Source organism: Triturus cristatus, chromosome 7, assembly GCF_964204655.1.
Source record: "Triturus cristatus chromosome 7, aTriCri1.1, whole genome shotgun sequence".
NCBI lineage: Eukaryota > Metazoa > Chordata > Amphibia > Caudata > Salamandridae > Triturus > Triturus cristatus.
In genome coordinates this window covers 985,077,423-985,149,511 of record NC_140590.1, presented here as the reverse complement: position 1 = coordinate 985,149,511, position 72,089 = coordinate 985,077,423, and the positions used below count along the sequence as shown (strand labels likewise).

The window sequence follows — 72,089 nt, the reverse complement described above, 5'->3', positions numbered from 1 at the left end:
TACACGCGGAATATCCAGGCTTGCTTTAACCAGTGTTTTGTCTAGGGCATTTATGTATAACGTAAAAAGCAGGGGCGCCATAATGCATCCCTGTCGTACCCCTCTCCTGGATTTAAAAGATTTAGAGCACCTACCGTCCTGGGACAGCCTAATTGAAGCCGTAAGATCACGATGTAAATCTGCTAAAAAATGAACCAAAGCTGGGTCCAGACCCATATCCAGCAAGATGGTCCACAGTTTCGACCTGTTTACCAGGTCGAACGCTGAAGTCAGGTCCATGAAAGCCAGCTTCAGCGAGCCCTCCTTCGCCATAGTATATTTTCCTATTAACATAAAGAGGTTCAAACATTGATCCATAGTGCCTCGCCCTTTGCGGAAGCCGTATTGAAGATTACTTATTATTTTATTGTCATCAGCCCAATCTGTTATCCTATCTAATATAACTTTCCCTAAAATGTTAACAACCGAGTCAATCAAGGATATAGGTCTGTAGCACCTTGGTTCACTCCGCTGACCCTTTTTGAAGACCGGTATAATTGTTGAGTGACATCATGAAGTTGGAGGCCCGATCAAAGCCACAGCATTAAAAACGTTAACCAGGATATTTGCCCAAAAGCTGGGATTATGTTTATAGATGTCAGCTGGGACATGATCTGAGCCAGGCGCTTTGTTGCTTGAGGTATTTTTAATAGCTTTTTCAATATCCATGACTTTAAAAATAAGAGGAGGAATACCTTGCTGGGGGAAAGTTTTAGGGAAAGAATCACGGGAATTGTTCGAGCCATAAATCCCTTCAAAATGGGACAACCATTGAGCTTCTGTGACATTATTATCTAGGCAATTGTTATCCAATCCTGAAAAAAGAGGCGTATTAACAATCGACCAAAACTTGGCACTATCTTTTAAAATATTAACGGATAAGAGGGCGTCCCATGTTTCTGCTTTAATCTCTGTCTTCCTCTTATGGATTGCTAACTTATAAAGTTTCCTTAAACTCGCTATCAAGGTCCTATCTTGAGGAGAAGTTTTCAAGGCTAAGATTAAGGCACGATGAGCCTGCGAGCAATTTTCATCGAACCATTTTTCTTTTTTCGATTGAACTTTCCCTTTGGACTTGGTAATCAGATCCGCAGCAATCTGAGAGCAAATGCCAACAAAGGCCCCTACTATATCGACCTCCGAGTTAGTAGGATCATTACACATTATTATGAGATCCCTGGAATATATACAAAAATCTTTAAAAAATAAGGCAGGTTCTTAAAAACTTTGGGCTCCCACAGGATTCCACGATGCTGTACAGTTCCCAGAGGGTCCAACCGCTCCGAGAACACAGGGAATGCCCATCTTCCTCTAGTTGGAACACAACCTGACACTCGTCCAAGGTCCTCCAATAGGTCCACAAACCACGGAATCCCTGTTCGGGCCTCTCTCAGGTATAAAAGCATGTCATTCACAGATAGCAAGACAACATGCTCTCATAGCACAGAGGGATTCCCTTATGTTTCTGCTCTATTTGTAGTATGTAAGCTAATTGCTCAACCGCTAATGCAAAAATCATCAGCGAGAGCGGGCAGCCCTTCTGAGGCCCTAGGTAAATCGTAAAGGTGTCTGATATGCAGTGGCCCATGCGGACTCGCACCTGCGGATTCACATACAGCAACAAAAGCCATTTGTTCCAGCCCTCACCCACAGATATTCTGGCCATGACCACACTCAGTTAATCCAGTAGGGTTGTTGCAGGGATTCTGCTTATGCGCAGAACTATGCGCAGGAACCCAGGCCCTCAGTGAATTGCGGTGTACCAAAAACTCACCTCTGAACCCAGAACCCCTTATCCGGCCAGCATCAGTGTCCCATTCGTTATCCGAGGTTTAGCTCGGCGGTCCCAATGTATAGACAACCCAGAACAAGCGACTTAGTATATTTCTCAGGAATGGTGGGAATCAGAAATACCTTTTCGTAATTATTCTCGTACCAGTCCACAACAGAATAAACAGAGACACGGTAAAAGTTTAAGAGTTTATTTTATAAACCTTGTGTCCTAAGATGCAGCAGTTTGGCTAACATTAGCAGACAAACGATTAAAATCAAAACCATCAGCATAGTTACAATACCATAGAAAATGAAAGGAGTAATCATACTAAGATGACAGTGGCTCTAGGCCACCTTCCTTCCTCTAACACACTAATAGTATTATTAGACTAATAAAAGGTCTCTAGGCTTGAATGGGGAACCCCATACCGTAAAGATCAGCTCAGAGAGTTCACATCACAGGATCAGCTATGCTCTGCTCCTAGGAACGCTCTTCTTCCGAATGTAATGAAAAACATGTAACACTGCAATATTAAAAGCACTCGACTTTCAGGTATTTGCAGCTGCATGCGTGTTATGGCTAAACTAGTGGGCCGATCAACCTGAACTCAACAACATGCACCGTCTAGCGACCCAGACTGTTTCTTTCACACTGTGTACAGACCAAGGTCGCTGCTCACTGTTTAGGATGTTAACAACAGACAGTTCTCATGTGAAGCAAAGTCGAGTAAGCATTTCTCAATTTAATAACATATGACTACAGTGTCGTGTGCAAAAGCAGCAAAAGCGGCAAGATGGCTTTCTAACATTTAACGCGGTTATGCTAACTTAGTGTTGTACATAGGTAGATAACGATATTCACTACACCCCCCCTTGATCGGACCACTAACCAGTAGGGGCGCACTTGCAAGAACGCAGAGTTCAAGTTTGATAGAACGGAACCAGGGGCATGAACTATAAGTCCATATAAGGGAAGTGAAAAAGTTTGAAGGAAAAAAAAAAAAAGTTAAAACGGAGTAAAAAAACCAAGTAGATTAGGATAAAAAAAAAACATCATCGACGGACGTAGGACGAAATGAAAGCAAAAAGTCAATCCATCAATGTATAGGCACAATAAGTTGCAACAGCTTCCACGAGGAAATCATTGGAATGTTCCGCAAAATTATCTGCCATCCAGTTCAGAACGGGGAAGGAACATACATGCTCCTCAACCACCGGAGCCTCCAGCACCTGGCGAGGACAACTGGCGTGTTCTTCAAGATAACTGTTCGCTAAGAAGTCAATCGCAGCCGTTCCGATGTCCCAATTCCCAAGAACTCCATGCGCTGCTGCACAGGCCATAATCCCGACACCAGAACAGTCCAACTCGTGAGCCACTAAGGGGCTCATAAGCCGATCATAATCCGGATCAGGAGACACCGAGTTTGACAGACACAAATCCAGAGCCCATTGGAACGGACAATCTAGGCAATGAAAGACTGGCTGCACACAAGTAAAGTAGGCAAACCGGAAGGACAATCCATAGGCAACGCTTAGAGTCGCCAGCGGTAAAGCGCCATAGAATTCAAGCATCCGGTTACGAAGATGGAGCAGCCGGGACATGTTGTCGTGTGACGCAAGCTGTGTATCCATAGTGCAGGGCGCAGATCAACAACAGTATTCCAGCTATGAGGGCGAGATGTAAAAGGAGACCTCTGAAGACACTGGAAAAAATAGAATGAAAAAAGGCCGGGATCACTCCAAAAATAGTTTGAAAAGAGGTCACGAGGCCAGAGCCCACAATTTAAAAAAAATGAGCTATGCCACTTGTGGATGAGGCATTAAAGATAGTCTGTATCAGAGTCCCAAAATGAAGCGGCAAATCAGTATTTAAAAGAGCTTGCACCTCAGTGCGCGTGTTTGCTACGTGAAGGACAAATGTTTCCCGGGACGAAGTCAACGCGACTTCTTTTTGAGACAATAGAGCCCTTATTCTGCTCATCTTGTTGAACTCTGCTTTCAAGGTTGGAATGGAAGGCCAGATGGATACATCCAGCCGGCCATGCGGGGGTGGGAACAGGACGTTATTACAGCAAACTACTCTCTGTGATACAGTCACTATGTAGGGAATTCCCACTAACATCCCACAGCAAGCTTCATTATTTAACAGCAAATAACTACCGTTAGAAAGCAGCGTAAAAGATGGAGTAATAACTGGCACAGGAATCCCTTTCAGGACGCAAGCTAAATTAGGGGCATGCACATTACATGCACCATGCAATTGAATGTGCCTACACACAACAGAGTGATCCAGAGTGGAAGTGCACTCTTCACCTTTCAAGCAAACCTCCTTGCCGTCCCTCACACATCTGTATGTGAAAGGGAGCGACCAGACTTCATGCAGGAAGGCAGTACCCAATTGTTCGTATCTGCCTAGAGCATAATGTTTCATGCACGAACTAAACTTAAACAGGGGAAATGGTAATGTGATCAACCCATGTACAAGCCACACAGCAGAATTCAATTCGGCAACAGAGAAAGGCAAAGGTTCTAATTTTTCAATGTGTAGCAATGAATATGTAGCATCTTTTATGGACATGAATTGCTGTTTCGCAGTTAAATTAAAGGGAAGGAACAAATCTGAAGTATTCATGTAATCCCTATGGACTTTCCCTGCCTTTAAAGTTTGCAACGTCCATGCAAACTGCATAATAGAACGCAACTGATTTTGACCATGATACAATACAGACAAATCATCCTGCACAATGTCTACCACAGATGATACAATATTATCTAAGGTATAAATTCTAGAAGACAGGGTGTTAATACTATTATCTATTACAGCCAACACCTTTTCCATATTGGCTTGATCAATAGCACGTAATCTGGATGCAGCCTCAACTTGGGATAACTTCCAAACTTCGTTATAAACAGCATACACCCATCGTTTGGGCCTGCCAACTGCAGGACCCTTAACAAAATCATTCAAATCTATTTTGTCATTCAATCGTGCTAAATGGAGTTTAACAGACGCTAAAGTGGAATGTTGAGGCCAAGACTGGCATAACTTTCCTACTGAGTAGGTAGTTACAGTGTGAGAAGATTCAAAACGGGGGTCCACACGAACCTGTGTATACCCCTGCTTTAAATCCAGAAACCTATGTTGACAGGAGTCCGAACTCGTTTGCCACACGAACCACCCTTCCGGATTCAATTCAGAAATATTGAAGGACGTGTTGAAAACCTGTGTCTGCAACATAGCAAGGGATAGATCCGTATGATTACCCCAATTGGGATCAGCACCCAGACCCGGCATGGAGGGAGAATTAAATTTTTTTAAATGTAGCCAATGCAAAACAGGTTGTCTGAAAAATCGAGGAATTTAAAAATAACATATGAAAAGGGATAAGACAGGCAGGATGCAAAGCTTCTGTTCCCTGTACTTGCCATCGTTTGGAGCCCCAAACCGATTTAAGATCGACTGTAGCTTTCCACAGGTCATACCCGCCAATTGCCAACTCGTCCATAAAGGACTTGGAATACAACAATTTGGTGTGTGTCAGTCTAACTTTAGAAGCAGACTCAGGCGCAACTTTAAAATAAAAGGAGGCCGGATTGGACACACTAAAATCAGAAAAATAAGTGAACTTTTCCACTAACGTAGCAGAGCTGCCCATCCTAGGGGCGGGGCAGTGTTCCCATTGTGTATAATTTACAAAATTTCTAAACGTATTTGCTTTGTGTAGGAAATGCGTGCCATAATGTTGATAACAAAATTGCTCATCATAATTAGCAGTATCTAAATACAAATCCTCAGCATCAAATGCAGCATAATATTTCAAATCAGAAAACAGTGCTTCTATGGCTTGAACATCCCAATCATCTGAGTGAATGTTCTGCTTAACGACATCACCCATAGAAACACGAAATACATTTGGCACATTAATCACTTCAGTGGGGCCATGAATTTGAAATTTAACGGCATCCCAAGCGATCCCATCACGTACAGGCCAGGCAGTAATGTTCACAAAAGTCTGGTCCCTCTTCATAATGTGTGATGAGGAGTGGGGGGCCAAAGTTCCATTAATTAGTCGAATTGTAGACCGTTCATTCAGGTAGTGTCCATTGATAAGTCTAAAAAACACTACCAAAAACACATATGAGCACCAGCCAAATATAAGTCCAAGGGGGTAATAAAAAATGTCTTTTGAACCAAGCCACAAAAATCAAAACCTTGGACGGTGCCATGGAAGTCATTGAACGAGAATCAAAAGAGTCTTGTGAGAGGGCAACTGTGGTGGATTGTAAAACAGGCAAGGTAACATCCGCAGGATAAGCATACTCAACATCTTCAAGCACACCACTAGGTGTTTGTGGCAACAAGGGACCAGTAACGGCATGCATCTCGACGGCAACATCAGGCACTGTGTCAGAAGCTCGGGCCACAACAGAATTTCTCAGCATCGAAGGGCAGGAAACCGCCGGAGTCATACTAAGAAGAATCGGCCACTTGTTGTAGTTTGACATTGTCAATCGAAATGTTATCCTTTCGACCAGAAAGTGGAGGTAAAATTACTGTTCTAGTACCCTGCACACCAAGCACTGGAACCGGTGCACGATAAGAGGGGACAAACTCCTTCTTGTTCTCCACCTTCTCACGGACCAGATCACCAACACGAGGTAGCCAGCCGACTACCGGAATCTGAAGTTCAGCTTCAGACGAGGAGGGTACGTGTTCCTTCGCTAGACTGTTTCTGGCTTCTTGAAGAGTCTGCAAAACAGCACAGTGTTCATTTACGTCAAAGGGTGCTGCTGACGCCGCCATGTCTAGACCATCAAGGTCCGGAACAAACATTCGAACACCAAAGAGCATCATGTATGGGGTCCGCCCACCCAGAGACCTTCTAGGGAGATTATTAAGTGCACGTTGCACGTCATACAAGTGGCCAGCCAGTTCCGGCCAGTACCCAAAACTCTGGCTGTCAAAGATTGCTTTAAGTCACGGTTAATTCGCTCCACTACACTATTACCCTCAGGCCGGTATGGAGACGAAAATTTGACTTGGACCCCCAAATTTCTCATGGCCTCTTTGTACGCCTTAGAGGCGAACGCCGGGCCCTGATCAGAATGAAAGGTACCACATGCAAAACTCCCAACAAAGACACGCAAATCTTTTATGACAGTGCGAGAATCAGCACTCCTTTGTGGCCATACCCACAGAAAACGTGTGCACGAATCAACTGTACGCAGTATCAGAGGTAAAAGGACCGCAGTGATCTAAATAAACACTACCCAATGGTTTATTAGATATGTACAACTGAGTTTGTGGTGGGCGTGCCGCAGTTGAAGGTTTAATCTGCTGGCAAATGTCGCAATTAAGAACATAAGCCCTGGCCTGTTTGTACAAACCGCACCACCAGTAATGTTGTTGTAGCAGAGATACAGTAGCCGCAACGCCGGCATGCGCGGACGCCATGCCCTCGTGGGCCGCTAATATCAAAGAAGGTCTGCAGTCCGCGTTGGGAATCAATCTGTCACCAACGTCATTAATCCTCACTAATGGGACTTTATCAGGACTTAAGCGATGATGGTAACGAGCAGGGAAACCTCTCGGTGGCTTCGTTCCCTGCTCTGTAGCAGCAATAGCTGCCAAGATGTCATCATCGATCTTACTTTTGGATCTTGTAACTGCTGCTACTAAGTATGTTGCTGTTTTTGCTGCCTCGTCAGCTAAGCTGTTGCCGACAGCATGGACACCAACGCGTTGGTGACCAAGAGTGTGAATTACATTCACGAGAGGCAGACGGTCTTTAAGATCTGCCACTTGAACCCAAAGCAGTTTATGCTTAATAGTGCTACCTTTGGAATCATGGTAGTCTTTCTGAGACCAAAAATGTAGATTGTCGTTGTAAGATTGAACACAATAAAAGGAGTCACTCACTATAAGTGTAGTGACTCGGGGATCAGCAAACTCCAGTGCCAGCACCAGAGCACGAAGCTCCGCCAACTGAGCGGTACAATCACCCAATGACTGCGTATGCACGACATCAGACTGGAATTCACCATTTACGAAAGTACCGACTACAATTGCGCAAGCCGCTGAATAGGCGTGCTTTGATCCAGTTGCGGGTTGCGCAGAACCGTCAGTGTATATGACACAATGGTAATCCTCGAGCGGGCGCAAGGACTGAGGAGCCGGATGAACGAATTCATGCTGCAAAAACTCCTGAGTCTGAAGTGCCGCGTCAAAGATAAAAGTGACGTCCAGCGAGGTCAAGGAAGTGGCCCATTGTATCCACCTTGGATGCAAAGCTTTAGAATTCGGTACACTTGCTTTTGTCACCGCCTCAAGGGCAGGATAGGGTGTTACCACCAACATGCGTTTTCCTTGCGACAGCGCTCGTTCTTTCAGAATCGCCATCTGCACCGCTGTCAGAACCTTCTCGACAGCGGAAAAGCGCAGTTCAGCTGAAGTGTACAAGTGAGATTTGTAAGCAATGGGGACGGTGTCGCCCTCATTGAACGTTAAGTATGTGAAACCAACCGCGCCGGGCACTATTCTTATGACCAGGTTAGTGTGGTTATCACGTGTCAGTAAGTACTTAGAAGCAAGAAGATCAGCATTGCAATAACTGCAATATAGCTGAATGCTCAGGCAGCCAGCAAGATTTGGAAAAAGTAGGTTGTACCAAGGCATAAAGCGGCTTGATACGCTGGGCATAATCTGGGATGTAAATTTGACCGAAATTCAGAAAACCCAGCAGGGATTGTAATTTCTTCAGTGAAGTAGGAGCACGGAGGCATGCACACTTCTCTAGAAAGTGCGGAGCCAATCCTCGACCTTCATTGTTGAGTTCGTACCCCAAGAACAACACTGTATATTCGGCTATGTGCGACTTCGCAAAATTGAATTTGTAACCGAAGTCTGCAAACAAAACAATAATGCGATCAACGCGACGGAGATGCGGGTCTAACTCGTCATCCGTGAGATAAATGTCATCCACGTACGAGTACGCATCTGGGTCTATACCCTCCAAGAGGGAGACCACGCGAGCGGCAAAGACTCCTGGGCTGTTCTTATAGCCCATTGGTAATCTCTTGAATTGTTTTTGTTTGCCACCAGAGGTGAACGCCGTCCACTCACTACTAAGAGAGGACAGGTTATGGCTATAAAAGCCACTGGAAATGTCAAGTGTGGTTTTAAACCTTTTTCTCACAAGACTATCGACGGGAGCCGAACTGTGGGTGTTCTGTACTGCACAGGTCCGGCAATGAGAATTAAGGTGCCGGTAATCCAAAACTAGGCGGTACGACCCGTCAGGCTTCGTCACAGTAAACAAGGGATTATTCATAGGTGACACACATGTTTCGATTACTCCCTGATATTCCAATTGTTCAAGGATTGACGCAACGCGAGGTCTAGCTTCACGACGCATGGGGTATTGGGGTTGAGGTTGGGGCATAGTCCGCAACGGAATCTCATGGCCGGGAGACAATTTATCCCAGCCAACCTGATTTCGATATAACGCAGGCGCTTGCACCTGAGCCCATTCCCAGGCGTACTTTTTAGCTAGGACCTTAGGCACTGTGTGCGCAAAGGACGGGAGGATTACTTCCTCCCCTCTAGAAGCATCTAAAACGAAAGCCGGAGGCCAATCTGCCTCCAGCAACAGAATATCATAGGTAGTGGTCAGATTATCCCCCAAAAAACCTTGAATTGTACGCTGTATGTCACCTTCAATTTGAATGACTATATTATACAGTCTATCAGGGGGAGACACCCGAGTGTCAGCAGTTTCAATATTCACAAATATATCAGTTGCTGTCGCCACCAGATATGGACGCAGTGCTTGTCGCACTACTGTAACTTCCGCCGCGCTGTCTAGCAGCGTTAGCGCCCATGTCAGGTTCTGAAGCTGCGTCCGTACCATCTGAGGCATACCTCGCTGTCAGTGCAGCAACTTTCTTCTTCTGAAACGGGGGTCATTGACGTGCAGAGTCTTCTTGCTTGCCTTTGCCGTCAGTCTGTCGGGATTGCTCACGTGCTTGTGGGGCACCCCGACTTTTGCCACCGCCTCCGCCACCGGACTGTGAAGCCGATGTTTCCTGTGAAGAACGAGGAGAACGTTGGTCAGAAACCTGAAATCGATCAGGTGACTTAATAGTAGCACAATCACGCAGATCATAAGTGCGTTCACTACTTGACTGTACTGGAGAGGCAGGACGAGACCCCTGTTTCTGTTGCTGCTTCTCCTGTTTTTTCGCCCTCCAACTTTGTTTTGGAAAATTAGGGCGTTCGTCCTTACCAGGCGAGTTTGCCTTCGTCTGCTGTATCAAATCAGGATTCTTCACAGTTGGTTTAACACCTAAGGCGCTACGACCAACTTGTCTATAGGCGTTCACGATAATTTTCGCGAATTCCCTCGGCTTGTCGTCTTCGTTCACTGTCTTTAATTTATTAAGAACTTGGAATTGCATAGCATCTCCTTTGAGGTTGCCCATTATCATGGTAACAACCACATCGAACACACCGACAAGCCGCATTCCCAATTCAATAGCAGCCTCCGCACCATGATTCTCTTGAACACGTTTAATCACGGAGGGCAGTACCGACAGAGACGGAGTGCCAAAGCACTTCGAATATGTCGCTGCAAAGACCATACCCCAGTTTTCACAATCGGCCATATCTGGGACTAAGTCTTTAGGCAAAGCGATGGTAAGGATCCTGTGTTTCTCCACAGGAGTCGTACGCGGATAAACCGCTTCTATCTGATCAAATTTCTCAGCAAGCCAATAAGGGAAATCATCCCTATTTTGGGGTCGCTTGCCTACAACCGAATTGACCATAACAGGACTAATAACCACCGCGTGGTGGTCCGTCGGTGGTCCCGCAACAGCAGTAGCGACCACCTGCACGTTGCGTGACACGTACTGCACTAAAGCCCTATGTACCGTAATAAGGGCAGTGTGCAGTACACGCAACTCAGCCACCTTCACCTGTAGGTAGTGGGGATGAGGCGTATATCCGGCTAATACCGGCCATGTGGCCCCTGCAATCGACAAAGGGCCCATTCTCGCCGGTATAACCGCATGGGGAAGGGCGCCATTAAACCAAATGCTATGCTGCCAGGCAGAAATAGGAATTTCCTGAGTCCTATATGGCGTATAGTGGGCTGGTAGCGGCGTGGCAGTATAGGTGTGGAACGTATCATCGTCTTCACTCACTGCCGGCAAAGTAACCCAAGAGTAGAACAACTCAAACGGAAACAACGCATCGGCACTTACCACAAAAATCACAGCCATACCATCGTCCGGCACCCTATACTGCGCCAAATGACGTTTCAGGGGTGCCCGGCTATGAGCCGGAATTTCGACCGCCGTAAGGACACCAACAGTAAATCTACAATATATTAGTAGCACTAGGGTCAGATTAAATAACCTTTTTAATGATCAAGCTTGAAGGAACCTATTTAGTCGAAACACAGGTAGGTTAAACCGTCACTCCCGTTATCCGGAAACCAGAGTGAGGGTGTTGTGGACTAATACAAGCACTACTAAGGCGTCTCAAATCAATAGACCAAACGTTAGGTGCACCATGTTGCAGGGATTCTGCTTATGCGCAGAACTATGCGCAGGAACCCAGGCCCTCAGTGAATTGCGGTGTACCAAAAACTCACCTCAGAACCCAGAACCCCTTATCCGGCCAGCATCAGTGTCCCATTCATTATCCGAGGTTTAGCTCGGCTGTCCCAATGTATAGACAACCCAGAACAAGCGACTTAGTATATTTCTCAGGAATGGTGGGAATCAGAAATACCTTTTCGTAATTATTCTCGTACCAGTCCACAACAGAATAAACAGAGACACAGTAAAAGTTTAAAGAGTTTCTTTTATAAACCTCGTGTCCTAAGATGCAGCAGTTTGGCTAACATTAGCAGACAAACAATTAAAATCAAAACCATCAGCATAGTTACAATACCATAGAAAATGAAAGGAGTAATCATACTATGATGACAGTGGCTCTAGGCCACCTTCCTTCCTCTAACACACTAATAGTATTATTAGACTAATAAAAGGTCTCTAGGCTTGAATGGGGAACCCCATACCGTAAAGATCAGCTCAGAGAGTTCACATCACAGGATCAGCTATGCTCTGCTCCTAGGAACGCTCTTCTTCCGAATGTAATGAAAAACATGTAACACTGCAATATTAAAAGCACTCGACTTTCAGGTATTTGCAGCTGCGTGCGTGTTATGGCTAAACTAGTGGGCCGATCAACCTGAACTCAACAACATGCACCGTCTAGCGACCCAGACTGTTTCTTTTACACTGTGTACAGACCAAGGTCGCTGCTCACTGTTTAGGATGTTAACAACAGACAGTTCTCATGTGAAGCAAAGTCGAGTACGCATTTCTCAATTTAATAACATGTGACTACAGTGTCGTGTGCAAAAGCAGCAAAAGCGGCAAGATGGCTTTCTAACATTTAACGCGGTTATGCTAACTTAGCGTTGTACATAGGTAGATAACGATCTTCAATACAGGGTGTTGAACGCCATTCGGATATCAATCGCTAAGACCACTGCCTGAAGGTAGTGAGACAGGGAGGTCTCATCAAGGAAGCAATATAGATGTTGGATGTTATAGGAGGTTTGTCATTGAGGGATAAGACCATTTTGGTCCTTGTGTACCAGTGTATGTAAGTGGGGTTGCAACCTGCTGGCCAGTATCTTAATCATAACTCTCATTATACTCATTTTGATTCTCCCTCACTCTCTGATTCCTTGTTCCCCACCAAAATTCACCCCCTCTCTGTCATTCATAAACAACAGTGACACTTGTCCCTGCTAGGGATACACAACTGAGACATACCCATCACAGCATCAGGAGTTTTGAAATACACCCATATCATGTCCTCCTGTAAGGCTCTTTTTTCCACCACTTGATTAAAATGTAAGCATGCAAGTCCCATGCTCTACCAAACCAAGTGCTAGTAAACAATGCAACAGTCTTAATGATGCTTCACAGCTACCGCCTTCAAGAAGTAGGTCTTCTGTCTCGAGATGAAGTGTTCCCTATTTTCAGGCGATAAGGAAGTTATTGCAAAAGTAATACAGCTGGCTGTTCTCTTTCCTGGGGTTAGCACAACAATTCAGTGTGGTTCTGATTTATTAAGCTTGCATGAAAGTTTCCACAACAGGTAGTAAAACAGCTGGTGATGGGCTGTGTGGACAGTGCATGCCAAGCGTCGAATCTTTGCGAGAGTAGGAGAGCACCTACTCCAGTGAAGCAGAATGTCAGATTGCTTCTGGTAACATCAAGGTTGTCAACGAATTTGCCTTTCAATATTCACGAAGTACCATCAACTTTAGGGTCCCCGCTAAATATTGACTGGACGTCTTTGAAAAAGTCTTCACCGCTCTGACAGAAATGCCCTTTTTCTTCAGTGATCAGTTACTTTGAATTTTGCTGTAGACGAAACATGCTGTCTTGAAGTTGCTGTCGAACACTGTTAATACTGATGACTTTGGTGCCGTAACACTGGTGCCGACGGCCTCTGGTGAACACGGACTTTAATAGGGAAAACTACAGATGCTTTCCATGCAAGGTATTGGCACCCCAAGAGCATTGTGTCTTCCCAAATATGGGCAAAGAAAGAAATAGGTACCTCAACTGAAGTGTTTGCACCCCTGCCCCCCTTTGGCTGCGATAATTCACAGATTTGGATTCAAGGTTTTTTCTTATGGGGATGACACTCAGATCATAGGGTCACTTACACATGAAGGGAGCTCATATCAGGAAAGGTTCAAGCTCTGTCTGATCAAAGTTTGGAGGTGGATGAATGAAAATCACCTGAAGCTCAATGCAGACAGGGAGGAACTGCTGATGTTTGGGAGGGATTAGAAATCCTGGATCAAGCACTGGTGTCCACCCACGCCGACTGAAGTAGTTAGAAATCTCAGGGTGAAATCTGACAGTCAGCTGTTGTTTAAGAATCAAATCAATGAGGTTACAGCATCCTGCTTTGGCATTAGTAAAGTGCTAAAAAAGGTCAGTTGATTTCTCACCCCATCCACTAGGAAAATGATCATTCACGCCTTATTTACGGCCAGATGGGATTACTCCAATTGCCTCTACCTCAGTCTACCTGACTATCTGGCATGCAAACTGCAGATAGTACAAGATATGGCAGCACGTCTACTTCTTAATTTGCAGAAAACTGAGTCATCCTCTTCAAAGCTGAAAGACCTTCATTGGCTGCCTATCACCAACCGCATCCAATTTCAGACTCTATCACATAATCAAAGCGTGACTTACAATTCCTGCCGTTCTAGTTTACAAAATCTCTTGGTGTTCCACTCTCCACCCAGGTCTTCCAGATCCTCCAATGCCCACCTCCTTTTGCCTGCCAGATTTGAACTGCCAGATGAGGAGGACGCTCATTCACTGTGCTAGGTGCCAAGCTGTGAAATCACCTTCCTCATTCTCTGAGAGCTATTCCTAATCACTTTACACTTTGGAAGGAGGTGGACTTGGTTTTTCACAACCTCTTAGTACTTGTTAACATCTGAGTTGTTGATAGCCTAATTGTCGCTCAACCCCTAGATTTTATCTGAGCAATAGCTTTGCTTTATAAATAATTTTTACATTACATTACACCAAGAATCAATACAACTCAAATATTCTGATCGATCAATAGCCAATGAGGTCGATTTATCCACAGATAAGGATTCCTATATTTTCCTAGTAGGTTCCTTTTTTAATTGCTCTTTATCGCCTTTCTTCAATTCCATAATTACTCACAGTCCAGCTCAATTTACCATCATGGGTGAACACAAAAGCCTCGGTTTTACCATTTGAGCATCAACAATCAATATTAAGTCAGATATTCTCTTACCCGCCCCGCCGACTCCAACCCTTAGAGCATGTTAGGACTTTTCTTTAATACATCAGCCTGGTGAAACAGCAGAGCCACAAACATTGCAGTCCAGCAAATCACCTCATTTCACTTCCAATCTTGACAAGGAGTCAACAGGTTATTCCTCAGGAATCCTCCTTCATCCCGCCCCGCCCCCCTGCAGTTGTCCCAGTTCGCCATCTCTATTAAGTACCCTTCGGCGCCAGAGTTCATGGGCATTCCCAGCAGCTACGTCAACCGTTCATCGTTCTTCTCCTCAGAAGCTGTGAGGAAGCCATCCAAACTTGCAATCGTTTCAGGGCTCGCTCCAGCTGGGGGATGGGGGGGTGCACTGTGTGTAGCAATAACTTACGATTTAAAAGCACCTGCTGCAGAGATGATGTGTGTCCAGCTTTTAGGCAGCAATACAAATGTCAAGATAATTCTTATGATTAATGTTCCTGCTAGAGAGAGAGGTTGCAGTTCTGTCTAGTTGAAGTTTTGGCTCACCATAAAGTAGCAAGAGGGATAATATGCCTGCTGCAAAGAACAGATCTGTCTTTTTGGGGGGATAGCTGGGTGGATTAGGAAAGCCAGCCTTTACCAGCGCTTTAAAACAAATGAAATGCATGTGAGAGAGGGGCTGTGGAGAGATTAGGGTCACTTTTTCCAGGTGGTAGTGAGGGAATCCAAGGAGGAGGTCATGGAGGAGGGGGGCATGCAAAAACGATTGTCATACCAGGTGCAACCAGTGCTAAAAACGGCCCTGACAGTATACCTGAATCTGCCTGCAAGGCTACATCAAGTGATAGAAATCAGCATGCAGATGTTGGCATCTAGAACAAATATCCTGTGTTCCAGGGAATATCCTGGCTACACGGGTCGGCGAGAGGTATATATGGTGTAAGTAATTAATCAGTGTGATTTTAAATCTCTGATTTCAGATTACTATTTTTGGGTAGCCCAGTGCAGTGATCCTATCCTGCTCCAAAATATCTTATCTTAAATAGTGTTCCAAGTGCGTCTTAACTGTGGACAGGATTGTGTAAAATATGGGTGCGGACATCGCATTTAGGATCGTAATGGCATGTTTAGTATGTCCATATTGAGGAGATTCATAAAGTCCTCAGACCTCTCTGGTTCAACATCTTCTCTTTCCCATGAAAGTATTGCAGTCCTTGTCAGGGTGGCATGTGCAGAAGTGCCCAGACGCAATACCTGTCTCCGCCAGTAGTGTCGCAAATCCCATTGGGGTGCCCTTTGGTATAAGTAACCAACAGTCAGTATCCGCGCCTCCCTACAGGGTTTAGGGTTAAATGTCTGAGTTAGTGTAGGCACCATTAGGGTGTTTTGGGCGTGTACTGGGCCCCACCTCCTTTTCTAGTCACATATTTATACCAGCAACTAGGCTCCTTGGCAGGCCTGGTATGTCCTTTCACACCTCCACGGCTCCTCATCAACAATCCCACTACACCCCTCAAGCCCGAGTCTACCATTATCCAACCCCTCTGGACTACTCGTTTGCTAGAGCCATCTTAACTGCGCATCAGAGTTGGGTTCCCACATACTTCCATCACTCAACAACTGAACCATTTTAGCAATCGTCTGTCATGTCCTCTTTTCAAATCAGTAAGTAGTTCATTTAGTTCCTTTAAGAATTGCCTCTTCAATATCGGAGGAATGTCAGCAAAGAAGTAAAGTACTCGTGGTAGGATAATCATTTTAGTCAAGGAAGGGGGAGATGACCTAACTCTGCAGACCGCTCTCACCAGTTTACCAGAGATACACCATTCATCAATATGGTATACCTGCACTCCCAAATAACGAAAGGTGTCCCATTTTAATTCAGGGGTCTCTAACCCACACCAGCACCTCCCATTCCGGCGTGAATGGGAACAAGCAAAACTTACCCTAGCTAACTTCCAGTCTGGAGTGACACCCAAACCTCTCAAGTATATCCATTATGCCAGGGTGACTGGCACAAGGCTTACGGAGATATAATAGAGCATCATTCGCATATAGTGAGATAATGTAGTCCCGCACGTCCCCCTTTATTTTTACTTTTCACGCAGCTTGCAAGCAAGCAGTTCCATTGCCATGGTGAACAAACTAGGGTAAAGTTGGCATCCTTGATGTATGCCCCTCTGGACAAGCCATGGTTTAGAGAATATCTGCCCAGTGTGCACCTTGGTCAGGTTATGTCCATAGTAGCCGTATCCAGTCTACAATGCGAGACTCCATCCCAAAGTACTCCAATATTGCAAACAGAAATAACATCCAAGTGTATTGAATACCTTTCCAATGTCCAGAGAGACTACCAGTGAATGCAGTGCCGTGGCAGGGGCCCGCTCAAAGATCAAGAACAGTCGGCACAGATTAAGATGAATTCTCCAACCCAGTATGAACCTATTTTGATCTGGGTGGATGAACATCCCCAGGTATGGCATTAAACTGGTTGCTATTACTTTTCCTAAGATCTTTGGATCAGTATTCAAAAGGGAAAGTGTCCAATATGATTTGACATCCAAGATGCCCCTTCCAGGTTTAAGTAATACCACTATCATCACTGCACAAGTAGAGTCCGGAAGAGTCCCGACGTCAAAGCATGCATGCTTGTAGGTACTATAAAACTTGAGCAGAAATCCGTTCATCCCTAGGGTTTAACCTTTCGCCTGTTGGTCAATGGGCAGTTTTATTTCTTGCACTATGAGAAGGACATTGAGCTCAGACTTGTTGTCTTGAGTCAATTTGGACATTATTTCTCCTAAGTATTCTCCTACTGGCTCCTCATTGTATTTACTAGTGACCGTATATAGGGCATAAATGTGTTTCCTTTCCTCTTCTACACAGACTAGGCACACCAGTGGATGCCCCATGCACCACCTTCAGATATACTCATCGGGCAGGTGCTTGAACTATGAATCTAAGAAAAAAGACATATCACTTTTCTTTGTTGTGTCTGTTACTTAATGCCGCAGAGACTGTGTTCCCCTCATCTCCAGGCCGCACATGTCATGTTCCAAGTCAAGTATTCGACAAGACAATACCCTTATGGTCCCATAGGTGGTTTCCAGACAAACCCCTCTCAATATGACCTTAAAAGCTTCCCATTTCAAGGCAATGTCTCATCCCTTGCTCTCATTTTCTCAAAAGTAATGTGTTATATGTTCCCCCACAATGTGCCCGGAACAGAGGATGCAAGAGTGCTTCAGCCTGTACTCTCCATGTGGGCACCAAAGGCTGTGGTCCGCCTAATTCCACCCTAATCCATAAAGGACCGTGATCTGACAATGTTCTACTCAGATATTCAGCTCCAATGACCTCTAGCTCCACTCAATGCTTGCCTAGGCACATTTCCAGCTGTCTGGTCTACCATATGCATGGTGGAGTAGTGTGAGTATTCGTGCCGGATAGGATGTAAATTCATCCATAACGCGACCAGCTGTCATTGCACGATCCATGACAGGAACTGCCTAGAGGTCACGCTGCATGTCACCCTCTGCAGGGGTGGTATGGATCAGTCACTCTTGGCACCAACCACCATAATAGAGTCCCCTCCTTGTAACCGAACACACCCAGGTAGCTCGGCGAATCATGCATCAAGTGAATGTATAAAATGGAAATAACCAGCATTAGATGCTTAAATACTCACCAGTATTAAATCCACCCCATCCAAGGTACCCACCATGCACAACATACTGGCCCTCCTCATCTATTAATGTGTTCTTTTTCTACTATGGCACTCCAGGGGCTATCCATATCATGGACCCACCCACAAACATATGCTGAATATGTTGTGTCCCCTATCTGCCCTCACACTTCTACCTCATCTTATCTATCTCTTTCCTGAATACATTCAAAATGTATAGACCTATGTTTCAAATAAGACAAGACTTCCACCCATTTTGTTGTGTCTTTCCAGCTCCTGATGTTCTAAATTAAGAAGGTATAGCCACTCCATGTGTGACGGATGCACAAGGACTGGTAAAGTACCCCCCCATTGCCCTACTCCAGTCCGGTTTCCATTTGTGTTAGCTGCTCAAATCTTATTTTCTAAGCATCATGGGCAGATTACGGCATTTAGCTGTTTGTGCATCCATGCTCCAGGTACGTGTAATTCCACCCTCCTGGCTGGAGCCGGTGGATCTGCCCCACCACCCTATTCCCTTGAACTGGAACTGCTATTATTTGGTTCTATTGTGGTGCGTGAGACAGAAGAAAAAGAAACAATACAAAAAAAGAGTATAATGATCCAGGTTCCTCCCAGCCCCCACCACCCTCTAGCCCCTGAAATTAAGTGTCCATAGGCCACCCCTCTGTGGTCATCACTACCCTAGTTATTCACAGTGGTGCTGCTCCTGGCACCCCTGCCCCCTTACCCCCCGGTACCTTGTTACCATGAGAGGGTGATTTAGATCTAGTACCTCATGGTATGGGTGTGGCTTGATAAAGTCTCAGGCACATTAGCCATCAGCAAGGAGTATCAGGTCACCATGTCCAGTGGCATTTGAGTGACATTCTGGCCAGTTCAAAGCAAACACTAGCAAACACCTCCTAACGGAACCTAAGATCCGCACAATCAGAAATGGAAGTAGAGCCTTTTCCAGAATTGCGCCTGAAACTTGGAACAAACTACCTCTACATCTCCGATTGGAAACCGATCACAAGAAATTTCGTAGATCCCTCAAAACCTGCATATTCTAGCTCAGTCCACCTGTCTCTCTGGCTTTCCTTTCTGAGTCTGAGTTCAGTGCTATGAGACCTACGGGTGATATATGCGCTTAATAAATACCAAATACATACATACATACATACATACAAGTACCACCTCTGGTGAGGAATCATCTGAATCTTTTGTGTTTTCCTGAGTCAGATGTCCAGTTGTATTTGTATCGGGGGACATTTGCAACCAATTTATCCCTTTCAAGTGCTGCCTGTTCCATGGTCAGTGTGCCCTCTGCTGAGACTGTTATCCGGCTCCTCTTCCTATGGTATTAGAGCTCTCTGGATAACCTGGTACAAGTCGGGTTTGGTATACCCTTTGATTGCATCCATTCCCAAAGACTCTGCAAGGTGTGTGAAAAACTGTTTTTTGCCCTTAGAGATCACCCGCAGCTTAGCCGGGTTGAGATGGCCAAACCACACATCCTTTTGTCAAAGGGCATATTTGATGTCTTGGATAGCTCGGAGCAAGCATCGAACCCGGGCAATCAGGGAATATATATACTTGCATTTTCGATTGTCCACGGGCCATGTTCCATGACTTGCTGCAGTATTTTATCACAATCTTTGTAGTTCAACAAACAGGCTACTATTAGTCAGGGAGGCACGCCGCTGCAAGGATCGGTGGGCACCCCTGCAACCAGGGAGGTTGTTCAATCATGAAAAGCTTAGGTGCCGTGTCCTCAAAAACATTTGTCAGCAACCCATGTTCCAGGAATAATTCTGGTGAGGAGTCCTCCGTTTGAACCGGAATCCCCAACAGCCTGATGTTCTTCCTGCTTGAGCGCCATTCCGCGTCTCCAGGCCTGTCGCTCAGCACTGCTGATTATTGTGGGTCAAGGAGAGGACAAATTAGTTTCGCGTCACCCTCTGTTTTTTTAATTGTCCGTGATCCATGCAGACGAGGTTAGTTAGCATCGATTGCTGTGGCATCTCTCTTATTTAGTAGCATGGTTTTGCTCTCAAGAATTACCTGTGGTGTAGCGTCACATTTCTTGCCATGTCTGTTGCGTCGTGGGCCCCAGGCCCACATGATAATGAAGGAAACAGACACAGTGTATATGGTTACTGGAACTGGCCATGAGCACGTGCACCCGGGCCCTTTCATTAGCAGGGTCACGTTACTCGTGACGCCTGTGATGGATGGGTGTGCGGTGCATGTGTGTCCACTCCCACGAGGGAGTGGCTGACTAACCAAGTGTCTGCTGAAACACTAGAATGTGTCCAGCACAGCACTACATTCCTCCCAAACCTTATTCAAAATAAAACAAAGTCAAACTTCTGTAAGCAAACTATTCACATAGGACACCACACAGTCTCTTGGTCCAGAGAGGCAGTCCGCGGGACAATAGTGGACAGGTGCAGCTGGGAGCATCTGAGCATTTCGGCACACATCCATAATTTAACCAGAGTCTACTGGGCATGAACGATGTGTTGATGGAGTCTGGATTCCTTGACAGCCTGTCTGTCAGATCAATGTCCTCTCACACACTGCTGTATGAACTTGTGTGCTCTGGCAGTGATGCTGTTGGTGTCTGTCAATTAAATGATAGTGCATCAGGAGCTTCAGTGGAGTCCTGCTGCAGAGTTTTAGCTTGAGGTATATGGGCACTACAATGACCAATTGGCCATGGTTGGAAAAGCGATGATGTTCAGGACATTGTCCTCTGAGGCAGCAGTGCCTCCGGGTACCCTGTTGGTGGAGTCAAATCTCAACCATCTCCCCTGCGAGGATCCATGGGTGTAAGACTGTTCTTGAGGCCCTTGTGCTGGGCTGCCACGATACTGTGCGGACTGTGCTGGGCTGCTTGTGGGCCTCCTGGAGGCTGCTGCAGGAACACTGACAGGATCCAACAACATTGACGTTGTTTGGTCAGTGGGCTTGCCAACAGGACACAGGGGCACATGGACTGTTGGATAGCCCATGAACGCTTGGTCTCTCATTTCGATAGGGGTGCCTCATTCTCTTGGTTCTTCTGCAGGTGCAAGGCTCCCCCCGGTGATGGTGTCGCTCCTTCGTTGGATGGGGTGATGCACATGGCAGTGATGTTTTGGTTGCCATTCAACTTGAACGACAGGTGGTGGCGACTTGCTGCGAGAGAGGATGTCTAGGGGGATTTCGTAGCCACGTATCGTCATCTTGCTGAGGCTGTTCTTCACCTGTGGCATCTGCGGTCAGGAGCAGGGATGCCGTCCGACTTGGACTGCTGATGCTTGGGACTGGACGGTCATACTGGGAAGCATTGGAGAGGAACGCGGTTCGCGCTTGCTGCTGCTTACGTTTGGTTCTCCCACTGATCTGTCTCCAGGGACGTTGGTCCGCCTTGTTGGCTGTCTGGTGTCTCTGGGTGTGCTCTTGTCTTGTGGCAGTGTGAGTCCTCGTTTTTCTCCCCTCGGTCTCTCCAGCACACCTGTGGGCATCCGGTTCTTCATGGTGTGGGGATTGTCACTCTTTTTTGCATAGACTTCCTGCACTTCTGTCCTGTCAGTAGGACTTGCTTCTACTCTTTGTGGACCTCTCGTAGGCCCCATCCCCTCCTTAGAGACTTTCGCGGTGCTACTTAACCAGGATGGCAGGTCACCTTCTTCACTCGAAGGCGTTTAGCTTGCGCCTCGAGCCTGCGCCGTCGTGGCGCCTGCTCCAGCCCCTGTTCAGGCATGCTTGGCGAGGTCGTTCACTTCGTGTGACCTGCCTCTTGTTTGCGTTACGATGTGGCGTGCGGCCACATATCACGTGTCTTTGGAGCACACGTTGCAGTGGCAGCTTGCCACTGGGAATGTGCGACTCTCCTCTTGCCTGTCTTGGGCCACCGAGGACTCCGTCTTGAGGCAGTGTGAAGAAAGACACTCTGCTGTCTTTGGCCCTCTGCAGGGCTTCGCTGGTACAGTGGAGATGAGGATGCTCTCCTTGCTGCCTTCACCATTACTTCTTTTCTGTGGAGATGTCTCTATCTCCCGGGCGCTTGCCCATGCTGTCAGGTTCGCTGGTGCAGTGGAGACGTAGAGTCTCTCTTCCTGCATTCAGGCTACGCTAGGCCTTCACTCCTCCCTTTTCTCTGGGGAGTGCTTGTGGCACTTGACTTAGCGCTGTGTCTCTTTCGCAGACACCTGGCGGGCAACCAGGTTCTCTCTGTAACCTTGTCTCTTGGAGCGCGCTCTCTACTGATTCTCTGTATGCCTGATTATTCTGTCTGTAGTCTCTCTTGGCATTGTCTCTGCTATGGCAGTGGGGCATCACTCCTCCTTCATGTAGACAGCAGACACATAGGTGTGTTCTGCTGTAAATCGGTGAGTGCTCTTTGTACTGGTGCGCCTCTCCACCCTCTTACTGGTGGGGAACAGTGCTGCCTTGGTGTAGTGGAGTTACTGTGGGAGGTACAGGCAGGGTCGGCCTTAGGCATGTGCAAGCTGTGCACCTGCACAGGGCCACCAAACCCCCCAGGGGCCACCACGAGGAATCGGATACAATACATATTCGTGGCGGTCCCTGGCAGGGATTTGGCGCATGAACGACTGAGGCGTGCTAAATCCAATGTCATGCACGCTGAATGGTTGTTCTTATACTCTTTTCCTTTCTAACCCAGTCTCGTCTTTGTGTGGGGTCGGCCTTGTTTCGGGCTCTTCTGGTAGGTCTTGTGCTTGTTTAGAATTAGAACTTTTTTCCAGGAGAATCGAGCTTGTTTTAATAGTCCAGATCTGGCACCTCCGGAGGCTCGCATGCGCACGCATGCGCAGTGCCCGCGAGTCCCGCAGCGAAGGGGTTACAGAAGCACCACGCATCACTGGCGGCAGGAGGGGTGGCAGCACCCGTGCCCGGCGTGCAGCGAGCAGCACCGAGACCGGCCGAGGCCATGCACCAACGCGCCTAGAGACCCTGGGCAAGAAAGGCCGCCTTGCAGAGGATAGCATGCCAGTGTGCAACCTTTGGTGCCAGCTGCGAGGTGAGCAGCCCGAGGGTCAGGTCATGGGGAGGGGGAGTGAAGAGGTCAGCGTGTGCCACTGCAGAGTGAACCCGAGGGAAGGTGAGCCATTGGACGAGGGTGTGGGGAGCCCTGGGGAGGAGGGCAGATCAGGCGTAGGAATGTATCCCAGCCCGTGGGGGTGAGGAGCCGGGGGCGTGGGGAAGGTTGGGTGAGGATGTTATTGTAGATGGTGTGTGCTTTGGGTCTGGGTGGAGGTAAGCCATGTGAGGTGGCGAGCTGGAGGTTTTCTGGTGGTCATGGGAAGGGAGGGCATGATGAATCGTGAGAGAGAGCCTCTCTCTCACGATTCATCTCTGAGAGGGCGCGGGTCGGAGAGGTGGTCTCCGTACGCCAGGGGTAGGGAGTGGTACAGATCGGCGCTGTATGTTGAGGGAAGAGTGAGTCAGGAGTGCTGGGGCGGTGTTTACTTGTGGCTGAGGGGAGGCATGGTGACTTTTGGAGGTGTAACTTGGGAGGCACGGTCGTATTGGGGGGAAGAGGAGAGCAGGGTACGAGGTGTTAGACGTAATGTTAAGGATTCATTAAAATGATTACAATTACTTATCAACAATCATGAAAACAGAGTATGAAGCTGATACTTGTGATCTAATGAGTGGATCTGCCTGCACAAATCTTTTAAAACATCGAGTGTTCGAAAGTACTTGGCATTTGGTTATGTCTGTTTATATGGTGTTGAGGCAGACATGAAATGCAAGCACCTATGGATGGACGCCTGGAATAGGATGGCAGTGCCTACCCATGTTAACTCAATCTAATGCCCTTTTGCAGAGACCTTGGTAGGAGACTGGCTTCTTGATCATTTCTTTAATTACATTCCAGTGCTTGTCATGTGACTAGCAGAGAAAACTAGTTTAACTAGTCCTCAGTTTGCAATTGGTGAAGCAGCCTTCTCTGTCCATACTAGGGGCATAGTTACCATTGGTTCAGCAAGTACAGTGGTACTGAGACCCAAAACCCTCAGGGGCCCATTGAACCCTGATAATTGCTATATTTTACTTCCTGAGCAGCAGCCAAAGGGGCCATTTTCCTTGCTTATGCCACGGCCCATGGGGTCGTTGGTACGCTGTGCTAGTGATTTGTACGTCTGCTTGAAAGTTGTCTCCTGACTGGATGTTCCTTGCACATTAATTTTGCTTCAGTGAACCTCTAGTGCCTTTTCATAGCCTTAGGACTCACTGTAATTAATCCTTGTTTAATAGGTGCTCTGAAAGCGAGCAGAACTGGTTGCTGGAATATGGCACTATACAAGAAACCTTAATTAAATATATTGTATTTTGTCTTTTGACAATGTGGTAAAGTGGACGAGTCTTTGGTTACCTGTAGGCTGTCTTCAGGTTCAGTTAGTGACGTACTGAGACAGGTCTCTGTGTGCCATGATTTCAAGGTAGCTTACTCTCTTCTTGCTAAGGTCACTACCCAAATAGATCATGAACTATTCTCCAGGCTCTACTGTTCTCAGTGGACTAAGAAAACAGACCTTGTATGCCAAGTCACATGATCTACCCTATAGTTTTATAACACTCTTCAAATAAACCTTCCATATGTGGCTAGTCCTCATAATGTGTCATACATGTAGTGGGAAGGGTAATTACTATCAATCAGTCAGGGTTTGTAAAGCTCAGCTGCTTCACACATAAGGGTCTCGAGGCGGTGTGGGATTCATGCTGCTGGATCATGCTGCTTGTTGGTTGAACAGCGAGGTCTTGTGGTCCTTCCTGAACTGCTGGAGCGATGGTGAGGCTCTGAGGTGCAGGGGGAGGGTTTTCAGGTCTTCACTGCCAGGTGGGAGAAGTAGCGGCCTCCACTGTTTTATCAGCGGCTGCATTGGGTGGCTACTAGGGAGATGGTTCTGGAACATATTTTCCTGGTAGGTTGGTGGAACTTCACTTGTTCATTAAGGTATGCTGGTCCTTCATTGTGTAGTCCAGGGAAGACATGGCTTGGCAGTTCGGGCTGGACTGTTCCCATGAGGCACAGGGTCAAGGCTGATTTGCATATGGCCATGTCTGAACTGGGGTGGTGTGGTGAGCAAAAAAACGATGGATTTAGGCCCAGATCTCTGTACTGGGGTGAATGTATGACATTGTTCTGCATTCTGTCCATCAACTGTTGTTTTTGCAAGAAAATAAAAATGACACATCAAAATCTTTCAGCAGCCGCCACTGCTGATTGTCTTCTTTTTTTCCTTACCCACTGCTAGCCTCGCCCGCTGCATTGCAAGCAAAATGAAGAGAATTCGAGTACACAAACCTGGTTATTCGAAACGAAAGAGAAAGGTGGCTCAGCAGGCTTTCGTAGTGTCACAGGAAGGAGCAATCCTGAACTTTATCACCCAAGGGAAACCTAAAGATGGAGAATCCTCTGGTCAGAGTACTGCTGATGCACTAGGTAAAACAGGCGCTGACGACCATAAAGAAGAACAAAAAAATGATGATATCCATGAGCAGAATGATACTCATGAGCAGACCAATGAAAATGAACAAGGTGACTCTGAAATTGATACAAACATGCAGCAATTACCAACTCAGGATGAGGATTATTACAAAAGACCCTCAGACAGAGAAACTCAAACATCATTCATCGGTCCATCAACATCTGGCATTCTGAAGGAGGTTCAGAGTTTACAGACGGATGATGCTGGTATTGAAAAGGGAGCCAAAGAGCAAGACCATGTTACAGACCCGTGTTCTGAATATGATTTATGTGATTGGAGGGATCCTACTTTGTGGCCGAACTCTCTTACGGACGCGCAACGTGTTTTTCTTGTTGAAAGGGGTCCCTCCAGAGACCCAGATTCTAAAACAAAGTATCCAAGTGATGAGCACTCAAAAAGTAAACGTTGTTTTTCTGTTACCATGTTACTGGTCATCTAACGCCTTTTCTGGACGTTTTATTAAAACACCTTCCTGAGCTCCGCCCCGCCCGGACCCCCTCTTCCGAGGCCCCCTACCTGCGCTCCCTGCACAGGGCCACCATGAGCCTAGAGCCGCCCCTGGTAGAGGGCTTTTCTCCTGCTGCCTGCTGTAGTGGTTGTGCAATAGCGGCTACTGCCACTATGGGGCTCGTGGTGCATTCACCACTTGTGCTAGCTATTCCACACCTTCTCTATGCTGAGGACCATACTGGCTCTGTGACAATAGCGTGGGAGGCAAACCAGTGAGTTGTCCTTCCTGCAGTAGCAGCAGGTGGCTACCAGGTGGAGCGCAGTGCTACTAATTTTCTCTGTCTTACACTTTTCTCTGTGTGTGTTTCAGTGAGGCCTTTCTCAGGTTTTCAGTGCTTGCTGCCTGGGCTGAGGTCTCGGGATCCTACTCGCAGCAGGGCGGGCTTTAGCGCTGGTGGCGCCCAGTGCGACAGTGTTAGTTGGCGCCCCCAATGACTACCTCCACCATGGATTTTCTCACTAGCACCCTTTAACAGTGACCAAGTCTCCATAACAACTCTCTCCCAGATGCATTGAATTAGTTATATAGCGCCACTCATACCAGTAAAGGATATCAGAGCACTTTGCATCACACATTACACAGAGACAATCATACATGTAGAAAACAGTGTATAGGAAATGTTACATAAGCCAAAGGACTAAAAGTGTAGGAGTCACATGTCATCCATACTGGTAGGCAGTATAGCTTAAGAGTGCTTGGTGTGGAGAAGCACAAACTCAGAGTTGAAAAAGAAACAGCATAGTTGGTAGTTTTCTTTAATAATAATCGATTTCTAGCCAAATTAACCCTTTTTGCAACATTAATCAATGTTCTAATTTATACTTTGCAGTGTGTATGCAGTTCTATGATGAAGTTATTAGTTCACTGTTCTATATTAGGACTTTAAGTTACTCTGTAATCTACTTGGTACACGTTCTTTGCAGCAGGCATATTAACTCTCTGCACTACCTTCACATAAGTCAAAACCTCAGCTATACAAAACTCTGATCTCTCTCCATGAAGAACATTAATCACAGGAGTTATCTTGACATTTTTGTGAGACCTCGTAACTGCCGGAGGAAAGGAACGATGCAGCAGGTGTTTTAAAAACTGAATAAACTTGCACGGCGCCCCCATTAAGCCAGCACACGGTGCTGTGGCACCGGTCACACCGCCCTAGAGCCGCCCCTGACTCGCAGATTGGTAATCAAGGCTGTTTGACTTATTTATTTCACTGGGGCTCCTACCCTGCTGGTCATTTACTGTCTGCTGGGCCGTGTAGGAGGTGCATTGCAATGGGCTGGCACTAGATGGCGCTGCAGCAACCTATACTTTCAGGCCACTGCAATCTCCTCTGCTGAACAGAAACCCAGGATACGGACTGTGTCAGGAGTTTTGATGGCATGAGTCTCTGCCTCGTTGGGGCTCTTTAATTGCAGATTGCCATCATCATCTACTACGGTGCCACAATTGGCCTGTAGGTGGCACTGCAGGCTATTTCTCGGTGCGTGGGTGAAGTGAAGGATGAGGCAGGAAGCGTAGAGGTAAGTAACATGGATTTTTTCTGTTAAATTCAGCACCCACAACTGAGCGCTCCCGCTGCGTACCAGGAGCTCTGTCAACTGATTAACGTTAACAGAATCCTGCCATGCATCGCTCAGAGCCCGATCGTGGAACCAGGTTTGAACAATGCTTTACATACATGAGACATCCTCACGCTGTCTCCAGCGCGAGGATGCCTCCACGAGATGCTACACACTACAACTTCTCCCTCCCCTCAAAGAAGAAACTGAAGCAGGAGCAACAATACGAACAAATGACCATGTAAAAAAAACAATGGTGAACATAACTTGTAAGTAAATGTGCAGGTACCTATGGTAAGTCTAGGTTATAGATTCATGACAAAACATAATCATTAAATCTGGAAGGTAATCTGCTTTGACGGGTACACAAGTCACCAGTTTGCAAAGAAACATTACCAGTCGTTGCAACAGCCTTAGAGTGCTGATTGATGTGTGAGGTTAAACACAGAGAAGCAACAGTTTTCCCGGCATTACCTTCGTTTTCAGAAAGAGGCACACTAGATGTAAGATCGTGCAAGCAGCTGGTTCAGTCACAATGTTCAACCTCCTGTTTGGACAATTTGAGCAAAGAACTAACCTGTGAGTCAGAGAGATGCACCAGCGATCTTTCATTCCACCACCCCTTACTGCCAAGTAGCACTGATCCTTTGCTCACATCAGTAACCTGAACTGGAGGGGAGAATTTAGACAAACCCTCAGAAACCTTTTTGGGGGTTTTGATAAGAACCCAATCGTTAACCTTTAGATCCATATTGCTAAAACTTTTCCCTGCATCATGCATAGATGTCATGAGACTCTGCTTCTGTAACACACAATACTCAAGACCTTTGTCAACTTGGCTATGCTTGTCGTGTTTGTTCTGCAAGCAATTGGGACACAAATTGGTGTGGGCACTCCTTCCCCTGAAAAGGGTAAAAGGTGGAACCACTGTGGTGCAATGAGGTGATATGTTATAAGACCACATTTTGGTCTCAACAAAATCTTGTACATCTTGACCAGAAGAAAGAGCTGCCTGAATAGCGTCCTTAACTAACCTGTTTGCCCTCTCAACCAATTCATTAGACGCTGGAGAATACAAAGCAACCTTATAATGACTAACATCATTCTGTGCTAAAAATGTGCACTTCTTATGAGAGACAAAATGGGTACCATTGTCGGTTACAATAATAGAAGGCGAACCCTCACCTGCAAAAACCTTGTTCAAGAATTTGATGGCATTAGTGGTACTGGCTGCATCACAAAACATATGATAAATCCATTTAGAATGATAGTCAACCATCAAGATGAGGAATTTGAGATCATGAGGCAAAACATCATAAGGCCCTGAAAAATCTAAACCAACCTTGTCCCTAGGCCTGTTGGGAAAGGGAACGGGATGCAAAGTTGTACTCATCAACTTCCATTTCTTATCTGACAATAGACATTCAGCGCACAAATCAATACAAAACTTGACCTGAGGTTCCAAGGAGGGCCACCAATAATACAACTCAATCAGTTGAGAGGTTTTGGTAAAACCTTAATGACCATGGTGCGCAGATTTAATGATGTCTTCCCTGAGACTTGCCAGAGGAACAAATGATTCATGCCATTGACGAGGGACAACTCAGTTGCCACCATGGCAAAAGCTCTCAACTTACCAGAAAGCTTCCTATTCTCCGGCCATCCCTTAACAATGTACTCCCTGACCCGTTTGAGGATTTTATCCTGCTGTAAGCTTCTATCCATAACTGTTCTGTGATGCTGGGGCATTCCTTGATGGCATCTACGTCTGCCACAACACATTCTGTGTCCTCAAAATCTTCAACTTCAGAGTCATCATGAAAGGCCATACGTGAGAGACAGTCAGCTCTGAAATTCTTTCCACCAGAAATACGCGTAATAGAAAAGTGAAATTCTTGCAACTTCGAGAGCAATCTAACCAGTCTAGCTGAAGCCTTACCAAGCCCTGTACCATTGAGTATATGTGTAAGGGGTTTATGGTCAGTAAAAAGTTCCAATTCACGTCCCCAAATGTAATTTTTGAATATGTCAATTGCCCATACGCAAGCGAGGGCCTCGCGTTCAATAGTGTAATGTGTCTCGGACGTTTAAGCATTCTTGATGAAAAGGCTATAGTTTGTTCCTTTCCAGATAGCCATTGTCCTAGAACTGCACCCAACCCGGTGAGACTAGCGTCCACCATGATGAAACATTTAGAACCATCCTGAAAAGCATGTAAAGCAGGTGCCTCAATAATCAATATTTTCACTTGGTCAAATGAAGATGAGATTTCGTCAGACCAGACAAACTTTGAACCCTTACGGTGCAGGGCACGCAATGGTTCAACAGTTTGAGCATATCCCTTAACAAATCGATCTAGTCCCAAAAATGACAGAAGGGTATCTTTGTCTTTGGGAGGAACAGCATGACAGGTGGCTTTAAGGAGGGACAACTTGGGTTTGATGCCCTCTGAAGACAAAGCGTGACCCAAGTAATCTAATTGATGTGTACCAAATTGACATTTGTCAGTTCTAATGTTCATCCAATTTACTCAAGACTCTGGTCAAATTGTTCAAGTGTATTTCCCAATTATCTGCAAACACCAGAAAATCATCCTGATAGACCTAGACCCCCGGCTTGTCTTCAAAAAGATTACCCATCATCTTCTGAAAACCACTAGCTGCAGAGGCCAGGCCAAAAGGTAACATAAGATACTTGTACACACCGAAGGGTGTGACAAATGTGGTAAACACTTGAGAATCCAGGGGACGCTAGGTGGCGCGCTGGCGTATGGTTGCCTCTGAGTAAGGCTCCCCGCAGTCCGGCGACATTATCCGTTTAAACTATCCTTTTGCGGTGGCTGAGGGAGCTGAAACTGCACACAGCGGTGGTGTGGAAGGTCTACCACTACCAAGCGAAGTTTGGCTGCAATCGGTGCCGGGCTCGAGTCGGTAGCGGCTCAGACAGATTGGCCGGGTCACGCGACTGGGGACTGTGGAGCGCATTGTCGGCGACGGCGGCTGGGACAGAACGTGGCTGCAATAACGGCTGAGGGCCGAGAGAACGCGGAAGGAGACGACTGGCCCCAGAGACGAGTGCGTGGCTGCCGCTGCGGGTTCGAGTGCGATACTGTGGACTGTGAGCGGCGGAGGATCCCTCTCTCGCCCCCCCGCACTCTTGGGGGTGCCTGCGATGCTCCCGGAGATTGACGCTGGGAAATAGCGCGAGGAGTCACCGGGGTGACGGGAGTGTGGTGTGCGGAAACGTCCCCTTGGCATCGCTCGATCCGGACCTTGGACTCATTGGGGTTCTTGGATCACGGTTTTCGGCGAGTGTGGAGCTGGGTAGATCGGACCGACTGTGGCCCGGACATGCGGAAGTGAGCTGCGGACCCATACACAGGACACCTGCGGCCTGGTGAGAACTGTCCGGGGATCCTCTCTCCCAGCGGCGCTTGTTGGGTATCGGGCGCTCTGTAGGAGTGCTGGGGGATATCGTTGGTGCCCCCAGGCTGGGAGTCGGACGGGCCGCCATTGCAGGGTTGGCGGTTGGGGGCCACATACGCCGGCTCTGTCGACGGCGCCGCTGGGCGTGCGGCAGGCCTACGGATTGTCGGCAACAGAACCAATATTTGGGCAGGATTGGCGAGGCGGATACTGCTGGGAGGCTGGTGCCTGCGGTGCGGCTAGCCCTGCTGGCTTGCGCCGATTTGCGGTGTGGACCTGCCCACGGTGAGCGTTACCACATTTTCTGCCAACAGCCATGGGCAAGACGGAGGCGCGACAGGCTAAGCTCACCTTCGACTCCGGAAAGAAGGCCGCAAAGACCGGGGAAGCGGGGCCTGCCCCGGCTACTGCGGATGGAGGACCGGGGAACCCTGCGACTGCTGAGGCCAGTCTACACGAGGTGCTGCAAGAGATGCGCCAAGGGTTTGCAACGATAGCGGACAAGGTGGACCGCATATCGTCCCGTATGGATGCGGTGGTGCAAAAGTTGGATGCACATGAGGAGCGCCTTAATGGGGCCGAACAACGTATATCAGATGCAGAGGACACTGCCACGCGGCATACTTCGCAGCTTTCCAGAATGGACAACCTACTACGAGTGATAGCCTCTAAGAATGAGGACTTGGAAGCGAGAAGCCGGCGCAATAATGTCCGCATCGTAGGCATTCCTGAGACGACCAATACAGGCAAGATGGAGGACTATGTGGAGAAGATGTTACTGGCAGCGATCGGGTCAGAGGCTTTATCTCCCCATTTTATTGTGGAACGCGCGCATCGCGCTCTAGGCCCTCGGCCGAAGCCGGGTGCGACCCCCAGGCCCATTATAGCTCGATTGCTCAATTATCGGGACCGAGACGCGGCACTCAGGGCGGCGCGCGGGACGCGCTCCTTATCCTATGAGGGCAATTCTTTCACGCTGTTCCCGGATTTCACGCCGATGGTCCAAGAGGCACGCAGGAAATTTATAGCCGTGAAGGCCAAACTTCGGCAGCTACAACTGGATTATGCACTGCTCTATCCAGCCCGGTTGCGAGTTACTACCCAGGGCAAACAACAATTTTTCACGAACCCACAACAGGTGGAGGAATTCCTCAAACACTACAAGCGATCTGCCAGATCTGGGGCTGTGGCAGAGGCAGAGGCGGAGAGGTCGCCGCAGCACGGAGAGGAGATGGACGGTGAACAGTGAGTGGGGTTAATAAATGCTGTGAGTTGCTAACCTGGGGTTGCAGGGACACTAGCTGAAGGAGCACTACTTGGGGACTCTGATGGCCATAAACGGCACACTGGCTTGAAGGGCGGTATAAGATGTCCATGCTGCAATGAGAAGGGGCTATGGTGCTGATTATTGACCGGCCTGACGGGTTGGCTTTGGCTCGGTGGGTGCAACTGCAGTCCCGCCTCTATGGGACAAATCAGATGTTGTGTGGAAGTGCACTCTCTCAGCTGCTGCTGGACATGACGCTGGACACCCCCCTCTGGATCGTTGAGGCAGGCTGCCAGTCCCTTGGTAGTCTGAGACGGCTGAGGGGGGAACTGCGATGCCACCTAGACGCAATCCCTGACGGGAAATACCCTAGCTTCTATGGGGTGGTTGTGTAATGCTAAGTTTTTCGGTTTTTGGGGTGTTTGTGGGAGGGGCGGGGGGGATAATTTGCTGGCAAGTTGGGGAGTGCTTCAGTGGGCGGGGGGCGGATGGGAGGTTGTTCTGGCATGGTTGGGGGAGCGGGGGGTGGGAGGGGCGGGAGGGGGGGTTGGGTTGGGGTTGAGAGTTGATTTCAAGCACAAAGCATGGATGTTATGGGTGGAGGAGTGTGTACAGTTTCTTCTGGGAGGCCCGAGGCTATGGGTACTGGGATGTATGCTGATCATTGAGCTACTGCTGACGCGAAGACTATCACTGGGGGCTGATTGGGTGCTAAGGAAGTGGGGACTCGCTGTAAGATGGCTGACATGAGGAGGGGGGTACGGCTCACGGTTCTCTCCTGGAATGTCCGTGGTTTGAATGACGCTAGAAAATGTAGGCAGGTGGTGGCCTACTTAGAGCAGCATCAGGTGCATATTGCATTACTGCAGGAAACACATCTTAGTCCCAGACCACATTACAAACTGGCGGGGCGGTGGGCGGCAATACGCAGCTTTTCATCGTACTCAGGGTATGCCAGGGGAGTTGCGATTTTAATAAAAAAAACGATACCCTTTGTGAAGATGGGGGAACAGGTGGATGTTGAGGGGAGATTTGTGGTGTTATGGGGTAGGCTGGGCACCGACACGGTCACGATAGTCAACTGCTATGGTCCCAATGTGGATACGCCATCCTTCTTCACACATCTATGGGGAAAGGTACTAGACACTGGCTCTATGCATATCATATGGGGCGGTGATTTCAATGTGGCTTTAGTCCCTGGGGTGGACAGGTCAGACAATAGTCCTCGATATCACCCGAAGGCCCGAGATGCTCTAGCGGGAATAGTAGAGGAGGGGGGATTGGTAGACAGCTGGAGGTTTGCACATGGTGGTCTCCGGGAGGGCACGCACTTTACGGCGCATGCTAACACGTGGGCTCGACTGGACTATTGTTTTTTGTCTCGGAGTATCGCGTCGGATTTGGGACGGGTAGCGCACTTGCCGCGCTCGTATTCGGATCATTGCCCGGTTCTGGTCCAGCTAACGGTCCCGGGATACGGGAGCGCTAGAGCCCGGTGGCGCATGCACCCTACGGCACTGTTAGATGCGTTGTTTAAGACAGAGTTGGGAGAGGAGATCGCGGAGTTCTTCCCTCGCAATAAGGGGTCAGTAGAAAGTGTGGACACCATCTGGGAGGCCTTTAAGGTGACGATTAGGGGATTTTACATATCCAAAAGCTTCGGGGTCCTATGAAACATACGAGGGACATTAGCTAGACTGGAGGGAGAGCTTCGGGACCTAGAGTCTCGGATGACCAGGGAACCGATGGGCCCCGTTCAGACAGAATTCAGGGAACGGCTGACGCAGTTTGAACAGGAAGCGGACCGGGAGGCTAAGTTCCGGGGTAAATACTGGCAGGCCCGTAGATATTGCGAAGGTGAGCGACCGGGGCGCGCGTTGGCGGAGGTTACGAGGCCGCCGAGAGGTATGACTCATGTATTGGAATTGCATGCGCGAGATGGGACCACGCGGCGGGATACGAAAGATATTTTGGAGCTTTTCACTCAGCACTACACCGAGCTATATACAGCCCACGAGGTGGGGGATGTTGCATGGGGGGATTTTCTGGATGAGGTGGCGCTGTGCTGGCTGAGCGACGAACATAGGGAGTTCCTTGGTGCGCCGTTTGAATTAGATGAAATTCGGGAGGCAATCATGTCCCTCGCCAATGGCAAAGCGAGTGGCCTGGATGGGTTACCAGTGGAATTTTATAAGTGCTACATTGAAATAATGGCCCCAGTCCTTAAGGAGGTGTATGAGGAGTCTTTGGAGGTGGGCATGTTGCCGCGGTCGATGAGGGAAGTGTTGATTACGTCGCTGTTAAAGCCGGGCAAGGATCCTGCTGATTGTGATGCATATAGACCACTGTCTTTGATTAATTGTGACGCTAAGATATTGGCGAAAGTACTGGCCAATCGGCTGTCCTTATTGATGACTAAGATAGCCCTTCCGGACCAGTCCGGTTTTGTGCCTGGGAGGTCCACTGCTAACAATCTCCGCACCCTCTTCTCACTGATGCATACCATAGCGCCGGATAAGCCGGTGGCTGCCATATTTCTTGATGCCACTAAGGCGTTCGACTCTGTGGAGTGGAACTATCTCTTTGCGATCTTGTATAGGATGGGGTTTCCCAAGATATTTGTAGCATGGGTACGGTTGCTGTACACTGATCCGAAGGCACGGATCCTTATTAATGGGGAGATGTCGAACCTGATTTCCTTGACCAGAGGTACTAGACAGGGCTGTCCATTATCCCCGCTGCTATTCGCTATCGCAATTGAGCCGCTGGCGTGCCGTATCCGGCAGCTGCACAAAGGCAGCGCCTTTCGCTGTGAGCAGCGTCAAATAGATGTGTCCCTCTATGCAGATGACCTGACGTTATACGTGGTAGATCCACAGACCAATCTCAATTCGTTATTGAGAGAATTTTTGGTGTTTGGCCGGTTGTCTGGTATACAGATTAATTGGAAGAAATCGCAGTTCTTCCCCCTGACTCCTGCGGTGCCCCGTTTCGCACTGGACTATCCGATCGAATGGTGCGACGAGGACTTACGATACTTGGGGATTCAGGTGTCGAGGCTTCAGGAGGAGACGGTGCGTCTAAATTATGGAACTGCCATTGCCAAGTTAACGGATGATGTGACTAGGTGGATTTCTTTGCCATTTACTATGGCGGGTAGAGCCTCACTCATTAAGATGGTGGTGCTGCCCCGATTCCTATATTTGTTCCAAAATGTTCCGTACTATCCGGGTGCATATTTCTTCCGACGACTCCGCTCAGAGCTGATACGACTGTTTTGGGCCGGGAGGCAGCCGAGACTGGCGTGGTCGATTGTAACCCAACCATATGACAGAGGTGGCTTCGATGTCCCCGATTTTCTAACATACTATCTGAGTGCTCAAGCTCAGTATGCCTATCATTGGTTTGTACCCACTCCATTTATGCCGCAGGTGGCTGTGGAGGACTGGATAGTTAGGCCGCTACCGCTGCACGGCATAATTCAAGGCCCGGTTCGTGCGATTGAGACACCGGCTACTACGGTGACCTGCACGATAGATGCGTGGCAACGTATTCTAAGTAAGGTGGCGCTTCAGCTCTTATATGCACCGACCCTGCCACTGGCGTATCACCCGAAGTTGTCCTTATTGCAGGAGAGAGGGTTCCAGGGGATGTGCGCTCGGCGGCGGATATGTAGCTGGGGTGATTTATTCCTGAATGGGCGGTTCAAAACGAGAGACGAGTGGTTTCAAGGGGAACCGCCTACTCCGCTGGAAGTGTTTTATTATCTTCGACTGCGGCAGGGGCTCCAGGCTATTTTACCACAGTTCCCAGAGGAACCTGATGTGGTTCAGCCTCTGAGGGTCTTGCTTACGTCCGCGGATGGCAGACACCTGGTATCGCACCTCTATCGTAGTATTAGAGAGCACAGTGGTGGCGGAGTGTGCGGAGCGCTTGGCCAGTGGAATGCGGATCTGGGGAGAGATATTACAGCGGCGCAGTGGAAATATTGCTGTGCACAGACCGCGCAGATATCGGCTAGTTGTAGACTGCGTATTATTCACTATAAGTTTTTGCAGCGTTTATACTGCACGCCGGTGCGGAAGCTACGGTTTCGGCTTGCGGATAACGATAGATGCGAGCGGTGCCGCGCGGAAGGAGCTGGGTTTTTACATCTGGCGTGGTTGTGCCCGGCGGTGTCTGAATATTGGGTGCAGGTACACACGGCGCTGACGGCGATGCTGGGAGCCAGGATCGACTGTGATCCCCTGGTGATGCTCCTGGGGTATACGATGGATATAGCCAGGGCACATCGGAAATTCGGGAATATAGCTCTGCTTATGGCGAAACGACGGGTGGCGTGCAGATGGGGAAGAGGCCGTGCACCGAAATTTAAGGAATGGATAGCGGACTTATTGTATTGTCAGGGACAGAATACAATATATGCAGAAACGCAACCGTTGAGTAGTAGGGCCGTGGATATATGGGACCCGCTCAGAGCATATCTGGAGGCACAGACAATGGCTGAGAATGCCGGATCTCCTGAGGCGAGTAACGCTGGATCCGCTGCAGCTTCGGAGAGTTAGCACCCATGGGCGGGGGTTGTCCCGTGTGGCTGGATAAGGATGGGCGGGCGCTGGGCAGCGGGGTGAGACATACGGTTGTCATAAAAGGGTGATATAGGTGTGCAGGAACGACCGCCTGGACGAGAGGGGAGCACCTGCTTCAAACATCTGACCTAGTAGTGGTAGTACTTTATAGTGGGGTGGCCAATATCACACCATAGCCATGAGGACCTTGGTTAACCAGAACATATGTGCGGATGCTTTGTGATCTTGAGTGTACTACATCGCCTCCGAGCCTCCGGGATGTCGGACAACTGGCTGTGGATATACAAGCTGACAGCAAGTATACGTGGTTCAATGTAGCCGGCCCGAGGGGTTGTAGGCGTGATGATGTACAATAATTTTGCAATCATAATAAAGGTTTTTGAAACTTAAAAAAAAAAAAACAAAAAAAAAAAAAAAACACTTGAGAATCCATTGTGAAAGGTATCTGGTGGTATGCTGAGCGGAGGTCAATGATTGAAAAAACACTCCCCCCCACCCACCCAAGACTGGCAAGATGTTCGTGAATTTTAGGGAGGGGATGACAGTCAATCAACATTTTTTTATTCAAAGTGTGTAAGTCAGCACACAACCTGGCCTCACCAGATTTTTTTCCTGACAATAACAATGGTAGACACCCATTCCGAGGAGTCACATGGTGCAATGACCCCTTCATCACACAATGACTTAAGAACTGACTTAAGCTCATCCCTCGCACTAAGGGGCAAAGGACGTACTTTGTGAACAATAGGTTGGGCATCTGGCTTAAGTCGAATTTGATGCTGGAAGCCTTTAACAGTGCCTAATTTGTTTGAGAATAAACTAGGAAACCCATCTAAAACCTTTTTGACATCTAGGGCGTGGTCTTCAAGACCTAGGCAATTCACTTTGTCTTGTTCATCCTCCAAAAGCCCATCTCCAGTATAACCCTGAGGAACATCGCCCAGAGCAATGTGATTCTCAGAGCCTGGAATGAGATACAACCTCATTTTTGCTAAATCTTGCCATCCAATTATATTGCGTCCTTTGACTGCAACATAGACTTTTGTTAAAAATTATCTTACCAAACAATCTTGAATTAAAATATCCCAACATTTCTATTGGCCGAATGCTTTAGGGTTAACATCTGTCTGGGTCAAGGTAATAGAACCTTGCAATTTATCCAAAAACATGGCATCCGACAAAATCGTTATAGGCAAGCCAGAATCTGTCATAATTAGGATTTCGACTTTCCCAAATAATGCAATCCCCAAAGGACCTCTGACGTTATTACTGTTGAATTCAGAATTGCATTCAACTGTTAAGAGAACATCATATAATTGCTCCATGAAACCATCAAGAGACTCAGAAAATTCTACACTGTTAACTCTAGTAGTTCTTTTAGCAGATCTACAGATACCTTGAAAGTGGCCTGTTTTTACATAATACACATCTTTTGCCTACAGCAGGACACATAGGATTATTGCTAAGATGTGACTTCGACCCTCACCTATAACAACTTGTGTTTCCCTTTCTCATCAATTGTTTATAGGTCTGTTTAGGTTCACGGCATTGATGCAGTCCCCAGTTTCATGGCCGGAGGTCTTAACCAAGTTGATGGAATGATCATTTTGAAGTGCTTTAGAGGTAATAATGGATCTCTCAATGCTCTTGGCAAAGTTAATTGTTTCCAAGAGTGTGGGTTTCCTACAACTAAGGAGGCGTTTTTGAATTTTCCTTGAAAAGCAAGAGAAAACTAACTGGTCACGAATGTAGATATCAAGATTCGCTTCAAACTCACAAGTGGAGGCTAAGACTCGTAGTTCCAAGATGTATTCATCTACAGTCTCATCTGCACGTTGTTATCTCCTGAAAAAGTTGTGTCTTTCTCTAACATTATATTTGGCTCTTGATCATAATGTTTTGCCAAACGAGCTAACTCCTCTTTGTAGGCATCCCAGTGTTCTGAATCACCAGCCTCTCCTGGAGGTGTGGGAAAAGGGGGTAAATTCTCGAAAACATGCTGTGCAGAAAGACCCAAGCAACCATAAAGAATCGCAACTTTGTGAGCAGGTGCAAACTTGACTGCTTTGATTGCTCCAACATGATTTTCAACTGATTTTATCCATTGTCGCCAGGGGATGCTGGGTTTACCAGGATGCTGCAAGAAAGGAGGCGACTGTGTAAATTGCTGAGACGTGGCCATGAAAGCAAAAGGATTGAATCTGACAATATTAAATATTGTATATGCACTAAACAGTCAAAGTGGAAACAGCAATAAAGTTAACACAGCACCTGTAATATCAGAAAAATTTAATATTGTCAATGCAATAACTGTACGAAAATAAAAGTTTTACATGTAATCCTAAAGATCAATACTGCACAGTACTTTATAGTAAGGTGAGCCAGTCACCGAAGTTGCAGGCAATGAATTAAGAATTAAGAGTCAAGTGTTTGTAACAAGGTGAGCCTATCACCGAAACTGAAGGCTCCAAATAAGGAAATAGAAAATGTTTAAACAAGATGAGCCCTTCACCGAACTTGAAGGCTCCAAATATGTAAATGCGGAATTTTAAATGAAAGTAGTAAGGTGTGCCTGTCACCGTAGGCGTGGAGAGGCTTAAATCCTACCTGTATCGTTGAATGGCTGGAAGCGGCAAGGCTGTAGCATCGTAATAGTGCAAGCAGCCCAATCCAATATGGCCGCCTGCGTGATGACTTCGACACGTAATGCCGGGTTGAGCTGCCGGTGACATCAAGCAAAGAGAGCAGCTCCGAGTTATTGCAGGCAAGGTGCGAGCCACGCTAATTAAGGCTGTGCACCGTGCCGGAGATTGAGGGACGAAGATTTAAATCGGATCGTTGTGCAGGCCATCGAGAAATCTTTAAAAATCGGCTGGTGGGTGCTGAGCGCGTGGGCTCCCCCGGTTGTCCCCAAATGAAGTGAAGGACGAGGCAGGAAGGTTAGAGGTAAGTAACTTATGGATTTGTTCCATTAAATTGAGCACCCATGACCGAGCGCTCCCGCTGCATACCAGGATCTCCATCAACTGATTAACGTTAACAGAATCCTGGCACGCATCGTTCAGAGCCTGATCATGAAACAAGGTTTGAACAATGCTTTACATACACAAGACATCCACGCGCTGTCTCCAGCGCGAGGATGCCTCCATGAGATGCTACACACTACAGTGGGGCTGAACGGGCCTGAATTTTAAAAGGTGGTTGATAACGCTGAGGCTGCCTTACTTTACGTCACTTTATGGAATCTGGTGCTGTGCAGTAGACTCCTTTTTATTTTTCTTACAACGCGGTACCTCTGACTGGCCACTATGTGGCTTTGCCGGTGATCCGAGAGTCCAGGCAGCTCTTCCTGTGGGCCTTGCTTGTCTCTATCAGGCGTTGCAGGAGGCTGCAACAACTTTCCTCATACTGCGGGCCTCAGGGTGTACTTGAGATGCTGGTGTTCCTCGCTGCCGGTGCCAATAATAAAATCCTACTCTCTGTGACGGATGGCAGCAGCCAGGGCAGTGAGGATCGCACTGTGGGTACGGCGAGGTGGCCATTCACTTGATCAAAGTCAGACTAGGTCAGGCCATTGCACACGAATCACCTAAGTAAGTGATGATGTTACCACTTTAATACTGGAGGTCAGGACAGTCTGCCTCACACTACGGGGTGTTTCTCTTGCTGCAGGACAGACAGGGGATGCTTCAGCCAGTTTCTTCTGTTTGGTTCTGGGGCAACTGGGCCACTGCGGGACGATCGGTACCTCTTAGTTCTGCTGGCTGGCAGTGCAGCATATTTTCAATGTAAATTCCAGTCGGGCCCGCCGCTTGCAAAGCGCCCAGTGCTGCTGGTGTACCTATGGGGCACAGTCGTGGCTCCGTGCATTGTTCTGAAGGGGAAGTGATGCTTCCGGGTATAGAGGCAGCGGACGATCCACGTTCCTTCCCCCTGCTGCTGGCATCACAAGGTAGTGCTGGCACCTTGCTGTTCTCGAGCCCCATACTGTCTGCCGCATACCAGTTACAGGCTGCTGTTAATGTAGATGCAGGCTCTCGTCTCTAGAAGCCGGTGAGAGACTCTCTGTGCAATGCTGGTGTAAGAGTCCACCCAGCACCGTTGTGATAGCAGCAGATGCCGTAATGCCTTTTGCTCAGTCTACTCTTCACCCTCACCAGGAACTTGGAGCGTCTTTCAGCAAGCATGTGGGGTCAGTTCCGCCTCGTCGCCCATGTTGCATCATGGGCCCCAGGCCCACATGATAACGAAAAAGGACACAGACGCAGTGTATATGAATACTGGAACTGGCCACGAGCACGTGCACCCAAGCCCTTTTATTAGCAGGGTCCCGTTACTCGTGACGACTGTGATGGTGGGTGTAAGATGAATGTGTGTCCACTCCCACAAGGGGGTTGCTGACTAACCAAGATTCTGCTGAGATACTAGAAAGTATCCAGTGCAACACTACAATGTCCTTCCAAAGCAGTCTCAAACATTCTCAATGTACTCTCCGACTCTGGGTCTTCATCTGATCATGCCTCTGCAGGCTTGTCTGGAGCTGGGCACCTACAGCCTTTGTCGCACCTTGGCTGCAAAAGCTATGGCTGTGTATATATTTTGGCCCAGACCCCGGGCGGTGCCAACTCAGTCTTATATTCTAGCAATCTGACCTCGTCACCGTGTGGGCCCAGAGATTTTCAGCCTCAGCCAGTTGCATGTTCAAGCTGCCCATACAGGACCCTCCTAAACCAAGGACCAGGCCTGAGGAGGGGGGTGTCCCAGGACCTGGGGATTGCCTCGTCTCTCAGTCTTATCCCCCAGTCCATCTGCACACCCATAAGGGAACCAATCCAGCATAAGAGGCGATCCCAGGCACTTCTGTTGCGGGCCGGTTTTCCAGCAGCACCAGCCCTCTGTTGCCGACCAGGGCACACCAGGCAGTAAAATTACTTTTCAGATTCATGCAGTGTTCACAAGGACAGACCATCTCTCTCCCACGTGACCACGTCAGTCTGCCTGTCACTCCCTCGAGTCACTGGTCCCATACTCACCAGTGCTCCTCTGTGTGATGACTGTGCAGTCTCCTCGGTTGGGGTCAACCATGTGCCGGAGTGGGCTACCTCACTACCCGCAGCCGTGCCCATCTCCGACCCGTTCACTGTTCCAGAGACCCATACTTCTGGGTCCCTGCTGTTCGCATCCCATGCCAAATTCACCAGCCAGGATGCCGGCTGTGCCCCGTGGCTCTTTCAGTCATCACTAGGAGGCCACCTCAGGGATTGTGGCCTTTCAAATTACAGTAAGACTGCTGCCATCTTGAATTTCAGCCGCCACTCAGCGATCCGCCACTTGCAATTTTCAACCACAACGACACTTGTCAATGTTCAGGCAGTCCTGCCATATGCAGTGGGTGCTCGCTGGGCTGGATCAAGGTAGGGGTGATCTTAATTTTGCAGGATGTACGCTGATTCCGAATTGAGTGCGGGGAGCAGCAGTGAAGTGTGACACACTCCATAGCACTTAGCCAGGTACACACTTCTTTGTAGGTTCCTTCATGGTTACCTGTAAATACCAACCTAAAATCAACCATGGAGCTGGCAGCTGTTGACTGATTTCAAAAGGATATGACCAAATCGATTTGTTTAGGAATACTTCATCCTAGCAGTAAAGTTATTCAGAAACAATTAAAATATTTACAAATGAATGCTCAGTGTGATAAGTGAAAACACAGTGTTCAAAAAGTGAGAAGTGATCACATAAACTGACGAAAAGATCAAGGGCAATTTTTAAAGAACACAGAGATCACGAAAATTTGGAAAGTGATTGAATATCCGGACGGCGAGAGGAAATAAAAAGCTGCTGACTCTTTACCTCCACCTAATTACAAGCTGCCTGATAGGTCGAGGGGGACTGCGACGCTCGCCTGCTGGCTCCTGTGCACGCCTGGTTCTCAGCGCCCACATCACAAGGGGACTACACCTTCCAGCATTTCCTCTGAGGCACACTGCTCTTCCTGTCACCAAGAAGCGGCAGGAGGTGCTTTAAAAGCCGTCGCGGGCTCCCGCTTCTCGGGTCCCGTTGGTCTTTTGTTTTAGCTGCTGACTCTTTGCCTCCACCTAATTACACGCTGCCTGACAGGTCCGAGGGGGACCTCAACGCTCGCCTGCTGGCTCCTGTGCACGCCTGGTTCTCAGCGCCCACATCACAAGGGGACTACACCTTCCAGCATTTCCTCTGAGGCACACTGCTCTTCCTGTCACCAAGAAGCGCCAGGAGGCGCTTTAAAAGCCGTCGTGGGCTCGTCAGCGACAGGAAAAGGCAGGGCAGGGCCACCCCCCTTGGTCTTTGCTTTTGATATGACATATGGACCGAAGTCATTTGTACTTGTCGCATACAGTAGTAAGTGTCACCCTGTTGTTTTAGTTCATCCAAACTTTGTGTAATATATTCGGGACATCTGCCATAGGTTTTTGTTGCTCCTATTGTTGGTTTTCTTGCTTGTCTTAGGTTTGGGATTATGTGTTCTCTATTTTCTTTTTTTTTGTAAAGCACCGCAGCTGAGTTTCCTGTGGGTTTAGTTTCTTAGACTGAAATTGAAGCGCTGACCGTTGTTCTTGCCACGGGACTACCAACATCAGAACCCCTTGTTTCCTGGGAGGGAGGAGCATATAGCTCCTTGTAATCCCGCAGCGCATCCGAGCGGGATTTTCAAGATGGCGCCCGTGACCAGTCTCCCAGAAGGGGAGGTTAGCGGTCTAGTTGCGGGGACTCCAGGATACCAAGAGGGCGGAAGTAAAGCCTCGTCCGCGTTCGAGGAAGGAGAAGAAGAAGCCGAGATCGGAGGAGAGGAAAACGCCGACGCCGGGAAAAGAGAAGAGGACTTCGCCGAGGAGACAATAGACGGGGAGGCTACTGCGAAGGACAGAGAAGTAGGGAAGAGAGACCTGCAGAAACGGGAGACCCAGCTCCAGGTGCAGTGTGAGCACAAGAGAAGAGCAAAAGACACGACCCTACCGCCTAGAGGTGCCGCCTGCAGGTCTGACCGACCCAAGGAGGAGGAGGGCGGCAAGACCCTACTGCCACGACCCAGGAGGGCCGTGGCCGAAGGCAAGTACCTTTTGTTAAATACCTCAGCACAGGGTGGTGGAGACTGGGACACTAAGCATCTACGCCTAACTGCATAAAAGGGGAACAGCACACTACCTTCTTCGCACGTGTGAACCCTGGGGACCCTGAACTCACATCCCGGGTGACGGCTGACGGTATTTCAGGATAAGGAGGACAGCTTTATTGAGTTTGTTTTTATTCTCTTTATTTTGAGGGTCACTGCTCCGGTTTTCCCTCCTTGTGAGACGGACAGAAATAGAGGAGGAACAGACCTGGACATCACCTACACCAAAGGAGAGAGGGCTCTCGAATTACCTGGACATTATCCCCCCCCCCTTCCTTTTGGACAAAAGAAAGGACAGTGTACAGCTCCCTAATACGGCCTTGGTCTGGTATTTCTCTGTTAAACGTTTCTATACAGTACCTGACCATTAAACATCCCCACGAACACCAGTACTGCCTGAGCGTCTCATTGCTAGGGTGATCACACTCCCACGCGTTCACACGCTTCAAGAGGCAATCTTGAGCCTGATAGAGATTGGAGGACGCTATTCCACCAAACGTTAGAACAGTAAGCATCAGTTGTGTGAAACACAAATAAGAGGCTTCGTGTGTATATTGGTTGCTAGGGACTGGAAACATGAGTAAACGTAAGGCGGGAGTGGATATGGGGGTTGTGGGTGCTCTTGATGCTTTTCTCTCCAGGGCGGAATCAGCGCTAATGCATGAAATCCAAATAACAGAACGAAGGTTATTGTTAGAGCCCCAGACATCTCTTGGCACTCTTAGTACCAATGCAGTTGCTACTCAATCCCCGTTAAACCACATAGATGACATCACACCGTATCCTAGCCAGCCCTCTTTAGTACAATTAAATGCTGTGCTATCTACTTCACCTAGGCCGATTTGTTCTCCTAGCACCTCTATGGTCACTACTAGGGGTCAGAAGTCTAGTCAGGCTACAAGCTGTGAACTGCCCATATAAAAAAGGAAAGCCCGTGGGCCACAAAAATCCAACCCTTTGCCCTCTAGAGCTGCCAAACGGAAGGTAGTTCCGAATGGAAACAATATTAGCCAACAAACCAACATGCCAACTAATATATGTCCTCCAACTGGCATTATTGACTCTCTTCTCCCGTTCAGTGTGGATGATCTCTGTAAACGGTTAGAACTGAAAATTACAGTTTTGATCAGCCCTCTATTAAAGAAGTTGACCTCGATCGAAGAGAGACTCAATAAAATAGAGCAGGGTATCCTTAGCACCCCCTCAACTAATCTTAATGGGCACAAGGGTGGTGGGATCACAATGCAACCGCCAAGGGGGGCTGAAACAGTCCTAAGGGAATCACCAACTAACGCCTGCCACACCCACCTCCGTTAGTGATAATCCCAGAGATAACACAGCCTATTAACATATCCCAAGGAGGTACATCTTTGCCTTTGACATTACAGCAAGGGAATAGTGGCACTAGTACACGGCCCCTCCAGTCTTCCGCTGCTAGTATTCAGACTTCTCATAATGCTCTATATCTTTCCCCCCCGAAGCTACACCACGTACAGTAGTTTTGGCTAACGTTCCAGTGCTCTCCTCCAATGCACAGGAACACTGGTCAATGTTAAGGAACAAGGCCATACATCGACTGAGTAACAGGACTGGCCTAAACGATCATCTATTTTCTGAATTTAAAATGGCCTGCAGAGTACCCGGGGTTTGGAAATCATATAAGTCTCTACCCGGTGACTGTGTGGTCCTAAATTTCAGGTCACCAAACCTGGTCCAGCATATATTGTAGAGGTCCAGGAACTGCTACATTAAGGTGAATGACATTAACATCCTTCCCTTGGGTTTTTTCTATCAACCAACTAGTGTTAATAGGTACAGCGAAAGCAGAGGGGCATCCCAAGTATATGGTCAGCATAACTATTCGGTCACCACAAGAAACCGTTTTGATATCCTTAATTCCTTGGAAGACATAGATTGAATTGGATCATCGGTTTGCACCCTTTCATCAGGAAATCGAGACACCAAGGGCCAGATAGGGTTTGATTTTAGATTGTTCACCTATGATCCAGTTGGATTGCTTAATGCTAAAGTCAACTCCAAGGTGAAGGCTGTACATGTCTGTAGCCTAGATACTCTAGAGGGTGCATGTAGAATAGACGTGGGCACAAGCATTGGAGTGGGAGTGAAAGGTCAAACTAAACTTCTTCTTGTTGAAACCCCTATACCACCTAGCACTCCTAGTTCGGCAAGTTGGGTTGATGACCACGTATCATATCTCCAAACTAATAGTAGCAATTCAACCGAAGGGCATTCAAACCCACATCTGTCTATTGTTTCATGGAATATAGCGTGATTATCCTCTAAAACCACCTCAACCGAATGGTCAGCCTATATTGACAATTATGACATTTGGGTATTTCAAGAAACATAGTCTCTGGCCAAAATGTATCATCCCGTTTCTTAAATTTTTCAAAAGCTGCACTGGTGGTCTTACTTGCTGGGTTAGTCAGCAAGTGGGTTACACGGTGGAGGAAGTACACATTGATAGTCCGGACATCATGGCCATTCGGCTTCGGAAGACGCAGGAACCTGATGTCATGATTATTAATGAATATGCAAGGGGATTGCCGGGTAGTAAGGGATCCAATGTAGTTACCCTCCTCGACAGGTTTATAGAAAGCCTGCGGGGAAGTTGTAACATGATAATAGCAGGAGATTTTAACTGCTCCTTTGAGCCATTGGACTATGACAATGGTAACCTTAGTATAGAGGAGGACGCACAGTGGAATATTCCGCAATTAGAGCTGTGCCCCATTAAAAAATGGACTCAGGCCGCACTAAAGTTAAAAGGGTTGTGCCTGGAAAAGGGATTGAGGGCAGTCAACCGGAGGTCGCAGTCTGACAGAAAGGGTGCTCATACTTTCAATAACGGCCTGAGAAGTAGCCGCATAGAATATATATTCCTCAAAATAGAATTCTGGACATCCCTTTTGGATATGTCAGTGCAGGAACGGATTGAAAGTGACCACAACCCGCTGGTATTATTATTGCAGGCACCATGTTTATCCAATTTTATTAATAGGGCCGCTGAACATGTAACAGCAGAGGTAACGCTCACAAATGACCTGAGGAGAGTTAGATGGTCCAGGCTTATTAATACCGACGAGGATCTGGAACAGATGACGACAATGGTTGCCCATTCGATAACCACTCTTCATAATTGTGATTCCCAGGAGGACATCAATTCTATTGTCCTTCATGTCCATAATGACCTGTTTAAGAAATTAAAAAGTTTTTTTATCAAAACCAACAAACCTAGGTCAAAGTCCCGTGCAAAGGCAGCCTCATGGTATAATAAATCCTGCAGAGAGGCATATAGGGTATTATCAAGGGCCATTAGATCAAAAGTTATGGTTGATATTAAAAAGGCACGGGCTAGGTATAAGAAAACCCAATCACAAGCAAAGAAGGATTGGGATGAGGCTCGCTGGCAAGACCTGCTAGCAGCTAGTAAAGGGAAAAACATGGTCCAATTTTGGCAGCTTGTAAAATGGGGTGGAGGCGAACCCACACAGATACCAATCAATCATGTCGCTCCTGAACTGTGGGCTTCACATTATGAGGCCCAGTTCACTGCCAATAACTGCAGTGCGACTTATTTCAATGGTCCAAACCAATCACCACTCTATGTTTTACCAGTCTCGAGGTCGAATCCGTATTACAATCGATCCCGAGAGGAAGGGCTCCAGGTCCTGATTGTATACCGGCAGAATTGTTCATGCACGACAAAGAAAACTGGGTAACCTATATTAAGATACTCGCCAATGCTATTGTCAGTGGAGCCCCTATTCCGGATACATGGTCAGGTGCCAAAATCTTACCCATATATAAAAAAGGAGATCGCTCACTACCAGGCAACTATAGGCCAATAAGCCTCATAGATTCCATTCAGAAGGTTGTTGCTAGGTTAGTTTTGGGTAGAATTCCGGCCTGGATAGAAGATACAGATATTTTAACACCACTTCAGGTGGGGTTTCGACCCCATACTAGCACCATAGATCAGGTTTTTAGGTTTGTGCTCATTTATTGGCGGGTGGTGTGTATTGGAGGGGGGACAATCTATGCGGCCTTTATCGATCTCAAATCTGCATTCGATCTGGTCCCCCGCACTAAAATGTGGAGAGCTTTTATGGATATGGGGATGCCATTGGAACTGTTGACCATTCTAGTTAAACTGCATGATTCAAACTATGCACAGGTGAGTTGGGGAACGCAGGGGAATGTTACAGATAATTTCCCTGTTTCCAAGGGGTACGCCAAGGATGCGTCTTGACACCGACCTTGTTTTCTTTATTTATTAATAGGGTTGTCCAGTATTTTTCCACTTATCCTACTGATGCCCCAACATTAGCCGGTATGAAGATACCACTTCTTATGTTCGCTGATGACACCCTAATTTTATCAAAGACCCAAAAGGGTTTGCAGGTGCTTTGTCCCGCTTTGAGGTGTTTTGCCGCGACCATGAGCTAGTGGTAAATGTGGAGAAATCAACGTTCATGGTGCTCCACAGATACAAAGCTATAAAAGTGAGAGTATACATGAATAATGTTTTATTGGATCAGACTGATGTATTTACATACCTGGGGATAACACTAGGTAGGAAACTAAATTGGAAGCCCCAGATTGATATGCTGGCCCTTAAACATGCACAATTAGCTGGTGTATTGATAAAAGAGCAGAGGCTCTCGCAGATCAAGCCCATCGCCCCAGCTCTCAGGATCTATAATTCTAAAATCAGAACCTCTATATTATATGGTGCTGAACTTTGGGGCTTTGAGGACTTCTCACCTATGACGCTAGCGCAAAATAAATTTGTGAGAACATTAATAGGCCTCCCGCAAGCTACACCACTCAGTCCTTTAAATCTAGATTTGGGTTGCCATAGTGTGGAGGCGCTAGTCCGCTTTAGACCGATGGCATTTTGGAGAAGGCTTTGGACTACTCCAGATCTTTCACTGTATGCCAAAGCTGTTTCTGAAGTTAGGATGTTGAACTGCTCACGTAAGATCTCTTGGTTGGGCAACGTAAAAACCACTTTGACTGACATGGGGATGAGCAATTTGTGGGAGGACCCATTGAATAATCGATTTCCATCGAAAAAGGATTTTAAGGCAGCATATTGGAATATGGTTAAAATCAAGCGACTTACATCCCCCATGAGGTCCACCCTGGCAAGGAATTTTATGGAGTTTAAACAAGAGATCAAGTTAGAAACCTACTGGGACTCCATCACCAGACCGAAAGATAGGAAGCTGTACCACCAGTTTAAGGTGGGCTCACTCCCAATAAAGGCACTTACCAGTAGATGGCACCATTTAACAGATGATAAATGTTTTTCATGTCCAGCCCAAAGTGAGTCTCTAGCACATATCTTGTTTTTTTGCCCAGCTTACAGGGCACCGAGAAATAAGTGGCTCAAACCCATTTGTAAGAACATGGGCACAAGACTAGCCATGGAGGCGCTGAGGATTCTAAAGACTAACACCCAGGAATCCATAGTAATCGCTGTGGCAAAATTCTTGAGCTGGATGTGGGTCATCCGAGCCAATATGATGAAGGCACACTAACTGTGCAAGCTGCTGACAAGAGGTTTTAGATATCAAGGACTGGGTGTTGTTGCCCCACTATCAGTTTGGGTTTTGGGAATTGTTCTTAGGAAATGACTTATTGTTTACCGCTTGCTAAATATGGGCACAGTAGCATTGTGAAAAAACATGAAACAATTGGTAGTCGCATATCTCCTGTTTTAAGTATTTTATATATTATTACTAAACAATTTTAACTGTGTTTTTAACACTATGTGTTTCATATTATTGTGGATTTATGGTACATTCATGTCCATTTCAACATTTGTTTATATAACAGTGGCTTTTAACAATTATGTCTAAATGGTTGCGGAAACACATGTAAGCTTCTGTTTTATGAATTTTCACAGTCACTTTTTATTATAGATGTACTTTGTCTTTTATGATTTGTGATAATCGAAATAAAGACTATATATTGATTGAATATTTACAGTCTCTCAATAATAATAAGACTGCCACCCGCACCAGTAATCAAGGTCCACGGTCTCAGAAGGTAAAGGATGAGCTGCCACAAGTATCTAGAGCTTCATGAACCAAAATTGGTGCCACCACGTGGTCTTTTTGCTGCGTTCTTTGTGTTCACTTTTGCGCTACCTTTTCACTTTTTGAGCACTTTGTGTTCATTATAGCACTGAACACTCATTTGTAAATATTTAATTGTCTCTTTTGGTGCATAACATTATTACTAAGATAAAGTATTTCAATGATTGTATAGAACAATACATTGATGGGTATTATATTACATTTATTATTGTTTTTTCACAATGATAAGTTTATGGACCTTGTTATTTGATAGAATACACCCCCTGTCCATGTGGGTGGACGGGGTTGCTCGTGTAGTACACAGACATTACAAACAAACGACATCGTACATTGAGCAGTCAGTTTAAAATTCCAACAAGTCAGGCCGCAAGAGTAAATCCCACGAAAACAGCTGACCCGAGTTAGTCTTTGCCCCTGCCCTGCTAGGTGCAATCATTGTTGTGGTCTTCTATAGTTTGTATTGTTTGCGGTTAACTGAAATTGGGCTGAGAGAAACCATGTGGGCTTCATCATCTCAATTCTCTTTTGCGCTGTTTGCAGAGGCGGTATGGTTAAGTACAACCCCCATTTCTATGTTAAAGTTCCCAGTATTAGTCAGATAAATAGGGAGTGTCCCATCAGAAAGCACTGACTGCTCAACAGACCTACTCTTTAGTGCTACAGAAAGTGACCCGGCCCCTCTGCAGGATAATATTTCAGTGACTTGCCATGAAGGAGCCTCCATATAGCTTTTCAGAGCCTCCGACCTCCATCAAGGACACCCAAGAAATATGAGCATTTTCTGATTCAAAGGAGTCCTTGTGAAGAGCTGCACTTTTCCATCATTTTCTTGCCCAGGACTACCTTGCATGATGGGTAACAAGGAGGAAGTTGGATCACCCATGGTTAACGCAAGGCACCAAGTAAACACTCCCCATGAACCTGCTGTGTCCAATCTAGGTAGATATCAGCGATCTTGTTCTGGTGTAAATCTATTTTTCAAGAGGAAAGATGCAAGTCATCTACCTCAAAGCACACTATGACTACAAGAAGTCTAAAAGAAAAAAAACTCTTGACAAAACTCTGAGCATTTGTAGGGCCACAATCAAGTCACAGAGCTTTGTCAAACTCACTTCAGTCCCACTAAAACATCTGTCAACTTTAGTTCTTTGCCAACTAAAAGATGTCTGATTCCAAGGAATAAAGCAAAAACCAAAGGAAATGATGGACGGAGTGTTGTACATTGCAAGCACTCACCCCCAGTCAACTGATCTGGGTTTAATCCATCACCGTTCTTTAGCCCACTCTGCCACCCCAGTTCAGACATGGCCATATGCAAATCAGTCTGACCTTGTGCCTCATGGGAACAGTCCAGCCCGAACTGCCAAGCCATGTCTTCCCTGGACCGGAAACAAGCTTCCTAGGACCGGTTTCTGGCATTTCAGCCGTCTTCAGCCAGGCTTGCTTGAATCCAGTGGCAAAGTGAGCAAGGGACTCACGTCTGAGCATACCTTGCCAACTTATGGCGAACAAAGCAAAAACCAAAGGAAATGATGGACGGTGTGTTGTACATTGCAAGCACTCACCCCCAGTCAACTGATCTGGGTTTAACCCATCACCGTTCTTGAGCCCACTCTGCCACCCCAGTTCAGACGTGGCCATATGCAAATCAGTCTGACCTTGTGCCTCATGGGAACAGTCCAGCCCGAACTGCCAAGCCATGTCTTCAATGGACCGGAAACAAGCTTTCTAGGACCGGTTTCTGGCATTTCAGCCGTCTTCAGCCACGCTTGCTTGAATCCAGTGGCAAAGTGAGCAAGGGACTCACGTCTGAGCATACCCTGCCAACTTATGGCGAACAAAGCAAAAACCAAAGGAAATGATGGACGGAGTGTTGTACATTGCAAGCACTCACCCCCAGTCAACTGATCTGGGTTTAATCCATCACCGTTCTTTAGCCCACTCTGCCACCCCAGTTCGGACATGGCCATGGCTGGGACGCTCAAGGGCAGCCATGCGCTTTATAAATCTGTTTTCATTTCATTTCATTCATTTCATTTCATATGCAAATCAGTCTGACCCTGTGCCTCATGGGAACAGTCCAGCCCGAACTGCCAAGCCATGTCTTCCCTTTACCGGAAACAAGCTTCCTAGGACCGGTTTCTGGCATTTCAGCCGTCTTCAGCCAGGCTTGCTTGAATCCAGTGGCAAAGTGAGCAAGGGACTCACGTCTGAGCATACCCTGCCAACTTATGGCGAACAAAGCAAAAACCAAAGGAAATGATGGACGGAGTGTTGTACATTGCAAGCACTCACCCCCAGTCAACTGATCTGGGTTTAATCCATCACCATTCTTTAGCCCACTCTGCCACCCCAGTTCAGACATGGCCATATGCAAATCAGTCTGACCCTGTGCCTCATGGGAACAGTCCAGTGGCAAAGTGAGCAAGGGACTCACGTCTGAGCATTTTGTACCGCTTTGTTCGCCATAAGTTGGCAGGGTATGCTCAGACGTGAGTCCCTTGCTCACTTTGCCACTGGATTCAAGCAAGCCTGGCTGAAGACGGCTGAAATGCCAGAAACCGGTCCTAGGAAGCTTGTTTCCGGTCCAGGGAAGGCATGGTTTGGCAGTTCGGGCTGGACTGTTCCCATGAGGCACAGGGTCAGACTGATTTGCATATGGCCATGTCCGAACTGGGGTGGCAGAGTGGGCTAAAGAACGGTGATGGATCAAACCCAGATCTGTTGACTGGGTGTGAGTGTTTGATTGGTTCTGATGCTCAGTCCATCACCACCCCCTTTTGTACCGCTTTGTTTGCCATAAGTTGGCAGGGTATGCTCAGACGTGAGTCCCTTGCTCACTTTGCCACTGGATTCAAGCAAGCCTGGCTGAAGACGGCTGAAATGCCAGAAACCGGTCCTAGGAAGCTTGTTTCCGGTCTAGGGAAGGCATGGTTTGGCAGTTCGGGCTGGACTGTTCCCATGAGGCACAGGGTCAGACTGATTTGCATATGGCCATGTCCGAACTGGGGTGGCAGAGTGGGCTAAAGAACAGTGATGGATCAAACCCAGATCTGTTGACTGGGTGTGAGTGTTTGATTGGTTCTGATGCTCAGTCCATCACCACCCCATTTTGTACCGATTCCAAGGAATGACAGAATCAAACAAAATCATAACCTAAAGTAAGATTACAACTGGGGTGTTAGACAGTGTTCACATCCAAATCAGATTCAAGTAATTCAGGCTTGGTCATTTCCACACCGCATCACATAAAAATACTAATTTCTCATACTCAAAATACCGATCCTTCAAAGTAGTGCAAAGGAAAAGCTTGTCAATTTTAATAAAGACACACAACACTTCACGTTTACATTACTGTAGATCTCGCGCAGTAGGATGCAGCAACAACAAACCACACACAGCCTTCAACTTGGTTATTTTCAGTCCATCTCCCCAGAGACTAAATATTTCCTTGCACCCCTCATTGGGGTAGCCCACCACAATAATGGCTGGAGCAATCTCAGTCAATCTCAGTCAATTTTACATTATCTGAGAGCGGTAAACCTCCATACAATTTTTTTTTAATTGACCTGAAATAGTCAATTACCCAAAAAATAGTGAATTTAATTATGTTAGAATTCAAGTATAGAAGCCATAAATAACAAGTAAAAACAGAACCCTAGATATTAATCAGTCCTTTTCGTTCTTTCCTTTTGCCCTTACGTTTGATAAAAAAAGAGACCCTATAATTAAAGAAATAAGGAAAATGCTACTTACTCTGTAAGCATCTGCTCTTGAAGCATAGTGTTGTAAAAGCACATGCTCTGTTTTCTCCTGCCATCTAGTGTTGGACTTGGACACTTGCAAGTTGTTTTTCTTGGAAGAAATCTTTCGAGTGATGAGGGATATAGTGACTTCTCCCTTTGCTGGCAATGCACATGGGCACCAACTCCATGTTAGATTATCCAGCTGGTGAGAGTAGCATAGAGTGATGAACAGACCGGGTGTGGTGCACGTATATCGCAAAAGGAACTTAATTAGTAAAGGTAAGAGATTTGTGACCAGAGCCACACGCTTCTGGGGTGGAGGGTGGGCACATGTATTGTATTATAATTGCATTTATATTACGCTTACTACCCCTGACGAGGCGCTGAATGGGTGTTGGGGGGGAGTGGCTCTATAGCCCTTTTTGAAAGAGCGCTTAGACTTCTTCTTTCAGGAGGTTGAGGTGTCCTCTACTGAGGCAGTTTGTGGTGGTGGATGTTGGGAGGGAGTATGAGGAGAACTATGCCAAAGCCATGGCAGACCACTGCTGCAACCCACTTGTTGCATGAGATTTCCTGCCAGCGTGGAATGCAATACTGGATTGTCGCACCCATCCCTTCCGAACAGGTGTTGGGTGATCAGGAGAGTCAATGTTTGGCGATGGAAACCCCCTTTGCCCCTTGCTATAGACCCATAGAGAGTACTGCTGGCAGGCCTGTTGTTGCGGTCAGTGGTGGGAAGAGCTAGGTTCAGGAGAGGTAGTTCTGGAGCCTGCCCTATATTGATACCTCCAAAAGGAAGCTTGTAGGATACCCATGTCAGTGTCTTTTTTCAATTTTCTCTAACATTTGGGCAATTTGGGGTCTGAAAAGATGTTCCCCATCAAACAGGAGGTTGAGCAAATGTTGCTGAACTTCAGGCATAAAGGCCAAAATGTGGAGTCAGGCATGGTGCTGGATCAGAGACACTTGTGTTGAATGCCCCAAACAGCAGTATCCGTCACGTGCAGGGCTAATGTAATGGTGGCACTGAGATGGTCCTACCCTCTGCCACCAACTCTCCCCCCTGCCTAAACTCATCAGGCAGGTGTTTTATAAGAACGCTCATCTCAGTATGTTCTGTCATACCTAGAGAGTAGTCTGATAGAGTTGGTGATTCATCAATGGGTGGTGGCTCCGACTGCCACCCATTGATGAGTCAATGGGTGGCAGTCGGAGCCACCACCCATTGATGAATCAATGTGAAACCAAGTTTTTGTCTCTTCTTTTTGGGTCGTGGTGCATCGCACGTGCCACGAGAGTTAGCGTGCTTGCGTGCAATATGAACTACCAGGTAATCTGGAATAACTTAATCTCAGATGTAAGTATGTCATTAGAGGAGGGTTTGCACTCTTTATCTACCCCAAGCATGACCACCCTGGCCTGGAATGGTTTTTAAATGTATCCAAGGCCAGCTTCAGCAGCCCCTTGTGCATGGGCAGAAACTGCACTGTCCGCTGTGATTTAGATCAGGTTTCCAAAAGGAAGTTGCCGTCTTCATGGAGAGCGTGTATACCAACCTTGTGGAGAGTGGCAGGCCTTTGTATGACCTTTTGATAATTGGTCGTGTCATCTGGGGTTGACGACTTAGCTGGTAGATAATCCGAGTCAGGGTCCCCTAGGGTATTAACATCATAGTCACCCTATGAGTCATCAATGTGTCTTTGGGGTCATCTGAGTGACTGGGCTGCCCTGCCCATATAAGGTCTAGGTGGCACTCTACAATGAATATGGCTCTGCTAAAGTGTGGGTTGTGAAGGGGGTCGAGGTGGAAGAGGGGGCCCAAAGTGAAAGTGGCTAGTGCCCCTGTCCTTGCTCTTGTTTTTGGGCACCAGAGGTGGTTCAAAACCAAGTTTCTCCTCAAAGGTAGGCTTTCGCTTGCAAGGGATAATCTCTACCGGTGTTGGGATTCAGTCTTGTAGAAATCTTGCGGGTGTAAGGACTAATAAAGAGACACCTGCCTTATGTCCAATTCCTCCTGAAGGTTACTCCGATTGGTCTGAGACACGCAACCCAAGAGGTCTTTGATGACAATGGCTTGGGAGCCAATGGATTTCTTGGCTCTAATGAGATTTTCGATGCTGCCAACTTAGGCACAGTGTGTGTTTATGGATCTAAAGTTGGTTATGGGCACCAGTGAACTTTTCAGTGCTGATACTGACTTCGAAGCAGCGGCCGGCTTCTGTGTCGCGTCAAAAGGATCTTCTGCCTCTGAAATGCTTTTCGACTCAACAACGCAGCACCAATGAATGGGGCCAAATCCAACGTTTTCTGACAATGCTAATCGGTGCCTGAAGGCAGTAGGACCCCAGAGGGTTGAGTCTATGCCAAAGAGCTGTCAGTTATCTGCCTCGACTCGTGGATGTTTGGGGTGCCTGATGTGTAAAATGGTTTCAGTTTTACTCACGCTCCACCCAAGGTCTTTGCTCAGGTTCTAAAAGGGTGGAGTCACCGGAAACCTGAGGGTCTTCACCTCTAGACTGGGTGATGGCTGGTGGAGGGGGATGTGTAAAGGACCAGCCTCTTCGCTTTCCTATGCACCTGGGGAAGGCTGTTCCCCAAATAGATCAGGGGTGTCATCAGAATGCCTGAGTGCCTCTATATGTCCTGCCGATATGAAAACATTTTCTTTGAGCAGAAGGTCAGGCAGGTCTCGCAAGGGGTTTCATCATGGTTGGTGATTAGTCTAGCGGTGGTGGTTAGTCTAGCAGAACTGTGCATGACACTGAAGACTGTTCTAAAAGAGAGAATGTTCTATCACCCTGTGTATATTCCCTATTAAGAAGGCTTCGAACGCCATTGAGGAGAAGGGCCCAAGGCCCCATAGCCCACAGAGTCAATGTGGATCGGTCTCTGGAAGGTAAATGATAGAAATAAAAAAAGGCAACTTCTGTTATTTTCCAGATATCAGAGTCGAGGAATATACTTGCTGGGTACGAACAGAAGCAAAGAAACGTGTCGAACTCTGGAGCCCCAGCCATGCACGCCGGAACCTGATTGCTGAAAAAAATACCAATCAAATATGGAGTCATGCACATGGCGATTTCCAGGTAAGGGACAAGTCACTATATACCGCATGATTCAAAAGACTTCTTCAAAGAAAAATAACTGGCAAGTGTCCAAGCCGGACCTTTGGTGGTAGAAGTATGCAGAGCACATGTATCTACAGCAACACATGCTGCAAACATATCTTTATGCAGCAACGTCGCTCCCAGAAGCAACAAAGGCTTCTTTGTTGAACCTACGCCAGACATAATTATATACATGAGTATCACGTGACAAGTGCATACATGAGTCAAGACTGTAGAGCTCAAGAACTTCCTACATCCATGTATGTATTTCTGGATGCTAGGAATCTCGCCAGTGACATGTCAGATGCAATCAAGCTACCAAAATGGCTAGAAAAATAATATCTACTCGGATGTCTGAAGTAACTAATAACATAATCAAAGTCATACTTAACCTGTCAGCTCTGGAAGTAAAATTGCTCTAAATTCAGTCTGGCAAAACGGGGTAAGTAAAAACAGGAAACAAAATCATCTATTGGCAATATCTTTATTTTCTACATATGTCACTTAAAGAACAAAATGCAGGACATACACTGGTAGGGCCAGGAACAGACATACGATTTTAGGTAGAAGATCAGTCTTCATCAAGTTACCTCGACCCAGAAATGTCAATGGTAAGTGTTCTTATTGCTTTAGGAAACTAACTTCATAAACATAATATCCTAAATCTTCATATTTCTTAGGAAACCACATTCCGAGATACAATTTATAGTCATAATAGTTTTCTGGGACTTATGTAGGCCTCGGTTAAGAATGTAAGTTTTTTCACTTTTCAGTTCATAACCCAAAGCCACGCTGAATTCCATAGCTATACCTCTATTGCATGCATTGCACTAAATGGAACAGAGGTTGAAACCAAACAAACATCTGCATATTTCTATACTTTGGATTTGCAGTGTGCTAACAACAGCAAAGGAATCTCTAGACATCTTTGCAATGTTAATAGAAACTGCACCATATGAAGTAGGGATAAGAAAGTGGACAGCGGGGGCGTGGCTAACTGCCGACGGGAATGGCCGCTCGGTAGTTTAACTCCCGCAATATCCATACAAATATCGCCCAGGCCGGCCTGATTTATGCCCTGAAGCTGGTAGCCTGCTGTCCAGTGACCCGTGGCGCCCTGGTATAAATTTGGGGTCGATCGGCATCGGTGATCGGACCGTGCTCCGTGGACCCGGAGAGCGAGGACCTCCTGGCCGGCGGAAGTGCTGCGGCACGCGGCCGGCGCGAGGTCGGGGATGCGGCCTGGTCCGGCGTGGACGGCGACGAGCGAATGTGAGCTCGCAGCGTGAAAGCACCGAGGCGCGGCCAGACAAGACGGTGGTGTGCCCCCATCACAAGGGACACGCAAGACTCGGCGGAGCGGAGGAGGGTCCGGGTCCATATCGAGAGGTTGATCGACTGTTGGGCCTCGGCGGCCGGAGGAGTGGTAGTGAGCGGCGGCCGAAGGTGGAGCCCGGACGCCTGGAGGAGCTAATATAGTGCCCCAGTGCATATTAAGGACCCCGCGGAGGTGATAGACAATTTAAGCAGCTACCCAGCTGGATGTAATTTGATGCTTGCAGTGGAGGGGATCTGATTGAATTTGCGAATTTGCGGCTGGGGAGGTGACCGCAGGCTGTAACCACTGGTGGAGAGCTGGCAGCGACGTGCCATGAAGAGACCTCCAGTGGAGTGAGGTATTGAGGACCTGGGCCTCTATAGCCCACTGGAAACACTGATTTGACGCAAAGGAGGGGGTGACCCTAAAGCTACTGAGTCCTTGACGGCAGGTGGAGGCCCAGCGGCTGCGCTCTGCCACGGCAAATGGATCCACGGATTGAAGATTTGTGAAATAGTTGAAAGTGGTGAAAGGGTACGGATTGATTGGCCGGAGTGGTGAGATAGGCTGGGGCCCGCGTGAGATTGGAACTGTCGTGGCGCCTGGTACACTGGGTCGGCGGGGCGGCGCTCAATTGCTGATTGGCAAGGAAGCATCCGCGGAGAAAGCTGAAGCCGAGTGCCGTCTGCTAGCACCTGCCAGATCTCGCCTCAAGTAAGGCACCTCCTGCGAAAACCGACAGGCCGAGTGGGGGCTCTCGCTGCTGGCGGCGGGGATTAGCGGGAGTGCCCAGTCTATCGGAGGGGGATTCGGAGGACCGGAAAAGATGGCGACCGGTAGGGCGAACCAGACAGTGACCCAGTCGAAACTGGATAAATTCGCATGGCAGAAGCATCAGACGGAGGATAACACAATAGCCGAGACACCGGATGACGCCACGGAGCCCTCGAATAGGGAGCTTCTGGAGGCAATCATGGCGGTAAGGACCTCCCTGGAGGGGAGAATTGACCCAGTAGCCACGGATGTGACACTGATCCGCGAGAACATGAAGAAGTTGACGGAGAGAATGGGAACGGTTGAGAGTACAACTAAGGACCTAGTCGCGGATAGAGCCCGGCTTCAGGAGCAGGTCAAGGTGCTCAGCTCCTCCCACGAGGCAATGGCCCTGCAGCTGGATGACTACGAAGGGCGAATGCGCAGGAATAACGTCCGCATCATTGGGGTACCGGAACGAGCGGAAGGGCAGGTGGCGGACCTGTTCATTGAGGACTTGTTCCTTAAACAGCTACAACCAAGGGGACTCTCCAAAAGTTTCACAATCGAGAGAGCTCACCGGGTGCCCGGAGGCCGTCCGAAGTCTGGGTCGCCCCCAAGACCACTGCTGGCGAGGGTGTTCAATTTCCAGGACCGCGATGTGATATTGCAGACGGCACGTGCGGCCCCGCCACTCACCATTGAGAACAGTCGAATCATGTTTTTTCCGGACTTTACACTGAGGGTGCAGAAGCAGCACCGTGGCTTCCTGGAAGTAAGGCGGGCACTACGAGAGCAGGAAATAAAATATGCTATGATGTTCCCTGCCAAGCTGCGTGTGGAAGCAAACGAAAAATCCTGGTTCTTTACCCGGCCCGAGGAGGCCTGGGAATGGCTGGAGGGATGGCGCAAGGTGGAGAAAAAGAACCACAAGACATCCTCGGTAGCGGATGACGATGTGGACTGGCACCAGCATAGGCGTATGCGAGAACACTCTAGCACGGATTTGCAGGAGCCGACAGGAGGGCGCTTGCCAGGCGCCTGGTGAGACATTCTGGTTTTGCTACCTACCCGGGGGACCGAGGGACTCTGGGGAGTATGACAATGGAATAAAGCAGCACTAAGATCGGGGACCTGGATTCATGGGGTGGGGTAGGGGCTGGTCTGATGCTGGCACTGCAGGGACTTAAGTGTCATTACCGCTTCGGAGCTGTTCCACCGCTAACATTATGCTTAACGATATGCCATTGAGGGAAGTGGTCACCTGGGGGGTGTGAGCGGCTCGGGACTGGACTAGGTCCGCGAGGGGAGAAATAGGATCAAACAAGTATACCAGTGAATGCTATGTGGTTCCAATGAAGGGAGGGTGCTGGACCCACAACGTTGGTACAAGAGGTCAGGGCGGGGATCGGGCGGAGGGGGGCGAGACACTATGGGTAGACGCATGACCGAATAGGGAGTGGGGTTACATGCGCCCCGAGAACTGTTAATGGGTGGGCAACGGGCACTCTGCATGTTTGGGGTGGCGGGCAGTTCTGGGTCCGCAATGCAGGGAAGCAGGGAGGGGGGTTTGTTCTTAAGGCAAAAGTTTCAGGTGAGTTCAGTTGGGAGGGAGGGCAGTGCGGGGAGTTGCATGTGGGCAAGATTTTGTATTTGTGCATACCGGCACGGATTGATGGGGTGTTATGTTCAGGCGACAGCAGACAGGATTTGGTGCTTCGAAGCTACCAAGGAGCGTCCAGTGGGTAGGCAACTCTCTCTACTGAGGGGGCCCGGCTATCGAGGGTCCCCGACGCAAGCTGACCAGTTACGACCAGAACTCCATGACAACGAGGAAAGGGCTTAGGCTAGTCACATGGAATGTCAATGGGTTAGGAGACAAGATTAAGCGGGGAGTGGTGTCGCAATATGTTCATCGCCAGGGTCTTGATGTGGTGCTCCTGCAAGAAACCCATCTGCAGGGAAACTCATGTAGGGCCCTGGATCGAAAGGGTTACCGAATGTTAGCACACTCTGGCTTCACTTCTGAATCTACGGGGGTGGGGATACTCCTGCAGAAGAACTGTCCATACGTGCTCCATAAAACCTGGACAGACCAGCTGGGGCGGTACGTAGCTTGCACAGGTACATGGGAAGGGATGGTACTTAATGTGGTCTCAGTCTACGCACCTCCTGGCCTTCAACGGGTGACGCTGTCAGATGTGGCCACTTTGCTTCTAAGTCTTCCTATGGGCACACTAGTGATGGGGGGTGACTTTAATTGGACGATAGACGGACTAGTGGATAGATCCCCCCTAGACCGGACTCAGCACGAGGGTCCCCTCTGCGTGACTCTGTGGAAGCCCTGGGATTGGTGGATGTCTGGCGTTGGGCGCATATCAGAGACACACATTTCACGTTTCAGTCGGGGGTCCACGGGAGTCAATCAAGAATAGATTACCTGTTTACACATGCACAGCATATCCACGAGTTTTCGGACTCCCGATGTCTGGCATGTGGGATTTCAGACCATTCCCTTGTATTTGCAACCCTGGGTATGCGACGTCCACCGCAGCCAGGCCCAATAAGGATTTCACCCTGGGCACTAAAGGTCCCTCACATTAAAGACATGTTGAGGACGGACACGAAACACTATTTTGCAGAAAACACTGATTCGGTCACATCAGCGATAACACTTTGGGGGGCATTTGGTGCGGTCATTAAGGGCAGAGCATTGTCAGTGATTGCTGGCTATAGGGCAGAACGCCGTAGAAGAGTACTGGAGTTGGAAACTGACATTATTCGACTTGAAGGGGTGAACTCCCGAGATCCGAATGCAGATACTCAACACTCACTAAATATAAAACGACATGATTATAAACAGATGCTGCTGGAGGAGGCAGGTGGGAGAATACTGGCCAGCCGACATCGTATTTATGAACAGGGGGAACGTACAGGAAAGTTATTAGCATGGTCGGAACGCAGAGAGGAGGCAGCACGATGGGTGCGCGCAATTAAGGGGGCGGATGATACCCTGATTACTGACCCGCAGGAGATCGCTGAAGCGTTCGCTCAGCATTATAAACCAATCTACGAGGCCCCAACCGCCTCTCAGGCGGCGTGGGCGGCAGATCTTTTAGCAACTATTGAGGTGAGGGGGCTATCTGAGCAGGATGGCTTGACACTAGAGGCGGAGCTGACCGCTGAGGAAGTACATAAGGCCATACAAGATGTTCAATCCGGAAAAGCGGCGGGCCCCAACGGTCTCCCGATTATTGAGTTACTTAAGCCAATGGCCTCCATGCTAGCACCTCACCTTCTCAACCTGTACAACAAAAGCCACGAGCGCGCCATTCTGCCAGACGACATACGTGAGGCGGCAATAGTAGTAATTCATAAGCCCGGCAAGCCTGCAGACGAGTGTCAGTCATATAGACCTATCTCTCTGATCGCAATTGAGGCAAAGATATTGGCCAAGTTATTGGCGAATCGACTGCTCCCCTACCTACCAGAATTGATCCACCCGGACCAATATGGATTCATGCTGGGACGTAATACAGCGCATAACTTGCGTAGGGTCAACGGGGTCATAGGCCAAGTGCAGACCTTGGAGGAAGAGGCGGTGCTACTGGCACTCGACGCACAAATGGCGTTTGACACTGTGGCATGGGAGTAGCTGTTTGCAGTCTTAGACCGAATGGGCTTTGGCCCTAAATTCAAGGGATGGGTCCGGTTGCTCTATTCACAACCCAGGGCCCATGTCGTGGTAAATAACTATCGCTCTACCACCTTCCCCCTCAGCCGAGGCACAAGACAGGGCTGCCCACTGTCGCCTCTGCTGTTCGCTCTGGTTCTCGAGCCCTTGGCAGTGTGGATAAGGGGGGACCCAGAGATTAGAGGCATGAGATGGACGGAAGACCACGAGGACCGGATATCGTTATATGCGGACAATATTTTGCTATATCTTGCCTCTCCAGCCCGTTCATTGCGGCGGGTACTCCATATATCTCATATTTTTGGGGCACACTCTGGGTATCAAATCAACTGGACTAAATCCCAGATGTATTCCCTGTGGGGAGACCCTCCTCAAAGCCCCAGAGGCTACGACATCCCGGTAGCATCCCAAGGTTTTCTTTACTTGGGGATATTTATCACCACCAATACCACGCTGTTTGCCGAGAAGAATCTCCAGGGGGTATTAAGGCAGTTTCGTACGGATGTAGTACACTGGAAATCTCTTCCACTAACATTGCTGGGCCGGGCGTCCTTATACAAAATGCTGGCCCTGCCGCGCTTCCTCTATGCGTTACAAAATACACCCAATCCGATCCCAAACTCCTATTTTTCACAGATTGAGATGGTATTGAGAGATTTACTGTGGGACAATAAACCGAACCGCATAGCTATGACAAAGTTAACAATGGGATGGTATGATGGGGGCATTGGATTGCCGGACCTGCGTCTTTATTACCAGGCCACGCAACTGACGGCCATTAACAGCTGGGTGTTTGGGAGGCATGAGGATCCAAGCTTCCGCACAGATCATTGGTTGATGGGGAAAGGTGGCTATAATAGAGCTCTTTACACCAATCATAAGAATTTGGAACTTACTGGCCCGACGGCGCGCGCAGTGGAGGTGTGGCATGGAGTGCAGAAGCGGATGGGTTGGAGGGGCCGCCTAACGAAGGCTACCCCTCTATGTGAGCCAGATATTCTGGGGAGACTGAGTACATCGGTGGGATTCGATAAGTGGGAGATAATCGGAATCTCCAAAGTAAGCGACCTATGGGAAAAAGGCAAAATGGTAACATTCCAGGAGTTTCAGGCCAGATACCAGTTGGCTTCCTCGGAGGGGTTTCGCTACCTGCAGATAAGCCATGCCATAGAATCGGCCCGAACTAAAAATACGCCCATTCCGAACTCCTCCCCCCTGGAGGACAGGCTCCTGTTAGACCCAATGAACCGAAAGACCATATCACTCACATACCGTAAACTTATCAACAATCGGGTGGACCTGATGTCAAAACTTAGGAGGGCCTGGGAAGGAGAACTAGGGGACTTGGCCGATGAGGACTGGCGGGAGGCATTATCATCACCCAGGGAGGTGGCTATCCCAATGCGTCTTCGCCTGGTGCAGCTAAAAATCCTACACCGAGTGTACTTTGATGCTATTCTATTACATAAACTTAATAGGCGACCGGCTCACTCTGCCTTCGACAATGCGCTCAGACGGGAACATTCCTGCATATTTTATGGGAATGCCCCCACATACAGAGTTATTGGACTAATGTTACCAGACAAATGGCTGGGACATGTGGCAAAGCTATACATCTGACACCCACGATGTGTCTTCTCAATATCTGGGTAGCAACGGACCTCACGCAAATTGAGCAAGAATGGGTCACAGTGAGGTGGTGTCTGGCTAAGCGGAATATCGCCCAAAGGTGGGGAATTGACAGCATACCACTACTGAGGGATTGGGCTAAAGACATGGATCATGCCATGCTCGCAGAGAAAGCGGTATTTAAAGGGAGGGTATGCCCACGTAAATGGGACCACAAGTGGGGAAAATGGAATAAGTATAGGGGGGATATATGTGTCTCACCGACGATAGAGCTGAGGGTGGGAGAGACAGCGGGCAAATGTGGGGCGAGTGCAGTAACAGTCACACACGGTGAGAGGCGACCAGAATAGCAAGAGTGATACAGCGACTCCTGACTCGGAGACATATAAGGGTTTGTTGGAGAGGGAGACTGGTGGCATGTAAATTTAGTTACCCTGGACTCATGTGTGCTAGAGGTGCATTGAGTATCTACATTGTCTATGCAATTGTCTCAGCTGCTGTCTTTGTTTCTAATAAACATTGTTTAAAAAAAAAAAAAAAAAGAAAGTGGACAGCCTTACCCGGTGCCACCGACTGATGTTTAAAGGGGCAGAAATATGGTTGTCGATGTATACAACAAATTGTCTAATTATGAACCACAGAAACTACCATTTTGCCTGGTTAAGGTTCTCTAGACTATTTGCAGTATTTTCTAATCTCTCTTGCATCCTGTCAACGTCCTGGTATGTCTCTCATATGCTATATCACAAGAATGTCAAAGTTTATTCTAAAAACAGGTAATGTATTTTTATATGTTTTAGCCCAACTCATTTTTCTAAGACTAAATCTTATTTGTATTTTACTTCTCTGGGTATACCATTCACTTCTGACAAAAGACACTTAACTTCTCGTGAGAATGGAAAGTGAAATAGGACGACTATAAAAACACAATATTCCCTTTCTGTTTAAAAAACCCTCAAATTGGAAGGAGTGGTGTTTTGGGCTCTGACACCATTCCCCATTCTCGCTCAAAATTAAGGTGAAGAAAAATCGTAGCAACAGCCATTAGTGCAAGGCAAACGTGAGCAACAGACAATGCTATCCTGTGCACCCAATGCCCCATTCTTTGTTCACAAGAATAAAGCCTATGCAGCACATCACACAACATTTCGAAAGGCGGTCCTATTTTTATTGCACAGGCAACGTGCTTATTTTGCGAACTCACCTTTTTTCCCGCAGCATTCAAATACATTTACACAACACACGGGATGCATGTCTCAATTACCAAAAGCTTTTAGCTATTACAAATTGATATTGCACACAGGATATTAAAGAAAATAATCCAAAGGAAATGTATTACAAATGTTTTAGACTTGCCTCTGTGCAATAAATGTGCATATCATATAAATATATAATAACAGAAACAAATGTTACTTACCCTTTAAAAATCTTTTACTATCTTATAGTGCTGTAGATTCACATGCTTTGTCCACACCTGCTATTTCATGTTTTTTGTTGTTGTATTTTTTGTTTTTTTACTTCAAAGAAGCTTTGAGTCACCGGATATTGTGCAATCCCCCCTTTAGTGTTCCAATACCTTTTGTATCCACTTGGGTTAAGTTTGGGAGCTGTAGATAAAGCTCTATCCATATACAGAATTTTATATAGGGGGGGCAACCCTATAGCTCAAAGCGGTTTGTCAGGAACAAGGTATCTGCCCACTAAAAGGGTGCTATTCTGACCATCTTTTTCTTTAGCCTATAAATGGAGCCCTGTTAATAGAAATATGGAAATTAAAATAAATAAAAAACCACTGTGGGATATAAGGTATAATTGTGTTACACTCTTTGATTAGGTCTGGTGTCATTCAGAGATCACTCACTTCCATGGAGAGAACGCTTTAGTCAATATTTTCTCTCTTGGAATTCGTGAACACTGAATGTATTGGTTCTAAGGTTACTCTTATATATTTTTCTGTACAACACCATCATTCGTAAATTATCCTGCTTCCGTTTTAGCTTGCTTCGGAGTCTATGTGTGCGTGTGTGTGTGTGTATATGTATGTACATATATAAATATATACTTATGTTATTATTTTGTATTTCTAGATTTCCCTCAGGATGTACCCCTTGTCGCCCTGTTATTTATGTTGTTAGAGCCCTGAAGGAGGTGTGACCAGGACTGTGGGTCTCCACCGAAACGCGTGTCGCTGCATTACTAGATAACAAGACGCGATTGTAGGAAGGTGGATATCTGACTATGGTTACCCCCAACTTTTTGCCTAGTGTCTATCTGGTTTTTCGACTTAGTTGGCCTGAGATCCTGCCATTCAGGGTCTCAGGCTGTCGCTCTCTCTTTAAAATGGACTCCATGTACCCTAGGTACATACACAATTGGTAAGGATCACCTTATTGGACCCTGTACAGTGTACCCTAGGTACCCAGGGCATAGGTGTACCCTAGGCCTCCCAGGGGCTGCAGCATGTATTATGCCACCCCTGGCCTGGCCTTCCAATCAGACACAACTGGCTGATCACTCAGCTGGGGCAAGGTTGTGTAATCACCCCTTGCTTAGATATAGTATACCTATATCTACCCTTAATATAGACACATGTGTACCTATCAGCCACTCCTATGGCAGGCCTTAACAATCCTGGAGGCAGAGTGCTTGGTAACATGTGAGATGGTGCTCTAGCATGAGCTGAGCCTGTCTGGAGCTTTCGGAACCATGTCCTTACAGCTGTTCTATGATATAGCCTACCACATACTCTTAAAGTGCCTTATAATCTTAAACGGTTATGGTAACTATGGTTTGGCTTTATCAAAACATGTTGTGTAAGGTGTCTAACACTTTGGAATAATACCCCCATCCCATTTCTGGTGATGAGGATATTATCCCTCCCTTCTAGAGGGAGAAGACATGTTGAAACCTACTTACCCAGTTAAAGTTAACCAGAGCCCCAGCATCACAAAATGGATGCTGCTGCCACGACACAAGTCTGACCTCCTGCTGCTGGGAGTGATCCCGGCACGGGAGGCTTGGACAATAGATTTCCTGCCTTGGGAGGTGCGAGCACCACCCCAGACAGGCCTTAGTGTATTGGGGCAGGGAGGGATGAAAGAAACGAGACACTGCCTGGGGCACACAAGGTGTCCCATGCATAGTCCAGTTCAAACCGGTGCTGGGGCACTCCAGCCCCAGTCCTGGCGCGAAACTGGACAAAGGGAAGGGGGTGTAACCACCCCCCTCCCAGGTCCCACCCATAAGGCGTGACCTAGCAGGCAACGCAGCCCCCCAGATTAGTATAAGAGTGGTAGCTGGGCCCCAGGAGATGGGATTATCCTGAACCTGCAACTTGAACAGAAACTCTGGACCTTCGACATTCGACGAAAGAAGAAGACTGAAGAATCTCACTTGTGGCCAAGGAGTGGCTACCATGTGCAAACAGGCACCATCAAGAGACTTACCCTTTGCACGAGGGACCGACTGCAGAGCCCGACCAGAGCCTTGACTTCCAGACTTCACCGACCCTGATCCACATCCACAGCCGAGCTGAGATCCGTGGAGGCGATGAGAGACGTGGGACCGGCTACCTGGGAAAAGTGGCGAGTATCTTCCAGCGCAGCTTCTGAGGTACCCTCGAAGTTGTGCACCGGGGATTGAGAGGCCCCAACCCCAAGCACCATCTGCACCGAAGATCAGCCCCCCACACTCTACGAGTCCTGCGTGGGGCCCTTCTGCATTTTCCTGCTTGCCGCGTCTGTCCGGTTGCTTGCCCGTTGGCTAGCGGCCTTTGCGACGACACACCTTTAAATCTTCACTGCTGGTTTGGCTCCTCCAGACTGGCTCCCGCTCCTCTGCAAAAGAGAAGCACTCCAGACCTTCCTGGTCTGCACCAGAAGCAAGTCCTCCATTCTTCGTGGGTTCCGCTTGCCAAGGCTTGGTGAGTCCTAGTTCGACTTCGACGCCGCCGACAGCAAGAGCCTTCGTGGGACAGCTCGCCTCCTGGTCCTGGTCGTCCTCGACGTCTCCTGGCTGCTGCGACAAGCTTCACCTCTTCACCTGCAATCTTCACGACATCGCCTGGTTCCTTCCTGGTTCCACGTGGTCACTGGCTAGTGACCTTGACTCTGTCCCTTCTGCTTGCAGGTCTCCTTCCTTCTTGATCCCGGCCTTGGGATCCACCGGACACTCTGCACTGACTGCCTGTCAGCAAATTTCCTTCAGGCATCCATAGAAGTCCACGACGAAACCCAACGCAAGTTCACACCTATGCACCCGCAGCCCGTGGGCTAGGTAACTTGGGTACTTCGGTGCTCACAAGGGTAGTGACTATCCTAGGGTCTAGTTTCCGAGTCTCGACTTTCTAGCTACTCCAGAAGTGTCCTAAAACTGCTTATTTCAGAACTGTACTATTTCTATCGATTATACGCATTACGCGTGAGTATTTCCACTCTGCACCTGAATCCCGTGGGCCTCCCACTTCCTAACTGTAGGTAGTGTAGTGTAGCCCCAGCGATTCCCTAAGCATTTCCATGACAGTGGTCCTTATACCACTTCTTTAGTATATGGTTTGCGTGGCCCCTAGGGCCTAACTGTATTACTTACCTGTGTGACTTAATGTATGCTTAAATAAGACTGTGTTGTACTTACCTCGAATCTCATAAAGAGTGCTGAGGGTTTGACTAGAATAAATACACTTCATTTTATATATAGATCTGTTGTGGTGTCCTTTCATTTGGTATTCAAGGGATTATATATGGTATCACAGCTGGCTTCACATGCCATTCAGAGTTTAGCCTAAGACTGCTCTTGTCCATGCTACCACTAGGATAGCTGGTCTATAAGGTTGACTTTACAACCAATCACCATAAGGGTTGTTTGGACTGATATAAGGTGTACACTAGAACTAGTGACATCATACATCAGGCCAACTTCTCACAGCGATCATTAGGAAATTGAATGCATGGTATATTTAGCGATAATTTTTAAGAAATAAATGTATCATGTTTGTACATAAAATTACTGCATATTGAAATATTTCTTTGTAGTATATGTGCTATCTACCATTGTGTTCTGTTTTTATTGCTGTCCTGTTGGTCTGTGGGTTCTTGGTATGTGTAAGGATTGTCCGTATAACGAATGTGATATGAGTGGCATGGGTGATGAGTTGAGCATCATAGGGAGTATTTCTATGTCTACTCCTGAGCTTATGCAATTCTCTTTTATATCTATGATTTTTTTAAATGTATTTTGTTGTGATATGCATGGATATATGTATATGATTACAATAAACAATATATATTTTTTATAAAACTTCGGATGACTACATTGATGATCTCTCATGTGCCCATTTGAACATAATTGTTGAATGTATTCACAGCCACCAGGGGAGCAGAGGACTCAAACCCCCAGCCTCCCTTGCGGCAGACGCATGCTGCCATCCATCATCAGCGCGCCACGAGGCGCTTCATCTGTAGCTCGGGGCTCCAGCAGCCCGGGAGCCTTCACAGCCACTGAGGGAGCAGAGGGCTCAAATCCCCAGCCTTCCTTGCGGCAGACCCACGCCGCCACTGTCACCAGCACACCAGGAGGCGCTTCGTCTGTAACTCGAGGCTCCCCGAGCGTGGGACGCCAGCGGACGCACCCAGGCCAAGAGCGAGCCCATGTGCGACTGTCATCGCCAGGAAGAGGTGTAGTGGGGTGGGCCACTCTCCTTGGTTGTTGCTGGTTCTGGACAAATTTTCTTCTTGCTAGCTGCTCTAGAGAGCTCCACAGTGCCCCTTGTTAGAATAAGGTACTGAAACAGACACTTTGATGCTCGCTTGTTTGACATTGTCTTTACCAATTTCCATTAATCTTTTCCAGCTACAATCAATTCCGGGTCACTAACTTATGCATAATCGGTGTGTGGGTCCTGAGTGGGTGGCTGTATGCTTCTAAGGTCTGTCTCTTTTGTTCCTCAATTTGTTTGTCTTGTTCAGCCCATTCGTAGGGCTAAACCTTTATAAGGGTTTTACAAAGGGCATATTGAAAAATGGGTAAAACAAAAGGTCAGGACAGAGCCCAGGGTACGAATCACTCTAAAAAGAAGGCCTCGGTGCGGTTTGCCACGAGACGATGGATAGGATGGAGTCGATATTGACTAAATGCCATGAAATAGTCCACTCCGGGGTATCTCTTTTGCCCTCCCAACCAGATAGTCCCTCAAGTAACTGTGGAATCCTGACGGACATTTCTCCCATACCACCACCAGCAAAAAAATCTGTTAACCAAATCCCTAAAATTTGAAAATTTGATACTTGTATAGCGCACTACTCACCCGCAAGGGTCTCAAGGCGCTTGTACGAATACCGCTGTGGAACCCATCCTGGCTTTCCCTGTGAGGCGTCCACTCCTGGGCACCCCCAAGGTGGAGGCCAGGCATCCTTAGCGTTGTGGGGGCTGTTGTGGAGATTAAGCAAGCTATTGCCCAGAGTTGCAGAGTGGGACTCCATGATTGGAATAGGCACCGAGGCGAGCATTATCAGGTCCGTGGAATGTTTGAGCCCAAGACCCGCCGAGGCGGTGAATTGAACCCTGGTCCCGGGCTAGACCTCTGCATCAGGGTCTGCCGCTCTAATCATTGAGCCACACTTCTCCATAGATGTTTAAAAATGATACTAAAGGAAGGAGTAAAGGTTTTGAAAGCAGGCCTTTCGATCTTGAGCTTAGCTTGCCACCCCTCCGCCCTGTAGTTAGACACGGGATCTCCCCGGTGAGGTGTATGTTACACACGTAGAATGTCACAACAGATTTGAGGTCTTTGCTGATGAGGAGGTTGGGGTGTCAGGGGGTGGGTTGGAAGGCAACGAAAATAATTTTTAAATCCTTGCAAGTGAGATACAGGCCTTAAAAACTATCATTGAGTCCCTGAGAGATGAGGTTGCATCCCTGAGACTGGAGGATGTTGATTTAAAAAGGAGGGTGAACTGCGAGAAGGCTGTTCCAACAGAGGCCTCCACAGTATCACTGTCCATTGCCACAAAGGGAACTGATGTTAGGTGCCCGCGACCTTGCAAGATGGATGATGTTAAACCAGCACATAGTGCTACTCACGCTAGGCCCACATCCCCCCCCCCCCTTCCCATCCACCCAAGAGGTCATAGTTTCAGTGACCCATATACTAATATGTCAGTAGATGTACAAGGTGCCGGCCAAGGTAGGGGTAGGGCGATAGATAGAGGTGAGGTTACATTAGACGAAGGGTGTTCTCCCAAGTCTGACTATGGTTTTTTTGGGAAAGGGGTTAGCGATGGATGGTGTCTACACTAGATTCAATGTTCAGGGTAATAAAGCAGTGGTATACCTCTTACAGGTACCCAAACTCCCCAAGGATGGGTACGAACACCAGGACTCAC

The 72,089-nt window shown here is 47.7% G+C and overlaps 1 long non-coding RNA gene across 1 annotated transcript; it reads left to right on the top strand.

Annotated features, from left to right (window-relative positions):
* The first annotated feature begins 40,030 nt into the window (after window positions 1–40,030).
* On the top strand, window positions 40,031–71,050 carry LOC146810959 (uncharacterized). The gene is made up of 3 exons (XR_014965758.1): window positions 40,031–40,128; window positions 57,150–57,295; window positions 70,073–71,050. It is a non-coding gene; the product is annotated as an uncharacterized LOC146810959 (long non-coding RNA).
* The last annotated feature ends 1,039 nt before the right edge of the window (window positions 71,051–72,089 follow it).